The sequence below is a fragment of the Sorghum bicolor genome, chromosome 5 (genome assembly GCF_000003195.3).
Source record: "Sorghum bicolor cultivar BTx623 chromosome 5, Sorghum_bicolor_NCBIv3, whole genome shotgun sequence".
Classification (NCBI taxonomy): domain Eukaryota; kingdom Viridiplantae; phylum Streptophyta; class Magnoliopsida; order Poales; family Poaceae; genus Sorghum; species Sorghum bicolor.
Window position 1 is genome coordinate 69,148,266 of NC_012874.2, and position 72,089 is coordinate 69,220,354.

At 43.9% G+C, this 72,089-nt stretch overlaps 4 protein-coding genes and 1 pseudogene across 4 annotated transcripts; 3 read left to right on the plus strand and 2 right to left on the minus strand.

The window, feature by feature from the left end:
- LOC8082070 (probable Histone-lysine N-methyltransferase ATXR5) lies at positions 1,265 to 3,407 on the minus strand. Its single transcript, XM_002451181.1, has 5 exons — positions 3,161 to 3,407; positions 2,175 to 2,398; positions 1,992 to 2,092; positions 1,532 to 1,744; positions 1,265 to 1,424 (listed from the first exon to the last, which is right to left on the minus strand). The coding sequence occupies exons 1-5, from the start codon at positions 3,405 to 3,407 to the stop codon at positions 1,265 to 1,267; spliced, it is 945 nt and encodes a 314-aa protein (XP_002451226.1).
- Positions 7,425 to 15,414, minus strand: LOC8082071 (probable Histone-lysine N-methyltransferase ATXR5). The gene is made up of 7 exons (XM_021462171.1): positions 15,165 to 15,414; positions 14,940 to 15,035; positions 8,960 to 9,168; positions 8,762 to 8,862; positions 8,306 to 8,518; positions 8,159 to 8,194; positions 7,425 to 7,449 (listed from the first exon to the last, which is right to left on the minus strand). The coding sequence occupies exons 1-7, from the start codon at positions 15,412 to 15,414 to the stop codon at positions 7,425 to 7,427; spliced, it is 930 nt and encodes a 309-aa protein (XP_021317846.1).
- On the plus strand, positions 15,413 to 46,110 carry LOC110436015 (annotated as a pseudogene).
- LOC8070183 (dirigent protein 15) lies at positions 56,084 to 57,108 on the plus strand. Its single transcript, XM_002449894.2, has 2 exons — positions 56,084 to 56,458; positions 56,665 to 57,108. Exons 1-2 carry the CDS (start codon positions 56,163 to 56,165, stop codon positions 56,852 to 56,854), a joined length of 486 nt encoding a protein of 161 aa, XP_002449939.1. The 5' UTR covers positions 56,084 to 56,162; the 3' UTR covers positions 56,855 to 57,108.
- Positions 61,944 to 63,958, plus strand: LOC8070184 (indole-2-monooxygenase). Its single transcript, XM_002449895.2, has 3 exons — positions 61,944 to 62,507; positions 62,629 to 63,051; positions 63,174 to 63,958. The coding sequence occupies exons 1-3, from the start codon at positions 61,944 to 61,946 to the stop codon at positions 63,816 to 63,818; spliced, it is 1,632 nt and encodes a 543-aa protein (XP_002449940.1). The 3' UTR covers positions 63,819 to 63,958.

Genomic DNA, 72,089 nt, shown 5'->3' on the forward strand with positions numbered 1-72,089 from the left:
TCTAGACCACCGACTCATGCGGGCTATAGAACGAGGCATACATGTGGAGTGTCTTCTACAACCCGTGATGGCTAGCACCATTGGCAGTGGCAAGTAGCTGATGCCACAGCTTGAGGAGTCTAGGACAAAGGTGCAGCCATGGTGCAGCACGAAGCCATCAATTAAATATTTGTCTGGTAATTGTTTCCCATCTATTTTGAGTCATGATTTAAGTGAGTAACATAGACTCTCAACAGAAATCAGTTAATCCACACAATCCATGAATGATCTACAAATTGAAACCATGATTTTTCTCCACAGCAGATTGCCACCGCTACCTAAAAAGCATAATCAACCGCACTTTCCACTCAGGACGTGAGTTCTTCACATTTTGACATAACCATATTCTTTGTTAACTAGAATTTCCTATTCCTCAATGATGCAGTGCTGCATTGATCAGCTAGTCATCTGGTCAATAATTGCAAAAACAAACAAAACACCGATAAGGATGTGACTGACTAACAAGAATATATGCCACTAGCACTTAACATGTGTGGATTACATTTTAGACAAATAAGTTACAACAACAGAACCACTCATAAGTAAATGAATGTAACACAGCTTACTGGAGCCAGCATTAATACATCCAGCAATAAGCAATAAAACCAGCATGGATTTGTTATAGAAAGGCCAAAGCCAAGAATCTTTTACAGCTAAACTAATACACCAAGGTAATCAAGAGGGTACACAAATACTGGCAACAGAAATAAGTCAACATGTATGGCCATAAGTATACAATCATAAAATAAGCTTTGGGCATGCAAGTTTCTAGGAAAAGTAACAACATTGCACCGGGCCGGCCAGATGTGTGTGTGTGTGTGTGTGTGTGTGTGTGTGTGTGTGTGTGTGTGTGTGTCCAGCTGCGCCTGCACATCCATCCAATTGTCAATAGTCAAAATGCACCTTGAACCAGCAACAACACAATAGTTAACTCTACTACAACATTCTTTCTCATTTTCTAACATTCTTATAAATTGGAGACACATATACAATTATTTCCTCTCACAAAAAGGGTAGAGATATCTAGAATAAAAACAATAATAATCGGAAGATTCATCTTGATAGCAGGGACAATGATGATTCCTCTTGTCTCCTATATATAACTGAATTAGGGTACTACTATACAAGACATTATCAATTTCTATCATTAGGATCTCTTGGTGGCAAAGCTGTATTTCACCAAGCCTCCTTTACTACTGGTAAGGTCAGAACTATTGGGGTTAGGTTAGACGAAATGGTTTGTGGGATACGCATTCTCATACCCATTGTAATTGCAATATAGCTTATCACCACACACTATATTACGACAGGCCACCAACAAGACATGGCTCTCTCCATCGATGTCATACCGCACACACTTGACATTTTGCTTCTTCTTACCATCCCTGTAACAGTTTCACAGTTTTGAAGTTAGAATACAGACATCCTTTCTTTGAGGTGACAACACAGTAAAACAGTTGCAAACTGAACTCATGGGTACAAAACAACTTACGGTGTGGAGTTATTGATGCCACTGAAAAAGCGGGAAATGTTCGCCCGCTTGTCAGGGCAAATGACCAGATCTTGGGAAGGATTAGCTGACATGAGGAGCGTCATAAGACAGTTGCAACCATCATTTTCTCTATTATCTACATAATCAACGTCCCCAGAATATTCAGCTAGGAAGGTCATATCCTTTATGTTGCCATCAGCCTGCACAGTGAAACTGGAAATACATATGCATGTGTCATTTCTAATGAAAGTGTGTACACAACAGAGTCCAGTGTTTTGCTCTCACAATTTGTGTGTATAGTGTCTGACATTGGAACCGTGTGGGGAGTGTTGCACACACAAATTCCAGTGCCATGCACACGAATGGCAAAATTGGAGACCCACACCACAAACTATGAATTAAATAGACAAGTTTCCAATAAGCAATTAACTGAGTGTAGTGAGTTCAAGATAGTACGTACCCTTCCTGGGAATCAAAGACCACGAGAAGTGGAGGAAATTCGCCTCTTTTTTGCATGGTTCTGCATAGCTGTATACTTTCCTTATCCTCTTTTTGCAGAACCTTGAAACTCAAGGAGAGCAAAATTAGAACAACAAAACACCAAATGGTTATAATAGAATTTCATCTGAAAAGATTTTCTAACCTGTATACCGCCTACCTCCAATCTTGCCAGATTGGAAGATCTAGGAGCCATATTAGGCATATAAGTAAGTTCATTACTGAACTCTGTTTTGGATGTAGTCAAGGCAGTGGCTAGAGACTCCAGTTGTTTGAGTCTTCTGGCTCCATCTTTAGATGGAACAAATGGCAATATCATCCTCTTCTTCTTGTGCATCACAAGAGAACGCTTCCTTCTCCTTCTAGCACCTAAAAAATGAAGTAAATTACTTGATTTAGTACCATAACAAGCACATCCATTTTTGTACTTAATCTATCTATTTGTTCTCGATACCATTTTTGTACAACCATAAATGATGTAGAAAAGAAAACTACATGATTTGTTTCGTCCACAAGTTACCATTACTACTTAAAATTCATGCAAAACTAACACACACTGAATGTTAGATCCTGACCAATTTCCAGTCGAGATGTGGATCTGGCTAAACTAGCAATGATGGCAGGGAAATGAGCCTGATCACAATCCCTATGAGGCTCTAATCATAACAACTCAATTCTTCCTTAATCCCCTAATGCTTAGACGACCTTTGGTTATATGGCCTAATGGCCATCACCTGGCAGAGGCACAAACTCCGCAACTTCACTGACAAGATGCTAACTTACTAACAAACCCCCAGCAACTCATAACCTGATCTGCCTTAGCAGCTAGTGGACCTTAACCCCTTCTTGTTCCTGGTGTGTTGCTTGCCAATGAAAGTGTCTGCAACACTTGCATCCTCCTTGCTCGTTTTGAGCTGGAATTTGGGATAAGTTGACTTGAACTGGCTCCCATGTGGAATCGGTAGGTGGAACGACAATAGAATGTAGCTTGACTTCTATTTCTAACATTTGTAGCACAGCAGCTTTGCTCTTCTGACTTTATTTTGCAAGACAACTAGAATGTAGCTTATGATTGACATGTTAAACATTATACTATCTGATGTTACAGTTTTAATATATTATTATTTGTACCAATACTACTGAGTGCAACATTTACCATGAGGGCCATTTTGCAGGCCCCTGTCCTCGATGATGACATCGCCGCCGCCGCTGCCCTACGTCGCCCGCAGGGTACGGCTGTGGTGGGATCGAAGCGGATGAATCTGCCAAGGCAGCGTGCCGACTTGGGCACCTGATGGAGGGCGGCAGCGGCAGCCGCCGAGTCGTTGCCAGGCCTCTGCCCACCATAGGGTGCTAGTGGCTGCCCCACAATGCACATCGCCGACGAACGGTGCGAAGAAGACGTGAGCACTTGGTGGAGGGCACAAATCGGCGAGTATAGGCGGGCGGGTAGGTTTGACATGGGGGGGGGGGGTCTTTAAGAGTGGCCTCTGCTGCATCGTGGTACTGGCCCGACGCCCGTTGGCGGCCGTACGAACGAGTGGCGGAGTGAGGCCGCGGAGAGGAAAGCGTTCGGAGTTGTAGCGTAGATCGTGAGGGGATGGGAAATGGTATTGGAAGGGAGTTGCCACGCACGGTGAAGTTACCGCGCGCAGGGAGCGAGGACGCGTGGCAGTTAGCGGTGTCGCGACGATGCGGGTTCGTCCGGACGGGTAATGAATTTTTTTGGATGAACTTTTTTTTGCCAGAGGCGTTGGTTTCTCTAGGGGAACATGCGTGTCAGGATGTTATAGGAAACGCTCTGGGCCCACAGTTAACACTTAAATTGCATGCTTTAGATGTACATCCACGGGAGAAGATCTAAGGTGGGTAAGATGTTTTTGGGTGATAGGTATTTTTCAATTCCTTCACTTCTCTATGTATAGATTAGTCTATGCTTCATATTTCTGCAACTACCCCTTTTGCCCCACGTTTATGGATGTGTGTCCGTGTTCTGGTTGGGAATGTGATGTGTGTTGCAGGCCAATCGTTACCCACTACTAGAGAACAGACTTTTGATCCTTACTTTTAGTCCCGCTCTAAATTGAGCCCAGGAGTAATAGAGATTTAGTTCCAGTTGGAACCACCGATTAGGACTAGAATCTCCTGTCCAACGAATAGTGCAACAGACTTTTGTAGCAGGGACCTTTAGTCTCGGTTGGTAACACCAACTGGGACTTTAAACCACCCTTTAGTCCCAGTTGGTGTTACCAACCCGGAGGTCCTCTAACTTTTAGTCCCGGTTGGTAACATCAACTGGGACTAAATGGTGACCTTTTAATCCCAGTTGAATTCCGTATTAAAAGCCTCTGACCTGGGACTAAAGGTCCCCCACGAGTGAATTCAAAGGGAGAGCATCCAAGACATTGTCACATGTGGTGTGCAGTTGAGTTGGTAACGAAGATACACGCGAGACAAGAGGTATTGGGTTTGAACCTCAGACACGCAATACAGGGAGGTCTGCAGGGTTTAAATTATTTTGAGTTCCCAAGATGGGTTTTAATCCCGGTTGCATGACAGGGGATTAAAAGCCTGGACTTTTAGTCTCGGTTTTCCCAATTCCTGGATTTCCAATCCCGATTGAAAAAACTGGGACTAAAGGTGTTTCTACACCGGGATTGAAACCCATCTGTCTACTGGTGGCCGTTGCTTGGCCCTATGGTCTATATGATGTTGCTGCCTTTTCCCCTAGCTAGCATATGTGATAAATTGGATTTTATTGGCATCAATAACTATGGGCAGATAACTTAAATACTAGCTGTTTAGATAAAGGGTCTAAACATGTAAACTGTAGGAGTTGATTACTTCATTTTCAGGCAGGAGGTGATATCAAGCCCTGGTCTAGAGCTTGTAGACTGATTAGTCCGTCAATCTGGTCATGATATGTTTATCCTGATGGGCTAAATCATATCCTGATTCAGTTTAATGAATCGTACAGGTGTTAAAGATACCTTTTATGATTATTGAAATCAAGTTCCTGACGGAGCACCTGTTAGCCATTTATGCTGCAATCATTAATTCATTATGGTCTGTGGTTAAATTAATTTGGAATGAAACATTTCTTACTATCTGATCATGTATATGTAAATTCCAGCACTTATAGGCATATTGTCTTGAAGGGTGTGAGTGTGCTTGGCTATCTATTTTAGACACGTCAGATAACTGGAAATAGGCAGGTGGCTATACGGTCCCAAGTTTGCTAACAACCTAGCATGGAAACCCATCTTTTATTGTCAAAGGCCATCTCTGATTTCAGAAAAATATACAATGCCATGTGTGTATTCATTGGCCACAAAGTATAAAACAAATTTATAATGTTTGTCCGGTTTTTTTATACGTCTCTTGTTTGGCATCAAATTGTCTTGACTTGTGATAACTTATTTTTCACTCCTTTTATTTTACATATGGTATCTCTATAGCCTTAACAAAAAATGCACTTGAACTGCAGGTTGGTACTGCTGAGAAAATTACTGTACAAGCTGGGTGTTTGCAGGGAGCTGCAAAACGCAGCATTTCAGATGAAAAAAAGTATATAATTTTTCAGGGCGGTAGATAAACATGGTCAGATGTATGCAGGTATATGTGATTCTTTCCAAAACATTCTGAATTTCTGTTATAGTATTAAATCGACATTATTCATGGGGGCTTGTTTCACTTAAAACAATTTGATAAGTAGGATAACTAAGAACTATTAACTGATTTAAAATATGCCAATGGCTACTGCCTTCTCTTTAGGCTTCTTAGAGTCGAGGGTGATGCTCCATATTAGTTTTTGTTCAGTTGGGTTACATAATCACCAAATTGCATATAGAAAAAATATATAAAATAGAGAGTTTAGTTCATATAAACCGTGGTTGCTATCTCTGCCTAAACTTCATGAGCCCTCTTATTCTTTAGTGGTCTAGATCATATTCAGAGATCATTCTTATTGTGGGAATGACAGTTTGGTCACTGTGAAATGGAAGGCTTATACTTTGGATAATGAACTCACCATGATAATCATTATAGGTGGAGAACAAGTCACCAATATTTAAGCCTTGAGCTTGGACACTATCTTGATGAGTTCATTATCCAAAATATATAAACAGTTCTGTTATTCATATGTAGTTCTTTCTTTGTAACTCTTTGTTAAACTTCACCACTTGGGGTTTGCACCTTGCAGGTGTTAAGCCACTGTGAGACACCCTTCCACCCTTTTCTACAGTTTGGTGTTTAATTTGGTGAAGGTATGTCAATAATGTAACATCAGCTGTGCTGTTCCATGTAATATTCTGAGGTGTACGTATTTGGCGATATCAGTAGAACAAAATTAATGAAAATTATAGGCTCCCTTTATGTGTTTGTAATTGACACAATTTATTTTCTCCTGCTTCCTCTACCCCTAGCTATATATAACTTTGTCAAGTTTCTTTCTTACATCAATTGATCGTGATGTTTCCATTATATATGATGCAAATGATTTCTCTATATCTTACACATGCTAGCTATTATATAAATGCAGTCATTATTGTTATTTATCAATTGTTTTTTATGGCAGTTGCTTGTTTTAAGTGGCATTCTACAATGTTCTTGGGTGTGGTATCATAATGTCACACTATACATGGCACACTGTAACAGAAATTTGGTCACAACCAAATGCACTCTCTCCTTCCAGGTCATGAGTGCTCCATGCATGTTCCTTGGAATTATGAGTTGCGATCTACTAGGGAGGTGATTTGGGTTGGGTTGGATTAAGCTGCGAACAAAACACTGCAAAAAAGTAATTACTTACATTTTTTAACACTTTTTATTGATTCAAGAATAAAACTTATGTATTCTAATGGCTGACATACCAAAGAGAATTGTAAAAGCAAGAATGATTGGATATTTTCTGCAGTATCTTAAAGTGGAGTCAAAATGTATTTAAATCTGATTAATTCCATATCTGTTGCTGTAACAATTGGCGCAATCACATTGCAACCGATGTATATCCGATCCCATTATATTGCAACACAAGGGCATGCATGTTTACTAGTAAGTCATAGTCCATACAACCATAAATGACCTAGAAAGTGCAATGCATGATTTGTTTGAACTGCATGCTACTTAAAAAGCATGTGTAACTAACCCAGATTAAATGTTTGTCCCATAATGCTTTCATGCCTATTTCCAGTCATGGTGCAAGCAAGTATGTCACATTTTAACGTAAACGGTATTCTCTGTTGCCTAGAGTTCCCAGTTCACAGGGGCATATTTGGAGGCAATGCTGAAACTTTCAGCAAGCTATGCACTCAATACAAGTGCACAATCAAACATACAAGACCCAAAAGAAGTGACTGGCATACTAGCAGGAATATTCACTAATCACCATATATTGCTAGCTGTTAGCAGGTGCATCGAACCTGTAGAGATTATTACAATATGACACTGCCCATAAAAGAAGAATAAATAGAACACAACTCACTGGAGCCTTATATACTAATACAATACATTCAAGGGTGGAAACTATCGTTATGGGTTTTCTTATTTGCCGGTGTGAACCCTTCTTTTGAATAACAACAATTGGTAATAAGACCAACAAAATCCAAATGCTAATTCGAGGAAAGCCCATCCCTACTTCAAAATGCTGTGGTTCCTCGAAATCCTCTACTAGTCATTGGTTTCAAAGCAAAGGCATCCAGTATAGGGGGTCGTGGGCAGGTTAATTAGTGTTTCATTTTCTAACATTCTTATAAATAGGAGACACATATACAACTATTTCCTCTCACAAAAGGGGTAGAGATCTCTAGAATAAAAACAATAATAATCGGAAGATTCATCTTGATAGCAGGGACAATGATGATTCCTCTTGTCTCCTATATATAACTGAATTAGGGTACTACTATACAAGACATTATCAATTTCTATCATTAGGATCTCTTGGTGGCAAAGCTGTATTTCACCAAGCCTCCTTTACTACTGGTAAGGTCAGAACTATTGGGGTTAGGTTAGACGAAATGGTTTGTGGGATACGCATTCTCATACCCATTGTAATTGCAATATAGCTTATCACCACACACTATATTACGACAGGCCACCAACAAGACATGGCTCTCTCCATCGATGTCATACCGCACACACTTGACATTTTGCTTCTTCTTACCATCCCTGTAACAGTTTCACAGTTTTGAAGTTAGAATACAGACATCCTTTCTTTGAGGTGACAACACAGTAAAACAGTTGCAAACTGAACTCATGGGTACAACACAAACAACTTACGGTGTGGAGTTATTGATGCCACTGAAAAAGCGGGAAATGTTCGCCCGCTTGTCAGGGCAAATGACTAGATCTTGGGAAGGATTAGCTGACATGAGGAGCGTCATAAGACAGTTGCAACCATCATTTTCTCTATTATCTACATAATCAACGTCCCCAGAATATTCAGCTAGGAAGGTCATATCCTTTATGTTGCCATCAGCCTGCACAGTGAAACTGGAAATACATATGCATGTGTCATTTCTAATGAAAGTGTGTACACAACAGAGTCCAGTGTTTTGCTCTCACAATTTGTGTGTATAGTGTCTGACATTGGAACCGTGTGGGGAGTTTTGCGCACACAAATTCCAGTGCCATGCACACGAATGGCAAAATTGGAGACCCACACCACAAACTATGAATTAAATAGACAAGTTTCCAATAAGCAATTAACTGAGTGTAGTGAGTTCAAGATAGTACCCTTCCTGGGAATCAAAGACCACGAGAAGTGGAGGAAATTCGCCTCTTTTTTGCATGGTTCTGCATAGCTGTATACTTTCCTTATCCTCTTTTTGCAGAACCTTGAAAGTCAAGGAGAGCAAAATTAGAACAACAAAACACCAAATGGTTATAATAGAATTTCATCTGAAAGGATTTTCTAACCTGTATACCGCCTACCTCCAATCTTGCCAGATTGGAAGATCTAGGAGCCATATTAGGCATATAAGTAAGTTCATTACTGAACTCTGTTTTGGATGTAGTCAAGGCAGTGGCTAGAGACTCCAGTTGTTTGAGTCTTCTGGCTCCATCTTTAGATGGAACAAATGGCAATATCATCCTCTTCTTCTTGTGCATCACAAGAGAACGCTTCCTTCTCCTTCTAGCACCTAAAAAATGAAGTAAATTACTTGATTTAGTACCATAACAAGCACATCCATTTTTGTACTTAATCTATCTATTTGTTCTCGATACCATTTTTGTACAACCATAAATGATGTAGAAAAGAAAACTACATGATTTGTTTCGTCCACAAGTTACCATTACTACTTAAAATTCATGCAAAACTAACACACACTGAATGTTAGATCCTGACCAATTTCCAGTCGAGATGTGGATCTGGCTAAACTAGCAATGATGGCAGGGAAATGAGCCTGATCACAATCCCTATGAGGCTCTAATCATAACAACTCAATTCTTCCTTAATTCCCTAATGCTTAGACGACCTTTGGTTATATGGCCTAATGGCCATCACCTGGCCGAGGCACAAACTCCGCAACTTCACTGACAAGATGCTAACTTACTAACAATTAAACCCCCAGCAACTCATAACCTGATCTGCCTTAGCAGCTAGTGGACCTTGACCCCTTCTTGTTCCTGGTGTGTTGCTTGCCAATGAAAGTGTCTGCAACACTTGCATCCTCCTTGCTCGTTTTGAGCTGGAATGTGGGATAAGTTGACTTGAACTGGCTCCGATGTGGAATCGGCAAGTGGAACGACAATAGAATGTAGCTTGACTTCTATTTCTAACATTTGTAGCACTGCAGCTTTGCTCTTCTGACTTTATTTTGCAAGACAACTAGAATGTAGCTTATGATTGACATGTTGAACATTATACTATCTGATGTTACAGTTTTAATATATTATTATTTGTACCAATACTACTGAGTGCAACATTTACCATGAGGGCCATTTTGCAGGCCCCTGTCATCGATGATGACATCGCCGCCGCTGCCCTACCTCGCCCGCATGGTACGGCTGTGGTGGGATCGAAGCGGATGAATCTGCCAAGGCGTCGTGCCAACTTGGGCCCTAATGGAGGGCGGCAGCGGCAGCCGCCGAGTCGGTGCCAGGCCTCTGCCCACCATAGGGTGCTAGTGGCTGCCCCACAATGCACATCGCCGACAAACGGTGCGAAGAAGACCTGAGCACTTGGTGGAGGGCACAAATCGGCGAGTATAGGCGGGCAGGTAGGTTTGACATGGGCGGGGGCCTTGAAGAGTGGCCTCTGCTGCATCGTGGTACAGGCCGGACGCCCGTTGGCGGCCGTACGAACGAGTGGCGGAGTGAGGCCGCGGAGAGGAAAGCGTTTGGAGCTGTGGCGTAGATCGTGAGGGGATGGGAAATGGTATTGGAAGGGAGTTGCCACGCACGGTGAAGTTACCGTGGGCAGGGAGCGAGGACGCGTGGCAGTTAGCGGTGTCGCGACGATACGGGTACGTCTGAACGGGTAATGAATTTTTTGGGTGAACTTTTTTTTTGCCAGAGGCGCTGGTTTCTCTAGGGGAACATGCGTGTCAGGATGTTATAGGAAACGCTCCGGGCCCACAGTTAACACTTAAATTGCATGCTTTAGATGTACATCCACGGGAGAAGATCTAAGGTGGGTAAGATGTTTTTGGGTGATAGGTATTTTTCAATTCCTTCACTTCTCTATGTATAGATTAGTCTATGCTTCATATTTCTGCAACTACCCCTTTTGCCCCACGTTTATGGATGTGTTTCCGTGTTCTGGTTGGTAATGTGATGTGTGTTGCAGGCCAATCGTTACCCACTACTAGAGAACAGACTTTTGATCATTACTTTTAGTCCCGCTCTAAATTGAGCCCAGGAGTAATAGAGATTTATTTCTAGTTGGAACCACCGATTAGGACTAGAATCTCCTGTCCAACGAATAGTGCAACAGACTTTTGCAGCAGGGACCTTTAGTCTCGGTTGGTAACACCAACTGGGACTAAAAACCACACTTTAGTCCCAGTTGGTGTTAACAACCCGGAGGTCCTCTAACTTTTAGTCCCGGTTGGTAACATCAACTGGGACTAAATGGTAACCTTTTAATCCCAGTTGAATTCTGTATTAAAAGTCTCCGACCTGGGACTAAAGGTCCCCCACGAGTGAATTCAAAGGGAGAGCATCTAAGACATTGTCACATGTGATGTGCAGTTGAGTTGGTAAGGAAGATACGCGCGAGACAAGAGGTCTTGGGTTTGAACCTCAGACACGCAATAGAGGGAGGTCTGCAGGGTTTAAATTATTTTTGAGTTCCCAAGATGGGTTTTAATCCCGATTGCATGACAGGGCATTAAAAGCCTGGACCTTTAGTCCCGGTTTTCCCAATTCCTGGATTTCCAATCCCGATTGGGAAAACCGGGACTAAAGGTGTTTCTACACCGGGATTGAAACCCATCTGTCTACCGGTGGCCGTTGCTTGGCCCTATGGTCTATATGATGTTGCTGCCATTTCCCCTAGCTAGCATATGTGATAAATTGGATTTTATTGGCATCAATAACTATGGGCAGATAACTTAAATACTAGCTGTTTAGATAAAGGGTACTTCATTTTCAGGCAGGAGGTGATATCAAGCCCTTGTCTAGAGCTTGTAGACTGATGAGTCTGTCAATCTGGTCATGATATGTTTATCCTGATGAGCTAAATCATATCCTGATTCAGTTTAATGAATCGTAAGTGTTAAAGATACCTTTTATGATTATTGAAATAAAGTTCCTGACGGCGCACCTGTTAGCCATTTATGCTGCATGCTTCTAATAACCAACGAATGGCAAGTGCTCTCATTAATTCATTATGGTCTGTTGTTAAATTAATTTGGAATGAAACATTTCTTACGGCGCATCAAATTGTCTTGACTTGTGATAACTTATTTTTCACTCCTTTTATTTTACATATGGTATCTCTATAGCCTTAACAAAAAATGCACTTGAACTGCAGGTTGGTACTGCTGAGAAAATTACTGTACAAGCTGGGTGTTTGGAGGGACCTGCAAAACGCGCAGCATTTCAGATGAAAAAAAGTATATATTTTTCAGGGCGGTAGATAAACATGGTCAGATGTATGCAGGTATATGTGATTCTTTCCAAAACATTCTGAATTTCTGTTATAGCATTAAATCGACATTATTCATGGGGGCTTGTTTCACTTAAAACAACTTGATAAGTAGGATAACTAAGAACTATTAACTGATTTAAAATATGCCAATGGCTACTGCCTTCTCTTTAGGCTTCTTAGAGTCGAGGGTGATGCTCCATATTAGTTTTTGTTCAGTTGGGTTACATAATCACCAAATGGCATATAGAAAAAATATATAAAATAGAGAGTTTAGTTCATATAAACCGTGGTTGCTATCTCTGCCTAAACATCATGAGCCTCTTATTCTTTAGTGGTCTAGATCATATTCATAGATCATTCTTATTGAGGGAATGACAGTTTGGTCACTGTGAAATGGAAGGCTTATACTTTGGATAATGAACTCACCATGATAATCATTATAGGTGGAGAACAAGTCACCAATATTTAAGCCTTGAGCTTGGACACTATCTTGATGAGTTCATTATCCAAAATATATAAACAGTTCTGTTATTCATATGTAGTTCTTTCTTTTTAACTCTTTGTTAAACTTCACCACTTGGGGTTTGCACCTTGCAGGTGTTAAGCCACTGTGAGACACCCTTCCACCCTTCTTCTACAGTTTGGTGTTACCTTCTTCTACAGTTTGGTGTTTAATTTGGTGAAGGTATGTCAATAATGGAACATCAGCTGTGCTGTTCCATGTAATATTCTGAGGTGTATTTGGCGATATCAGTAGAACAAAATTACTGAAAATTATAGGCTCCCTTTATGTGTTTGTAATTGGCACAATTTATTTTCTCCTGCTTCCTCTACCCCTATATATAACTTTGTCAAGTTTCTTTCTTACATCAATTGATCGTGATGTTTCCATTATATATGATGCAAATGATTTCTCTATATCTTACACATGCTAGCTAAGTGAGTACCCTGTACTATGAACCCAGGTGGATAGATTTCAGAAAAGCATAAATGCAGTCATTATTGTTATTTATCAATTGTTTTTTTATGGCAGTTGCTTGTTTTAAGTGGCATTCTACAATGTTCTTGGGTGTGGTATCATAATGTCACACTATACATGGCACACTGTAACAGAAATTTGGTCACAACCAAATGCACACTCTCCTTCCAGGTCATGAGTGCTCCATGTTCCTTGGAATTATGAGTTGCGATCTACTAGGGAGGTGATTTGGGTTGGGTTGGATTAAGCTGCCAACAAAACACTGTGAAAAAGTAATTACTTACATTTTTTAACACTTTTTGTTGATTCAAGAATAAAACTTATGTATTCTAATGGCTGACATACCAAAGAGAATTGTAAAAGCAGGAATGATTGGATATTTTCTGCAGTATCTTAAAGTGGAGTCAAAATGTATTTAAATGTGATTAATTCCATATCTGTTGCTGTAACAATTGGCGCAATCACATTGCAACCGATGTATATCCGATCCCATTATATTGCAACACAAGGGCATGCATGTTTACTAGTAAGTCATAGTCCATACAACCATAAATGACCTAGAAAGTGCAATGCATGATTTGTTTGAACTGCATGCTACTTAAAAAGCATGTGTCACTAACCCAGATTAAATGTTTGTCCCATAATGCTTTCACGCCTCTTTCCAGTCATGGTGCAAGAAAGTATGTCGCATTTTAACGTAAACGGCATTCTCTGCTTCCTAGAGTTCCCAGTTCACAGGGGCATATTTGGAGGCAATGCTGCAACTTTCAGCAAGCTATGCACTCAATACAAGTGCACAATCAAACATAGAAGACCCAAAAGAAGTGACTGGCATACTAACAGGAATATTCACTAATCGTCATATATTGCTAGCTGTTAGCAGGTGCATCGAACCTGTAGAGATTATTACAATATTACACTGCCCATAAAAGAAGAATAAATAGAACACAACTCACGGGAGCCTTTATATACTAATACAATACATTCAAGGGTGGAAACTATCGTTATGGGTTTTCTTATTTGCCAGTGCGAACCCTTCTTTTGAATATTCCCTCAAAAAAAAACCCTTCTTTTGAATAACAATAATTGGTAATAAGACCAACAAAATCCGAATGCTAATTCGTGGAAAGCCCATCCCTACTTCAAAATGCTGTGGTTCCTCGAAATCCTCTACTAGTCATTGGTTTCAAAGCAAGGTATCCAGTATATATATGGTATAGGTCTTGGAAAGGAAAGTAAATCAAGTCTATCTTATTGGATTTCTCTTCACTTGCTTGGGCTTAATTAAGCGGTACCAGTACTCACTGCAGCCAGATAATGAAGCGGGTAACATATATACCAGAACTAGAAATAGTCCCAATCCATACAACATAGATGATCTAGAAAGTGAAACACAGAGCTGCAACTTACTTAAGAAGCACATAACTCAGCCAGATTAAATATTTGTCCCATAATGCTTTCCCGCCTACGTACTTCCACTCACAATGTAATTAAGCAAGTATATATGCCACATTTTAATGTAAAATGCATGTATTCTATGTATGTTGCCTAGCGTTTCCAATTCACGGGTATATTTGAAGGCAATGCAGCAAATGATCATCAAACATGCAGCGATAATTGCATAATCAAACATGAAACACTCAGAAAAAGACATGAGTGACGTACATGTAGGAGGACATTTAGACAAAGAAAGAAGAAATAATAGTGAAGCTGCTGCTAATCGAATTATAAAGTAATCTATGAGAAAATCGAATTCAACAGTAGCGAAGCCGCTGTTTCATGGATCATTCAACGCAAGCAATAAGGCGAAAAGCAGCAGGCCGAAGGATCGGAATTACCTTTGGAGACCTTACTTTCGCTGGCCTGCGCATCCTGCTCATCCTCCTTAATCCCAAAGAAATTGAAGATCTTGGTCTTGTTCTCCAGAAAACCACCTATGGATCGTCTCCCAGCAAAACGAAACAAAAAAAAACAGGGAAAACAGTGAGATACGATATACGATAGCAGTGCACAACACGGCAGCAAGGAAAGAAGAAGATAAAGAAATGCATGGTACGACGCACTGTTGGGGGCGTTGGCGATCGGATCGCAGATGGGGCAGAACCAGGGCCCGACGGGGACCTGGGCGGCGATGAGGCGGAGGCAGAAGGTGTGGTGGCCGCGGTCGCAGCGGTCGCAGAGGAGCAGGTCGTCCTCGTGGTCGGCGGAGCCGCAGGTCTCGCAGCGGACCGTGTCGTAGTAGGTGTACACCCGCTCGTTTGCGACGGGCGGCGGCGCGTCGACGGCGGCCGCGCGGCGCATCACGTCGTCCATGGAGCAGTACCGCTGCTGCGTCGGGAGCTCCAGTTTTGACGGCACCGTGTCCTCGCATCCGAGGAGCTGCGGCGAGCTCGCCGATGACGACGACGGCGCGGCACGGCTCATGGCGGCAGATCGGAGATCTCGGTTGGGGCTGGGAGACTGGAGAGAGCCTGAGGAGAGGGAGACGGGAAGTGGACAGAGGGTCGTCGACGGTGGACTCTCGCTGGCTTTGGTAACTGATGTGTAGCGGAAGGGATCGAAGAGAGGGCTGCGGTGAGAGCCACCGGAGGCCTGCGCGTGACGCGTGAGGGCGCTGCGAGCTGCCACGGCCGCCATTCGGTCACTCTCGTCTGCAGGTGTACGTGACGGCCACCGGCGTGGAGCGAGCGAGGAGACCGTTGCCCTTGGCGAACTGTCTTGTCGTTTTTCTCTGGCGCTAGCTCGATCGCTCACCACACCACACGCCAGCGCCACCGGATTCTTTTTCTCGCTTTCCTTTTCTTTTTTTATTTTGTTTTTGTTTCTCGTGTTTTTCTTTCTAATTAATTCCTTTTTCATCTTTTCAGAAGTATCTTTTGTCGAGATATATTAAACTAAAGAATAAAAAAGTTAGCATTTTCTAAGGCATGGTTCAGGAACTTGGTTATTTTTGGCTTATTTACTTTCTATAGGAATTGAGGTAGAGCAATTAATCGTGGTTTAATTGAAATTTATAAATTCTATATGATGTAGAAAATTATTTCCATTGATTTTTTTAGAAAAATAATTGACATCAATTAACAAAATCTTTCTGCCTTTACTTCATTCAAGATTCTAGAGAGATAGGGAGTCTAGCAGCTAGGATTTCCTAGCATTCACTGTGGATAGAATAGAAAAAGAAGCATTTTAATTCAATCTAAAATATCGATAAAAATTGGCAGGCACTATTATATTGTTGTAGAATTCTAAAATATCTATTTTGTCTTTTGCTAAAAAACTGTGGATGACCAACCGCAACCCATCTTTTGCCACAGAGTTAATGAGTAGCAACAAGTAACTTGTCTCCAAAATCAAATGTCCCACCTCTCCCATAGGAGCCCATGGTTTTTGTCTTTTTGAAGTTTGAATCCACACAAACACACCTCAATACACATATATTGAGGTCGATACTTGGGCATAAATTCCACACCAACACACCCCAACACACATATAGATTGAGGTGAATACATGAGCATTCAAACAAGCCCTAAACCACATATATGTTAGGACTATCATATGTTAGTGTAAAGGCATTGTTGTAGATATGCTCCATTCTTTGGGCCTATTTGGTAAAGATTACTCACTGGGAAAAGTCAATCCGGATCTAGATTCACCAAGGACCAACTCCACCATAAATTTGAGATCCTTCTAGGATCTACCAGGGAATTGTTTGGCTAAACAAACAGCTCCAGATCCACACAAGGGCATTTTGGTCAAAAATGGCCAGACCTTCCCTTACGTAGGCCCCATGTGTCAATGTTTGAAAAAAATGAAAAACAAAATCTTTCATCTAGGGCGTGGGGGCACTGTCGGCATAGGTCGTGGCATGGCATTAGCGGCCAAATCGGGAAGGTCAGCCACCTCACGACCTCGTCCAGTGGCCATGGCAACCTTGTGGCCCGCTATGGTAGGCTAGGTAGCCGACACCGCCACCTTGGGAGCCTTCTATCACAGGCATGGGAGCACGACCAGCGCAGGGTGTGGCACTTGCGGCTAGCATAGGAAGCCTAATCACATTTGCCATGGTGACTTGGTGATCGGCCAAGGTTGTCTAGGTGCTAGACGGGGCGAGCTAGTTGCTAACCGGGGCAAGCTGACCGTCGCTGCTTGGGGAGCTCGACGAAGATGCTAGAAGCAAAGAAGAAAGGGGTAGATGTAGTGGAAGATAGCTGGATCCACCCATTATGATAGTCCCTTGGTCGCCAGTGTAGCAGGATTTGGTGGAGTCAGAGATTGCTACTAGGGCGCCATGGTTACGTGAGAAGAAGAGTTAGGGACAAGGAGAGCGCTCATAGAAAGAAACACAGACAGAAATGAACTGTCATGCGGGAAAGCTAGGGTGTGTAACCAGGGGCAAGGTGGGTAATTTTCTCCAACTCTAGCAAACTCAGTTTGGTGGAGCACCCCTTGATGAGCTCCGCCAAAATGGTGAATCTGGCCTCCAGATCAACCATTTTGGAGAATCCAAAATTTGTGGATCTAGAGTGTTTGGATACGTTTTGGTGGAGTGGAGGTATTTTTGGTGAATCTGGAGCCAATGAATCTTGATCAAATAGGCCGTATCTCTTTTCCACACTATTTCACACCTTCATTTTATGCCTCTCCTGCACGATGATAAGATTTCACTATAGATATTTATACATCAGCTCTTCATCTCAATCAAAGCAAATAATAGATATGTAATAAAAAACAAAGACATAAGGAGAATCCATGTTGGGGCATCCAATTGTATGAAATTTTGTGGTTATAGACAAGCTTATGATCAACATTATACATTTGGTCGACATTAATCCTCAAGCCCAAGACCAACAAGCAAAAATACGGTATCTTTCTTTGAATCATGTTGTTCTTGCCCCTCTTGTACTATCCAACTACCAATGACCACCCCAACCCCAACAGCCAACAACCATATCATGTGTCCATTTTCTAGTTGTTGAACTCCCTATTCCCTAGCCATTAAGCTCTTGCACAATGAACTCTTCTTCATATTTCACCTGCATATGGAATAGTGGAGAGAGAGAGAGGGAGAGAGAGAGTTAGAAGAACTATTCTCAAAAGTATCATTTAGGAAGCAAAAGTTTCACTAGAATGATGCAAGACCATTCATGTCTAAACATGGAAAATCCAAACCTTTAGCATGTCCCAAACCACCGACCAACGGAAATTCTAGCACATTTGTAACCATCCCATTATCCCAATTTCACCCAAGCATCCAATCATCCTAAATAAGACACTTTCAATTCATGCTAAACATCAATCCGTTTAGACGTTTAGTATGCCAAGAATCTTCTAGCACAATGTTGTGATTGACCAAATTTTTAGGCATGAAGATTGTAAAAAACAAGTTTTTCTAATCGCATGGGTGAGTAACACTTTAGTCAAAGACTTATTTGCTATCTACAAAAACAAGAAATGAAGAAAGTTAGCAATGATGATATGGTTCATTGTTTCATGATCATGGAAAGAAAAAGGTGTCAATATGATCTCTAAGAGGTAATGCAATGCATCTACTTTCAATGGATAACTGTACATTTTCTTTGCTAAATAATTGACCTATTTGTTTTTGTTTCTCTAGGCTGGATTACATATTTTACTATATGGGACGTCTTTTGTTCATCATTTTGGTATTCTTTTAATCACTACACTATATTGATCAATGACATCTTTATTTTGTTGTAAATGGTGAGTGTTATTCCCGTTGCCCCCTACCAGTTTGCTTATGTGGGTCACTGTATTCGTGATGAAGTTGTGCACCCCCACCCATTTGCTCTAGCTTTGCCCTTGCATTTAGTATGCCAAGCAACTTCTAGCACTATGTTGTGATTCACCATATTTTTAGGGTTGCCAACATCAAGGAAGGTCTTTGCACTCATGATGCAAACAAGCATGTCATTAACATAAATCACATTCTTCATTATCTAGAATCTCCAATCCACACGGCATATTTGCAAACAATGCTACAACGACCAAAAAGCCATGTAATCAATACACTTTCATGATTAGACATACAACACAAAAAGACCTGGATGGCATACTATTAGGAACTTTTGCTACATGTAGCTCTTGACAATTGCATCAAAGCTCGTGGTAGAGAAGGAATGAAACTACATTAAAGTGCAAGATAACCAACAATTAAAAATAACCTAAGACTTGATAGAATTCAATAACAGCGAAGCTTTTGTTGATATCGTGCAACCCAAGTAGTTAGGGCTTCTTTTTCACTCTATAGGGCAGCTTGCATGCCGCACCTCAGTCACTATCCAGTTCTAACGACTAAAGAGTGAGGTCGACATTGCCATCACCAATGCAAAACTCTCATCTCTCTCTCTCTCTCTCTCTCTCTCTCTCTCTCTGTCTGTCTCATCCGTCTAACCGCTGGCTTCTTCTTGTTTTTTTCTCATGTTTCTTTCTTAACTTTATTTTCCATCTATCTTTTTTCAAGATATAAAAACAGAAAAAACATCATAGATCATGGAGCTAGGTGTAGATGTCATCGGGCTTTTGTGGCCAAAATGCACAAAATCACCAATATGGATCACCGATGTGTAGGTGTCGAGCTTTTGTGGTGAAGACCAACATTTTGACTATCAATACCAAAATTGTCACTAATCATGGATCACCTTTTTGGCTGTATGCAATGTTACTTCACAATCCATCAAGACACATAAGGGGCAAAGACATATCCAACAAACTATGAAGTAGCCAAAAAAACTCATGCAGAACTTGACAACCTAGATATATTTTAGTAGCTATACAAAAGTTCATATTATCGTATGTGCATGCACGCAACAAGCATTTGCTGCCCTGCACACGACACTCGTCAATCAACCAGGAAGCAGGGAGATAAAAGCTAACCATCTATCCATGGTGGCTCTTCACTTGTTGCATGTAGTGTAATAGTTCATGCTAGTGGCCACTACGCCTCTAGTTGCACAATGGACACTTTGGTTTGTCAACGTGCCTCTCACACTAGTGCTTCCATCTGTCATCTGCCGATGCCACCACCACCATCCCAATTCGGGCGATGATCAGAGGAACCAGTCAAAGCCGCTCCTATTGTTGCCTCTAGGGAGGCTGCTAGTCATCGGTCACCCACAACCAATTTGCAATGTCAAACAACAATCACTACAGAAGAATTACGTTAACAATCAACAATCGGTTAGTACACATTTCTAACGAATCATTAGTCGCTATATCCATTTTTACCGACTCTAAATTGGTCGGTACATATAGTTAGAATTGCCATCAGAGGATCGGTTGGTACAAACACATATTAGCTAGGGGTGAACCATCATTCGATTTAACCCATCCACGTGCAGTTTATTTTTAGGGTCCAATCATCATTGTTGCGAAAAGGCTTCCTTATCCCTAAGCTGCTGCCACCGGCACAAGCATTTGCATGATTGCATCACCAATATCCATCAAGCGCGGCCCTCCCTTGCTCCACTCAGATCTCCTCAGCCTGTGGCCCCTCCTGCCACTCCTACCCTCTCCAGCTGCTCCCTCCTACGTGCAAATGGCCGCCACTTTGGGTCACGCGAGGAGCACACAAGGCCAAAAGGCTGTTCAAGGGGCACTCGAGGCCGTTGCTGCTTGGGGCCACACAAGGGCTGCACGAGACTGCCGCTGCTCAGGGCCATGAGAGGGGGCCACCATTCGGGGCCATGTGAGAAGCCTGCCGCTTGGTGAGTAGCTTATTCATTTTAGTTGATGTAGAGATGCATGTATTGTAGCTTATTTGAATGGAAAATTGGTTATGTAATTCAGTTTATTAAAAAAATTTCACCTTGACTTTATTCTGGTGGGAGGACTTAAGATAGTGTGATGTTGGATAATGTCAACAACAAGCAGATCATGTGCTTATAGATGATATTTTGTTTTTGGGTAATTAGAGATGAGCCATTTTATAGTGAACTTAATTAGATTGTGCAAGCCGACCTAAGTTGTGGCTGTAATTTGACCTAGTTAGCTAGGTTGCCTATGTACTTTTCCTTTTGGAAAGATGTACAAGTGCAAACGTTGGTTTCAACAAAAACATGAGATATGTTTATCTAATGTGTTTGATGAGTAATATGTGGTCTATAAGTAATGTGAACTGTTATGGGTGTTGAACAAGCTAGAAATTATATAGTTAAGGAAAATTAATTATATATAATCATGTTAGTTTGTAGCCATTGATTGTTGGTTCATAAAAATATATATAACTTGTAACAGATCATTGGTCGGTATAAATATTAGCGTCCAATTATCAGTTGGTATAAACCCTGTATGGACCCTACTTACTATGACCATTGCATCAGTCAGTACTACGTTACAACGACTGATCATCAGTCGCTACAACGACTTGTAGCAACTATTTTGTAGTCGCTGCAGATTGGCTTTGTTATTATGGCCTGCACCTCATTATTGACCTCCCACATGTTTCCTTCTGTGACCTTGGCAACAAACATGACCCCATGGCGGTGGCCTCATATGCTCCTCCAAATTGGCACCATCCCCAACCTCGTCGTCTCCTCCCCGCACGCAAGACCACTGTATGGGTTGTCTACCGTCGGCTTTCAACCCTACTGAGAGCACCAGCGGACATCCAAGACGATCGCCACAACACACACCTCTTCACCACAAAAGGTGGACTTGTTTCGTCATGCCTGCCAAGAAGAGGGTGTGCTCACTTCATTCACCTGAGTCACTCTGTTCAACAAGTGATCATACCATGGCCATCTTGACTGTGAGTGACTAGTCAGTACCAAAATTAACATTTTCTTGAGAACAAAAATAGATATATCCTAGATTGTGTCATTGTCAATTAACATACTTTATCATGAATTACCCACACACAGGACATGTTCAATGCGGGCATAGGCACATCATCCTTGGTGCTGGAACTTGCCATGTCTGAGCTCATCCGCAACCCTGACCTCATGACAAAGCTACAAACTGAGGTCAGGAACACGACACCAATGGAAAGGAGATGGTCAAGGAAGAGAACCTAGCTAGCATGGCCTATCTGAGAGCCGTAGTGAAGGAGACCCTAAGATTGCCTCACAAATCCATGGTGCACTGATGTGACATCGATGGGTATACAATCTCCTCTGGAACATGAGTCATCGTCAACAACACTTGGGCTGTCAGTAGACATGTAGAGTCGTGGGAGAAAGCATAGGAGTTCATGCCAGCTAGGTTCATGGACGGTGCTAGTGCCGCAGCTGTCGACTTCAAGGGGAATGACTTCCAGTTCATACCATTTGGAGCTGGTCAAAGGATGTGCTCTGGCATCAACTTTGTGTTGGTTACTGTTGAGATCATGTTGGCAAACCTCATGTACTGTTTTGATTGGGTGCTGCTGGCTGGTATGGAGAAGGATGATATTGATATGACAGAAGTTTTTGGATTGACAGTTCACCGAAATGAGAAGCTCATACTCGTTCTGAAACTATACCTTGTACTGCTAGCTACGCATAATCTAAGGATGCACTGTAAAAGATGTGCTTAGGATTTACGAATATGTATAGCCTGCATGTGAATTTGTGTACCTGCTCTATGTATTTTGTGGATTTAACTAGTTGTATGCAGAGTCAGGAGAAAAAGTCACAACATATTCCTCTTGAAATTCTCTTTCTAGTACTACCAAAAGTGTTCGTGCGTTGCAACGGAAAAAATAATTCTAACAATTCTAACGACCATCGGAGCCTTGGCCAAGACTCAATAAGTATAGCTCTTGAAGATTTTTTTTGACAGGAGTATATTTATTTTTGGATCAGTTAGATTTAAATTGTTAGCTGTAGTTAAAATTAACTATTACTCTGTTCAGATTTCTGCCATTACATGCGAATGCTAAAATATTTGTAGACTCATACTTTTCACACACCATGTCATCTGTACTTGGAACCATTTGCTCCACACATTTACAATCCACCACATCAAGGCATCTAGTGAAGTAGTATTGTTCCTCCTCTCTCTTCATCCCTATCCACCGCATGTACCTCTTCATATCTTTATTTATTTATTTTTTCTCCTCCCTCTCCTTCATTCTTTTTCTCTCTCCTTATCTTCTCTCCAGCCTCACGCACGATCGATTACGAGAAGTAGCTGTCCTCCCGCAACATGAGCTCCGGTGCCCCCATGCAGGCATAGCTTCCCGCACCCCTGTGCGTCCCCGGCTGCCGAGACGCCGAGCTAGCGGCCATGTTCTTTGCTCGGCTCGCCCGCGTAGGGTGCAGGTCCATCCGTGCAACTTCGACCTTCACTACTAGAGAATGAGACATTGGTCGATGCCCAAAATGGCCAAAAACCTCGGCCTTTTTGCGGCCCGGGGTTAAAGACCCCTTTAACACCGGTTCGTACCGCGAACCGGTGCTAAAGGGTCCTGTCCAACGGCTACTGACAGGTGCTGTCGGGGCAGAGACCCTTTAGCACCGGTTCGTGTTACCAACCGGTGCTAAAGGGTCCCCTTTAGCACCGGTTTGTGTTACAAACCGGTGCTAAAGTGTTACCCTTTAGCACCGGTTTTCTTTATGAACAGGTTCTAAGGGTCCGGTTTATAGGCCGGATCACTCCTCCTCTCTGCCCATTTGAAACCGAGAGCACCATTCACCATTGTTGTTCTTGGAGCTTCTTCTTCCTCATTTGTTCTTCGTCTCCGACGCCCATTGTTGATTTTCTTCGACTCCGTCATCGTTTCTTCGTGTTTGGAGGTGACTAACTTTTGTCTTTCTTGTCTTTTTCATGTTGTTTTTGGCTTGTGATGTTCCCATTATTTTTAGCTCAAATCCACGTTGTTATTTAGAATCATTTCACATGAATTAGTATCCATATATATATATCATATTTCATGGTTGACCTAGTATTAATGTAGTTTGCAAGAATCAATTATAGTATATTTTTATGATCTTAGAAAGTAGGATAGTTCAAATTAATTGGTTTGTTAATATCACTTGATTTATTTTTATTACTACATATAATGTCCATTGTATCATACATGTTTAAATGTGGAATTTATAATTGTTTAAAAATTGAGTATGGATAGTAGATGGCAACCGTGACCGGGTCTTCGGTCTCTCAACGGGTTCAAAAGCGATACCGACCGGAACTCCCTCTCATTACTTGTGGCAAGTGTGGGCAGAAGATTTTGATGGAATACAAAGTGTCGAAAGAGGGAGTAAACAAGGGTCGTATATTCTACAAGTGTCCAGATCGTAATGTGAGTTATTTCCAGACATTTGCTTATATATGTGCATATTTTTTTAAATGATATTAATTAAACTTTTGATTCTCTCTTTTAATTTCAGTGGGACGGTACCGGTGGATGTACAGGTTGGTACTGGGAGGAAGAATACATTGAACACATTAAGAAATCTTTTGCACAGGTGGTTGAGGCTGAAGGTGGTGAGGCAGTGAGCCGACGAAAGGAGTTCAATGATGTTGATCAAGCGAATGATCTATCTATTATAGTTGGGATCGGACGCGAACTAATTATATTGCTTAAGTGCATTTTAGTTTTGTTTTTTTAGTGCTAGTTGCGATTGTATTTGTTGTAGCCAAGCTTTCCTAAATTAATCGACTATGTATCTTAGACATGTTGTGCAATAAGATGAGAAACTATATCTGTGCATGGTTTTCATAATATATATGTTATATTTAATGCAGATGGTAACACGTAATTGGATGTATAATGCCGATCGGCGCTCCGAAGAGTTCATTAATGGCGTGCACTATTTCTTAAGTGTGGCCGAGTCAAATAAGAGGGACGGTTTCATGTGCTGTCCATGTGCCGTGTGCAAGAATTTGACGGAATATTCTAACTCAAGAACTCTTCATTCACACTTATTAAAGTCTGGTTTCGTACCAAACTATATTTGTTGGACCAAACATGGAGAAAGCGGGATTATAATGGATGAAGGTGAAGAAGAAGAAGAAGAAGAATTGGACCATGCCAATATTATTGCTCAGTACGGTGGCTTCAATGATGTTGCAATGGGGGAGATAATGAAGAAGAGGTGGCGGCAGAAGATGATCGGGGCGATGATGCTTTTGGTGATGCCATCCGTGATGCACAAAGAGAATGTGAAAGTGATAAAGAGAAAGCCAAGTTCGAGCGCATGCTAGAGGACCACAGGAAATCGCTATATCCCACCGCTGAAGAGGGGCAAAAAAAGCTGGGTACCACACTAGAATTGCTGCAATGGAAGGCAAAGAATGGTACATCTGACAAGGCATTTGGGCAGTTATTGAAGATCATAAAAAAGATGCTTCCGAAAGGCAACGAATTGCCCACCACTACGTATGAAGCAAAACAGGTTGTCTGCCCTTTGGGATTAGAAATCCAGAAGATACACGCATGTCCTAATGACTGCATCCTCTACCGTGGGGAGGAATACGAGAATTTGGATGCATGTCCAGTATGTAAGGCATCACGGTATAAGATTAGACGAGATGATCCTGGCGATGTTGAGGGTGAAGAACGTCATAGGAAGAAAATTCCAGCCAAGGTTATGTGGTATGCTCCTATAATTCCACAATTAAAACGTCTGTTCAAAAATAAGAACAATGCAAAGTTGTTGCGGTGGCATAAAGAAGACCGTAAGATAGACAATATGCTGAGACACCCTGCCGATGGATCCCAGTGGAGAGCGATAGACAGAGAATTCCCAGATTTTGCAAATGATGCTAGAAACTTGCGGTTCGCCTTAAGTACAGATGGTATGAATCCTTTCGGTGAGCAGAGCAGTAGTCACAGCACTTGGCCAGTTACTCTATGTATCTACAACCTTCCTCCATGGCTATGCATGAAGCGGAAGTTTATTATGATGCCGGTGCTTATCCAAGGACCGAAGCAACCTGGCAATGACATAGATGTCTACCTTAGGCCATTAGTTGAGGAACTTCAACTTTTATGGAGCAAACCAGGAGTTCGCGTGTGGGATGAGTACAAACAAGAGCACTTTGACCTGCGAGCATTGCTGTTTGTAACAATCAATGATTGGCCAGCTCTGAGTAATCTTTCAGGCCAGTCAAACAAGGGATATAATGCATGCACACATTGTTATGAAGACCTTGACTGTGTATTTTTGAAAAAATGTCGAAAGGTCGTGTACCTTGGCCACCGTTGGTTTCTTCCTGTGAACCACCCAGTACGAAAGAAAGGCAAGCATTTTAAAGGCAAGGCAGACCACCGGACCAAACCTCTCAATCGAACCGGGGATGATGTACTCGAAATGGTCAAGGATATAAAAGTGGTATTTGGAAAGGGACGAGGCAGCGAACCTATTCCCAAGGATGCTAAGGGACACGTACCCATGTGGAAGAAGAAATCCATATTTTGGGAGCTACCTTACTGGAATGTCCTAGAGGTCCGCAACGCGATCGACGTGATGCACCTGACAAAGAATCTTTGTGTGAACTTGCTCGGATTCATGGGTGTCTACGGGAAGTCTAAGGATTCACTTGAAGCACGACAAGACTTGCAGCGCATGAAAGAACGAGACAACCTGCATCCAGAAAAGACAGATGATGGACGTCATTACTTAAGCCCTGCTAGCTACACTCTGAGCAAAGAAGAGAAGGAAAGCATGTTTGAATGTCTTAGCAGCATCAAGGTCCCATCTGGATTCTCCTCCAATATCAAGGGAATAATTAATATGCCAGAGAAGAAATTCCTGAACTTGAAGTCCCATGACTGTCACGTTCTAATGACGCAATTGCTGCCGGTCGTTTTAAGAGGAATTCTACCTCCACACGTACGTCTAGCCACCGTAAAGCTATGTGCATTCCTCAATGCAATTTCTCAGAAGGCAATCAATCCAGAGCAACTAGCTACTCTGCAGAATGAAGTCGTTCAATGTCTCGTCAGCTTTGAGTTGGTGTTCCCTCCATCCTTCTTCGATATCATGACACACCTCCTAGTTCATCTGGTCAAAGAGATTCGTATTCTCGGTCCTGTGTTCCTACACAACATGTTCCCCTTCGAGAGATTCATGGGTGTCCTAAAGAAATATGTCCATAGTCGTTCCCGACCAGAAGGAAGCATTGCCAAGGGCTACGGAACAGAGGAGGTCATAGAGTTCTGTGTTGACTTTATTCCAGACCTTGACCCAATTGGCATTCCTGAATCTCGACACGAGGGCAGACTCAACGGAAAGGGAACACTTGGGAAGAAAACATATATTGGTACGGGAAACGATTACTTCAATAAAGCACACTACACAGTTCTCCAGAACTCCTCATTGGTGGAACCATATGTTGAGGTACACAAAGATTACCTACGGTCCCAGTGGCCCGGGAAGAATGAAGCTTGGATAATGCGTCAGCACATGGAAACTTTTGGCGATTGGTTGCGCAAAAAATGTCAAGGTGATGAAAACATTGATGAGCAGCTTTATTTGTTGGCCAGGCAACCATCATGGCATGTCCTCACATACAAAGGGTACGAGATAAATGGTAACACATTTTACACAGTTGGCCAAGATAAAAGGAGCACCAACCAAAATAGTGGTGTACGCGTGGATGCCACGGATCCAAATGGGAACAGACAAACATATTATGGACGCATAGAAGACATATGGGAACTAGTCTATGCAGCTAATTTTAAAGTTCCTTTGTTCCGGTGCCAATGGGTGAAGATGACCGGAGGTGGGGTAACAGTCGACAAGTGTCGACGAAAGCTGGTCGGCAGTCTACCTTGGGGTATACCCACGGTAGTAGTTTATCGGTAGACGGTGCGCAAACTACGAACTCGATGGTGACGCAAGACACGGACAAGCTTTTTATCCAGGTTCGGCCGCCGAGTTGGCGTAATACCTACGTCCTGCGTCTGGTTGTATTGATTTGTGTTGAGAGAATATGATATGTCCTAGGGGGGTCCCTTGCCCCTCCTTATATAGTCTGGAGGGCAGGGTTACAGATCTGGAAACTAATCCTAGTCGGTTACAATTGCCATGGATAATTCGATATCAATTCCTATTCTAACCGACTAGAATCCTGCTCGATCTCCACATCTTGCTTCCTTGCGTGGAACTCCAAGCTGTCAAATCAAGCCTTGAACTCGTCTCGTAATGGGCCAAGCCTCCTGGCCCAAGTCCAGCCGTAAGGGTATAGGGGTTTATACCCCCACAGCTAGTCCCCGAGCACCATGTATTGTGATGTAACACGCCGTCTTGAGCTTCTTCGGTCGGTGAGACTCGACGTCTTCAATAAGCGGGAAAGTTGCCCAAACAATTGCAACGGTTCTTTGACCAACTCAACAGACAGTTTTGACATCGAAGAAGTGAGTTGTTCGAAGAATGCATGGTGCTCTAAATCAAAAAAGATTTCTTTCCTGGTGAAGTGTGCCCACTTTACTTTTTTGAAAGGTATAAACATCAAAAAAGCAAGCATTTTCACCGCAAGATGAAGTGTGCCCACTTAGTCCCCGAGCCTGGTAGTAGGTGACGTAGGCGCGTGGTGCCAGGGTCAAAACAAAAGTCCTTAAAGAAATTCTGTAATTGAGATGCATCGCCAGATGCATCGTACCGATGTAGTCCCCGAGCTTGCTGGAAGGCGAAGTATGAGCCTTGTAGCAAGGTCTAAAAAGTTGAATTTATCAGCCTGACTGCAATCGAATAGATCAATCGACCAGTCCCCAAGCACCAAGTGCACTTCTTAGAATTCCGTGTTGCTGTACTGTACGACCAGTCCCCGAGCATCGAGTTCTCGGTGGTCGGTACAGTTCTTTAAAGCTTTGAGCTGATAGACTGGGCGACCAGTCCCCGAGCGTCGAGTGCTCGGTGATCGGTGCAATCCTTGAAATTCCGAGCTGATAGACTGGGCGACCAGTCCCCGAGCGTCGTGTGCTCGGTGGTCGGTGCAGTCCTTGAAGTTCCGAGCTGACAGACTGGGCGACCAGTCCCCGAGCGTCGAGTGCCCGGTGGTCGGTGCAGTCCCCGGATTGTTGACTTTCTGGCGTATGTGTCTTCTTATTTTTGAAAAGATATTTCCAGTTAAAGTTGACGTGACGAGTCCTCCTGACGGGGTGTCAGACGGATGCATAAAAAGTTGCGCCTGGCAACTGTGCAGCCGCCCTTTGCATGGTTTGAGAAAAGGAAACCATCAATTGGTACGAAAACTCCGCCGCATTAATTGTCTATAATCATTGTAAACCGAAACGCCGCGTCCGCCGCATAACCCGCCCACTTCCCGAGAATACGGGAAGTGGGAGAGGTGGAGTTGCGGGCTATAAGAGTCTGATAGTTCCGCCTGTACTGCTTACCCTGCTATTGCCTTTAAACCTTCCGCTCTCATCTCCTCCAATCTCCTGCATCTTCCTAACTCAAGCCCACATTCGCACCTCTAATGGCGAAGAGCGACTCCAGGAAGAGGGCCGAACTGATGGCCAAGGAGTGGAAGAAGTCTCGCAGCACCACGAAGTCTCTTGGTGACCTCGTCGATATGGGGCTTCTGCACGGCCCGGAGCTCGGCGGCTGGAGGGCACCGGAGGGGGAGAGTGTCGACGAAAGCTAGTCGGCAGTCTACCTTGGGGTATACCCACGGTAGTAGTTTATCGGTAGACGGTGCGCAAACTACGAACTCGATGGTGACGCAAGACACGGACAAGCTTTTTATCCAGGTTCGGCCGCCGAGTTGGCGTAATACCTACGTCCTGCGTCTGGTTGTATTGATTTGTGTTGAGAGAATCGTATCTGATGTGCTCTGTCCTAGGGGGGTCCCTTGCCCCTCCTTATATAGTCTGGAGGGCAGGATTACAGATCTGGAAACTAATCCTAGTCGGTTACAATTGCCATGGATAATTCGATATCAATTCCTATTCTAACCGACTAGAATCCTGCTTGATCTCCCCATCTTGTTTCCTTGCGCAAAACTCCAGGTTGTCGGATCAAGCCTTGAACTCGTCTCGTAATGGGCCAAGCTTCCCGACCGAAGCCTAGCCGTAAGGGTATAGGGGTTTATACCCCCACAGCTAGTCCCCAAGCACCATGTGTTGTGATGTAACACGCCGTCTTGAGCTTCTTCGATCAGCGAGGCTTGACGTCTTCAATAGGCAGGAAAGTCGCCCGAACAGTTGCAACGGTATTTTGACCAACTCAAAAGACAGTTGATCAACATTGACATCGAAGAAGCGAATTGTTCGAAGAATGCATGGTGCTCTAAATTAAAAAAGATTTCTTTCCTGGTGAAGTGTGCCCACTTTACTTTTTTGAAAGGTATAAACACCAAAAAAGCAAGCATATTCACCGCAAGGTGAAGTGTGCCCACTTAGTCCCCGAGCCTGGTAGTAGGTGACGTAGGCACGTGGTGCCAGGGTCAAAATAAAAGTCCTCAAAGAAATTCTGTAGCTGAGATGCATCGCCAGATGCATCGTACCGATGTAGTCCCCGAGCTTGCTGGAAGGCGAAGTATGAGCCTTGTAGCAAGGTCTAAAAAATTGAATTTACCAGTCCCCGAGCATATCATGCTCGTCTGCAATTGAATAGACTGATCGACCAGTCTCCGAGCATATAACGCTTGGTGGTCGGTACAGTCCCCGAATTCTCAAATTGGTGGGCTGGTCGACCAGTCCCCGAGCGTATAGTGCTCGGTGGTCGGTGCAGTCCCCAAGTTCATAAATTGGTGAGTTGGTCGACCAGTCCCCGAGCGTATAGTGCTCGGTGGTCGGCACAGTCCCCGAGCACGGCGTAGGGACCGGTGGACAAGTCCCCGAGCGTGGTTGGGAACGTAAACGTGCTCGGTGGTCGGCACAGTCTTCGAGCACAGCATAGAGAGTAGTCGACAAGTCCCCGAGCGTGGTTGGGAACGTAAACGTGCTCGGTGGTCGGAGCAGTCCCCGGGCACAGCGTAGGGAATAGTCGACGAGTCCCCGAGCGTAGCTTGTCGACTGGGCCAAACCCCTGAAAAATAAATATAAAGAATAGGTAGTACATGATGTATAAATAAACTTTAGATAAAAATCAGTACTGAGATAAGTTTTAGATTTTTTGTTATAAAATTAGCACAAGTAGTTAATTCATCCTAGAGCTTGTACCAGCTCTGGTCTAGCCAACAATCAGCATGAGGTGCGGAACCTAGACACGCGTGGGATTGCCAGCCTCGCCAGAGAGCTACTGCCGACCACCCGGAACGCAGAGGGCGGATCTCGTGCACGTGTAGGGAGGAGTCGGAGACAGTACCGGCTCTGGAAAGCTCGTGTAGGAGAAAAAACTAGTGTGGCTAAACAAAAAGTTGTTTTTGAAGGATAATAAAAAATATTATGCCAAAAATAAATAAGATATTAGAAGTGTACTTATCTTTGGATGAAAGTCTAGTCGGTGACGACAAAATTGTCCGGCCCTCGAGCTTTTCGACTTGTCATGACGGTGGTCGCTGTTGTCGTAGCGTCGTTCTTCACGGCGATTATTATTGCGACTGGTGGTCAGAGCAAGTAGGCTAAACAATTTGGTCGATGGCCCGAGCAGGTCGGTGTTGTCGATCTGCCTCTCTTTGTAGCAGGGAAGCGGGTGACGCGTTGTCGGCATGGTCGGAGACGCTGTTGGAGTAGTCGGAGTCGTAGCCAGCGTGGTTGAAGCCGCCGCCGACGTCGATGAAGAAGTGGTTGGCGCAGATCGGATCTACACCTCCTCCGTGGTCATGGCGGTGAAGTTGTTGAAGCTGACGGTGAACGTGAAGTCGCCCGCCATGGCCGCGAAGTCGGGGATGATGACCATCTTGTTCGTCGGGAGAGCTGTACGCACACCCCCTATCTGGCGCGCCACTGTCGACGAAAGCTAGTCGGCAGTCTACCTTGGGGTATACCCACGGTAGTAGTTTATCGGTAGACGGTGCGCAAACTACGAACTCGATGGTGACGCAAGACACGGACAAGCTTTTTATCCAGGTTCGGCCGCCGAGTTGGCGTAATACCTACGTCCTGCGTCTGGTTGTATTGATTTGTGTTGAGAGAATCGTATCTGATGTGCTCTGTCCTAGGGGGGTCCCTTGCCCCTCCTTATATAGTCTGGAGGGCAGGGTTACAGATCTGGAAACTAATCCTAGTCGGTTACAATTGCCATGGATAATTCGATATCAATTCCTATTCTAACCGACTAGAATCCTGCTTGATCTCCCCATCTTGTTTCCTTGCGCGAAACTCCAGGTTGTCGGATCAAGCCTTGAACTCGTCTCGTAATGGGCCAAGCTTCCCGACCGAAGCCTAGCCGTAAGGGTATAGGGGTTTATACCCCCACAGAGAGCTACCCCGATCCTCGCGCCGGTGAGATCGTCGTATTTGAAGATTTCATTAAGAGGGGTTTTGGTGTTCCTGTGCATCCTTTTCTTCAAGGTCTTCTTTTGTATTATGAGATCGGGATTTGCAATCTGCACCCGAACTCAATTCTCCTCATTTCCACTTTTATCCACCTGTGCGAGGCCTATGTTGGCATAGAGCCGCACTTCGATCTTTTTCGGTATCTTTTCTGCTTAAGGAAAAAGGGAGCAGTTGGAGGCTCCAAGGTTGCAGGTGGAGTATACCTCAACCTTCGTGATGGAATGAAGAATCGCTACCTGCACTGTCCATGGAACACTTCCTTGACCGAATGGTACAGGAAGTGGTTCTACATCAGGGAGGAACCGGGCAGCTCCACGTTCTGCGACGTGGGATACATTCCTGAGAGGAGGACGAGCTGGACCGACCGCCCGGAGTTCGACGGTCCAGTGGCGGATCTCATGAAGCTGATCGACTGGTCGCGCCTGGACGGGCTTGGCGTGGTCGGCAACTTCATTTGCCGCCGGGTGATGCCCTGCCAGAAGAGGGTGCACTCGGCGTACGAGTATGCCGGAAACGCGGACCCGACCAGGATGCGGCCGGAGATCTTGGAGAAAGCGGAGGTACAACAGCTGTTGAACGAGCTGTTTAACTTCGCGGATGGAGGCTTCATCCGTGGTGGTGATCGGGTGCAAGCCTTCAAGTTAGGACGACCAGCACCAAAGGTATGTAGCAGATTCTGTTTTAGCATTCGTATATCGTCTACAGTTGGCTCATCTCTGTTGCTTTTGCAGATCGGCGATGTCGACCGGTGCGCAGTATATGTATCACTGGCACCGGGGATGGAAAATCCTGCGGGAGAGGTCCCGCCAGAGGAGGACACTGCTCGGTGTACTCATTACACCAGCAGTGAGGAAGACCAAGCCCGCCCCGTCCCGACCTCTGAGGAGAGGGTAGCGGGGAAAAGGCCATTGCCGGCAGATCCCTTGCCGACACCGGAGCTGCCGGCAGATCTACCGGCGGAGAGCAGCCAAGCACCGAAGCGTCGTCGGCTCGTGCAGATCGTCGTTGGTCCGACGGCCTCGGAGCCGCCCAGACAATGCGTCGATCGCTACTGATCGAGTGGCCAGCGGCGCCACTGCCCCGCAAGCTGTCGAGATGGGGGCGCAGGTGCCGACCGGCCGGGCGAGGAGGAGGTTCACCGCGACCCACCGTCGGTCAGACCTGTAAGTGTTCGACTTACGTATTTTGGACTCCTCTTTGATTTTCTTTTTTTTTTTGAAATTTGACTTTTGTTCCTGTAGTGCGGCATCGGATGTCGACCCTGGCCAAACTGCCAGCCAGGAAACGGGCGAGCCTGCCCGCGCTTCTGGGGGTGCGGCCCCCCAGACCACAGAGCAGCCAACGGCTGCAGTCGCGCCTGGGAGCACCGAGGGGCTCCCGAGCGCGGCACCGACTAAGACAAGCAGCCCGACCAGGGCTGGAGAGGCTCCCCCAACTGGCTCCTCAGAGGAGGGAAGATCTCCGACCGCTCCTCCTGCCGGGGGGAGTGAAGTCCCCGCGACGCCCCGAGCAGGAGCCTCTTCGGCTGCGGGCTCCCCAGGTCTGGTCCGAGGGCCAGTAGTACCTGGGGCCACCACCGGGGGTGACGCAGCACAGGAGGAGGCAAACCGGGCGGCCTCCGATGATGAGGTGGAAGAGATTGAGGGTCGTCCCCGTGATGGCCGCCAACACGTGTATGTGTGGCGCCAACGCGGGGATCACTTTATCGGTCATGAGGAGCTCGCCGAGACCGAAGAGGCCGCCCGGGTGGAGCGCGCGGCCAAACGCCTCGTCGACGAAGTCAAGGTAAGCGACTTTTTGTACTGCTGTACATTCTATGCCTTGTCTTGCATGGTCGTTATACGCTTGCTTTGTAGGGCGCAATGAAAACGGCGAAGTACCGGAAACGGTGCTTTGACCAGATAGAAGGCGTCATGGCCGAGAACAAGGCCCTTGCCGCGGAGGTAGACCGGTTGCGGTCGGAAGTCGGGGAGAAGGTGGCCGAGATGAGTGCCGAAAAGGAGCGTCGTCTCGACCTCACTCGTCGCTTGGCCGACCAGTACCGGCTGCAAGAAGGTTAGCCACACGCTCCGAGCAGCTTTGCGTACTTGTATAGTTTGCGTTACTGACCAGTTTAAGATTCACGCAGACTTGGAGGAGGAGGTGGCGCGCCTCCGACAAGAGAAGAAGCAGCTCGGCCAACAGCTCGCCGGTGCGCTGGAGTCCGGGCGGCGAGCAGGAGAGGAATTGGGCCGAAAAGACCGGGAATTATCTGGTAATGGGTGCCGCCTTGTTGGCTGCTGCCTGTCGCCCCTTTGTTTGTTTAGTATGCCGAAAATAACATTTTGTTTCGTTTGCAGTGCTCAAGGTGAACGCCAAGAAGCACCTGGATGATCTGATCAAGGACCGGGACTCCTGGAAGGTCAACTGTTGCAGAATCTGGAAAGGAGTGTCCTCGGTCCTAGACCTGATCAGTCCCGAGCTCCCGGAGAGCCAGCCCCGCGCGCCGCAGTTGACCCCGGTCGAGAAGGCGCAACGGGCGTGGGACTGGCTCCAGCAGTTTGTGAAGGACGCTGGGGAGTTTGCCGGCGCGCACGTCCTCAGCATGGTGCGCGCCCACTACCCCCTGGTCGACTTGAGCAGGCTGGAGAAGGGGTACCCGAAGGAAGTCGGTCCTCAGGAAGCGGACGAGCTTCGGGGTGGTCTGCTGGACTTGTCGTCGACGGTGATCGGCGACATCAATCTGTGCGGAACGGCCACTCCTCCAGACCAGCCGAGTTCAGATAGGTCGGCCAGGGAGTTGTCGGGCGCGTCCGTTGCGGGAGATGGGCGGTCGACGCCTGCGGTCTCGACCAGCCAGGCGCCGGTGGCCCCGACCCCTTCGTCTGGGCAGCAGGGCCAGGCGGGTGATCAGCCCGAGCAGCTAGGCCAATAAAGTAGTCTGTACGAATAGACTAGTATCTGCCCGTCAGGGTATTTATTGTAAACTTTGTATGTAAAGTTTGTAATAAAGTTTGCTTTTTGTCATGACTGTCGTTTTGAGCGCTGTAAGAAAATCTGAGTGACGTGTCACCGTATTCGTCTTGGTAGTCGCTAGGAGCATCCATTGCAGGAGTTTTGCCGAGTGCTGTGTGCGACAAGGTATAGGCAAAAAATAGAGAATTTCATTATCAAAAATTATAAGATACTTACAAAGGAAAGTCATTAAAACTTTATGGATAGAAACGTCGCAGTTTGTCGATGTGCCAAGAGTTAGGCACTCGTGTTCCGTCTGGGTATGCCAATCTGTAGGACGTAGGTCGTGTGACCTCGGTCACCACGAAGGGTCCTTCCCAGGGAGTGGATAGCTTGTGCATTCCCTCCTGGCTTGTTTTCCATCGAAGCACCAGATCGCCGACCACGAAGGAACGGTCCTTGACGTTCCTGTTGTAGTATCGCCTGACTACCGCGAGATATTTTGCTGTTCGGAGACATGAATCTAAACGCTTTTCCTCCATGCAATTGATTTCGAGTTCTCTGGCGTTGTCGGCGGTCGCCTGGTCGAAGTGTTCGATTCTAGGAGATCCGAATTGTATGTCAGACGGCAGGACCGCCTCTGCACCGTACACCATGAAGTAGGGAGACACCCCTGTGTTTCGACTGGTCTGAGTTCGGAGGCCCCAGACCACTGCCGGCAATTCTTTCATCCATCGACCGGGTGCTCTGTCGTTTTCGGTGTACAACCTTTTCTTTAGGGCGTCGACGATCATTCCGTTAGCGCGTTCAACTTGACCGTTGGCACGTGGGTGTGCCACTGACACGTATTTTATGACTATGCCTCTGTCATCGCAGAAGTCCCAAAATGTGGTGCCAGTAAACTGAGTGCCCAGGTCGGTGATTATGCTGTTCGGGATGCCGAATCTGTGTATGATTTGATTGAGAAACTCCACAGCCTTCTCGGAGGTTGCCTTGACCAGGGGCATGTATTCAATCCACTTGGAGAACTTGTCGATTAACACGAAGACAAACTTGAAATTGCCCGGGGCTGGTTTAAATGGTCCGATCATGTCAAGCCCCCAGCAAGCAAAGGGCCAAGACGACGGGATGGTTTGAATTTCATGGGCAGGTACGTGAGTCCTCTTAGCGAAAAACTGACATCCTTCGCAATGTCGAACCAGTTTTTCTGCGTCGCCGACCGCGGTTGGCCAATAAAAACCTGCTCGGAAAGCCTTTCCGACCAACGTTCTAGATGCGGCGTGATTGCCGCAGGATCCAGCATGTATGTCCTCTAAGAGCTTGATGCCATCATCTTGGGGTGTGCACTTGAGCAGTACTTCGGAGCTTGCGTTTTTCCGCATGAGTTTTCCGTCGACCAGGATGTAGTTCTTTGATCGTCGGATGAGGCGCTCGTTCTCTGTTTTGTCCTGAAAGCCTGTCCCGTCTGATATGTATTTGATGAACGGGGTACGCCAGTCGCGCCCACCGGTTGTCGGAGTGGCGTCGTCTATGAGCATTGCCTCGGTGGGTTGCTTGTCGACCGTGGAGGAGCCTACGCTCGGCTCATGGATGTCCTGGACGAAAATACCCCGCGGGATTTGGGCCCGAGATGAGCCTAACTTTGACAACGCATCTGCTGCTTGGTTCTTATCCCGGACCACATGGATGTACTCTATGCCATAGAAGTTGGTTTCCCATTTGCGAATTTCTTTGCAGTAGAGGTCCATCTTCTCGTGGGTTGCGTCCCACTCCTTGTTGAGCTGGTTGATGACCAAAGCGGAGTCGCCATAGACGTAGAGGCGCTTGACCCCCAGTTCAACGGCTAGTCGTATGCCATGCAGGCATGCTTCGTATTCAGCAACGTTGTTTGACGCCGGAAAAAGGATCCGAAGGACGTAACGGAGTTTGTCCTTGTTGGGTGATACGAACAATATCCCAGCGCCTGCACCGTTGATGTTCAAGGACCCGTCAAAGAACATTGACCAGTGGTCTGAGACATCTGGAACGGAAGGCTCGTTGAGATCCGTCCATTCAGCAATGAAATCGACCAGGGCTTGAGACTTGACAGTGGTGCGACTCTGGAACTCCAGGGAAAATGGACATAACTCCATTTCCCATTTCACGATTCTGCCATTGGCATCTTTGTTGCGCAGGATGTCCCCGAGAGGGAAACTGGTTGTCACCAGGACTCGATGGCCGTCGAAGTAGTGCTTCAGCTTTCTTGACGTTATTAGAATGGCATATATAAGCTTCTGTATTTGTGGATACCTGGCCTTGGACTCGTTTAAGACTTCACTGATGAAGTAAACGGGTCTCTGGACCTTGTAGGCGTGACCTGGTTCATCTCGCTCGACCACTATTGCCGTGGAAACAACCCTGTCGGTTGCAGCAATGTAAAGAAGTAGGTCTTCATTGGGTTGAGGCGCTGTGAGGACAGGTGGTGAAGTGAGGAAGGTCTTAAGCTGAGTGAACGCAGCGTCGGCTTCCTCTGTCCAAGAAAATTTTTCTGACGCTTTCAATAGTTTGAAGAAAGGGAGGCCTTTTTCTCCCACCCTTGAGATGAAACGACTGAGGGCGGCCATGCATCCGGTTAGCTTCTGAATATCCTTGACGTTCTTCGGTGGTCGCATGTCGAGTACGGCTTTGACTTTTGAAGGGTTTGGTCGTATGCCGTCGCGACTGACGACGTTGCCGAGCAGTAGACCGGAAGGAACGCCGAAAATGCATTTTTTGGGGTTGAGCTTCCACTTGTACCTATTGAGTGCCTTGAAGGTTTGGTCTAAGTTGTCGATTAGGGTGTTCGCGTCCCTTGTTTTTACGACCACGTCGTCCACATAGGCCTCGACGAGGTCATCGCGAATCTCGTCGTGGAGGCATTGCTGGATGGCCCTTTGATAAGTGGCCCCGGCGTTTTTGAGTCCGAAAGACATGGTCGTGTAGCAGTATGCGCCGAAGGGTGTGATAAAGGATGTTTTGATCTGATCTTCTTCCTTTAGCGAGATCTGGTGATAGCCAGAGTTGCAGTCTAGAAAGGAGAGGAGTTCGCATCCGGCCGTTGAGTCGACCACCTCGTCGATGCGAGGGAGACCAAAAGGATCTTTAGGACAGTGTTTGTTAAGATCAGTGTAGTCAACGCACATTCTCCATTCATTATTCTTTTTGCGTACAAGAACTGGATTGGCGAGCCAATCGGGATGATACACTTCTTTTATGAATCCGGCTGCTAGAAGCCGTGTTATTTCTGCCCTAATAGCCTCCTTTTTGTCACGAGCGAACCGTCGCAGTTTTTGCTTGATTGGTCTTGCGGTCTTCGAGACATTTAAGGAGTGCTCGATCAGGTTTCGTGGGACACCGGGCATGTCTGCGGGTTTCCATGCAAAAACGCTCACGTTGTCCCTTAGAAACCTGACGAGCGCGTCTTCCTATTTTGGATCCAGGTTGGCCCCGATGAGGGCTGTCTTCTCGGGGTTGCCTTCGACCAGCTGCACTTCTTTGTACTCCTTAGACTTTGAGTTCTTTCTGGCTGTCTCCTGCTCAGGTAATCGGAGCTGGTCGGGAGGCAGCTGTGCGGCCTGGTTTGCTGTTTCCGCCATGCGGATTGAGAGGTCGATCGCCTCGGTGATCTTGAAGCTTTCTTCTTCGCAGGTGTACGCAGTGTAGACGTTGCCTCTGACGGTTAGGACACCCTTCTCCGTGGGCATCTTAAGGACTAGGTATGAGTAGTGCGGGACTGCCATGAACTTTGTCAGCGATGGGCGGCCCAGTATGGCGTGATAGGTCCCGTCGAAATCCGCGACTACGAAGTTGATGAACTCCGTTCGGAAGTGGTCGGGTGTGCCGAATTGGACACGCAATGTTATCTGTCCGAGGGGCACTGAACTTTGACCTGGCAAAACCCCCCAGAATTGGGCGTCGTAAGGTTTTAGTTGTGCCGGGGATATCTTGAGGGCGGGCAGGCTGTTGCGGAAGAGGATGTCGATGGAGCTTCCCCCGTCCACGAGCACGCGCTCGAATCTGATGCTGTTGATACAAGGGTCAAGAATCAGGGGGAAACGACCCGGCTCTGGGATAGCGGCCCACTGGTCCTTCCTGCTGAACGAGATCTCCCTGTAGGACCACGTGGGGAATTTCGGATCTGCGATCCGCCCGTCCGTGCTGTCTATGTTGAGGCAGGCTCTCTTTAACAGCTTTCTTTCTCGCTTGGACTCAGTGGAGACCTTACCCCCGAAGATGGAGTGGACCACGTCAGTGGGGCTGACGTATTGGTGTCGGGGGTCCCTGTCTTGGTCCTCATCCTCATCTTCGTGGTCGTGCCCGTCGCGCTTGTTATTTTTCTTGGCTGAGTCGTCTTGAGCGGCCCGCCGTGTGTAGATACTTTTGAGGACGCGGCACTCTTCCATGGTATGATTGGACTTTGGGTGTAGTTGGCATGGTCCCTTCAACGTTTTGTTGTAGTCTTTTTGGTAGTCCCGTCGTCCATTGGGGCGTTTGACCGTATTTACTTCGTGGTCGTAGTCGCGGGGACGCTTTCCTCTGAAGTCGTCGCGGCTGTCGCGCCGCCGATCCCAACCCTCTCGGTCATCGCGGTTGTCGGAGCGGCGGTGATTTCTGCTGTCGTAACGACCACGACCGTCATCTCGCCGGGGAGGCTGGTCGGGACCCCTCGCATCGTCTCGGATTAGTTTTTCTGCGTCGTCGGCATCGGCGTAATTTTTGGCCGTGGCGAGGAGCTCTGCTACCGTCGTTGGACGTTTGCGCAACAGCTTGTTCCTTAGCGCTTCGTGGAATCGCAGGCCCTTGATGAAGGCTGAGATGGCCTCGTCATGAGAGATCTTTGGGATTTTGAGGCGCATATCCGAGAATCGTCGAATGTAATCGCGCAGAGGTTCGTTCCTCCTGTCCCTTATCCTTTCAAGGTCATACTTGTTGCCAGGCTGCTCGCATGTGGCGATGAAGTTGTCGATGAAAGCCTGGCGCAGCTCTTCCCAAGAGTCGAAGGAGTCCTCGGGCAAGCCGAGAAGCCACTGATGACCGGCCTGGTCGAGGACTACGGGGAAGTAGTTGGCCATGACGTGCTCATCCCCTGCCGCTGATCGGACGGCGATTTCATAGAGGGTGATCCAGTTCTCTGGATTTTCCTTGCCGTCGTATTTTTTAAGTTTTTCGAGCTTGAAATTGCGGGGCCACACGACCTGGCGGAGGTGTGAGGAGAACTGTCTTAGGCCCGGAGGACCGTTCGTTGCATCGTACTCGATGCGGCGCAGGTTTTCGTGGACTGCTCTCTCTGCGGCGCGCCTGTTGATGCGGTCCCGGGCATCTTTGGGAGGGATGTTGTGGCGGAGATCCCTATGTTGATCTTCTTCTTGGCCGCGTGCGCGGTTCTGCTGGCGGCGGCCATCGGCGTCCCGACCGCCATCGTCGCGCCGTGAGTCCCCTCGACGGTTGTCGGGGGAGCGGCTGCGGTGGCGCCTGCTGGGTGAAGCCCGGCTACGATTAGTCTGGTCGGAGGTGGCTCCCATATAAGAGACGTCCTGGACTCTCTTGAGCAGAGTGGCTGTCTGTCCCATTGCGGCGATCAGGTGTGCTCGGATGCTGGTCCGGACTCCGTGGCATTCGGGGGTATCAGGAAGCCGATCTAGATTAGCCATGGCGACAGCCACGTTGGCGCTTGGCGTTTTGTAGACTGGCTGGTCCCCGACCATGTCAAAGGCATCGTTGAGATTATTTGGTGGCATTTGTTGTTGCTCGTCCGCACGTCGTCGGGCGCGCTCGGCGTTACGCTGTTCGCGGAGTTGCCTCTGGTCATCTGTTTCTCCATCAACGTCCGGTTCGTCGGCGCTGACATTGAACACAATATCCCCTCGCCGGGGGGAAATATCGGGAATCGGTCGAAACCCGGAGGGTGTGAAGGAAAATCCAGGTCGTAGTCCTCGTCTTCGGTGTTTATAACCTCAGTGGGAACGGAGCCGGTGCTTGAGTTGGTGCTGGAGACCTGGCCGTCCCGTATTTCTCGGATTGTCACCATGTTGACGTGGTGACGATTGTTCCTTGTCGGCGACCAACCCGCCTTGCTGAAAACGGATTGGGTGTGCCGTGAGTAAACGGAGGCCGAGTTGTTCAGGCCGCAAGGATAGTCTTCCGCTGGAGCAGCTTGGTCGGGCCGATGCCGAACTCCATCTATGAGCTGGGAGACTTCAAGTAGCTTGGAGTCAACGCGATCGAGCGCTTGGAGAAGGTCCGAGCAGTCGATCTCCTTTCCCTTGTAGGGTGGGATCGGTAGTCGGGTGCTTGGAGCCGTCATGCGTGTGGTCGGAGACGGCGTGATCTCAGATTGGATCTGGATCTCTTTCGGAACCGTGGTCGCGAAGACGCCGCTGCATGTCGTCCACGTGATCTGGCCGATGGTGAACGTGAGGCCTTCGGGCACGGTCGCGGAAGCTGGGATCGTGACCATCTTGTTCGCCGGAAAAGTTGCACGCACACCCCCTACCTGGCGCGCCACTGTCGACGAAAGCTGGTCGGCAGTCTACCTTGGGGTATACCCACGGTAGTAGTTTATCGGTAGACGGTGCGCAAACTACGAACTCGATGGTGACGCAAGACACGGACAAGCTTTTTATCCAGGTTCGGCCGCCGAGTTGGCGTAATACCTACGTCCTGCGTCTGGTTGTATTGATTTGTGTTGAGAGAATATGATATGTCCTAGGGGGGTCCCTTGCCCCTCCTTATATAGTCTGGAGGGCAGGGTTACAGATCTGGAAACTAATCCTAGTCGGTTACAATTGCCATGGATAATTCGATATCAATTCCCATTCTAACCGACTAGAATCCTGCTCGATCTCCACATCTTGCTTCCTTGCGTGGAACTCCAAGCTGTCAAATCAAGCCTTGAACTCGTCTCGTAATGGGCCAAGCCTCCTGGCCCAAGTCCAGCCGTAAGGGTATAGGGGTTTATACCCCCACAACAAGGAGTATGGGATGACAACCGTGGACCTTAACAATAGTGGGTTCAAAGACGAACCATTCGTCCTTGCTGCAGACGTGAGTCAGGTGTTCTATGTCAAAGATATGTCTACGAAACCAAAGAGAGGAAAAAATGATGACCACTCAATCATCAATGAGCCAAAGCGCCACATTGTCCTTTCTGGGAAAAGAAACATTGTCGGAATTGAGGACAAGTCAGACATGTCAGGCGATTACGAAAGGGATGATCGAATTCCGCCCTTCATAGTCAACAAAGACCCAAGCATTCTGTTAAACAATGAGGATACTCCATGGTTACGGCAGGATCATAACCAAGGGTCATACGTCAAGAAGAAGTTCACTGTTGTGTCGGCTTGACTTTGTATGAAACTATATTTGAGAATTGTGAATTTTGATGTGTGTAACAAACTTTGTATTCATGACTTTTCCAATTGTTAGAGATCATCAAATGCAAAATTTGTCATGACTATATGTGTCAATTGTGGATTTTCAACTACACCTTCCCAAAACTTTGTCAAATGCAAAAATGGTCTATATATAAAATGTAGATTTTGATGAGTGGAACAATATTGGTATTCATGACTTTTCCATTCGAGACCATGTAGGGTTCCGAAACCGCTGCGTGGCTATGAGTTCTATGAAAATTCAAAATTCAGTGGTTCAAACTTTTCCAAATGAAAAGTTGACCATTAGACAAAATGTAGAACTTGATGAGTGTAGCAAACTTTGTATTCATGACTTTTCCATTTGGGACAATCTAGGGTTCGGTCAAAGGGTGTGTTTGTAAAAACCAATGCTTTGACTTTGGTCAAACTTGGTCAAATAGCCCATTTGATGACTTGAAATGAAAAAAGTTTGAATACAAAGTTGTTAGAGATCATCAAAATCTATATTTTATATATTGTCCATTTTTCCATTTGGATAATTTTGAGCCAATCCTAGTTACATTTCTATAAAATCCAAGACGGGTTTCGGTCAAACTTGGTCAAACTTGGTCAAATGACAAACTAAATTACTTCAAATGAAAATATTTTGAATACCAAGTTGTTAGATATCTTCAAGATCTAAACTTTTTATATACACAACTTTTCCATTTGAGAAAATCTAAGTTAACAATACCCACCAATTCTTGAATCTCACACAAACTATATGAAACTATATGTGTCAATTGTGGATTTTCAACTACACCTTCCCAAAACTTTGTCAAATGCAAAAATGGTCTATATATGAAATGTAGATTTTGATGAGTGGAACAATATTGGTATTCATGACTTTTCCATTCGAGACCATGTAGGGTTCCGAAACCGCTGCGTGGCTATGAGTTCTATGAAAATTCAAAATTCAATGGTTCAAACTTTTCCAAATGAAAAGTTGACCATTAGACAAAATGTAGAACTTGATGAGTGTAGCAAACTTTGTATTCATGACTTTTCCATTTGGGACAATCTAGGGTTCGGTCAAAGGGTGTGTTTGTAAAAACCAATGCTTTGACTTTGGTCAAACTTGGTCAAATAGCCCATTTGATGACTTGAAATGAAAAAAGTTTGAATACAAAGTTGTTAGAGATCATCAAAATCTATATTTTATATATTGTCCATTTTTCCATTTGGATAATTTTGAGCCAATCCTAGTTACATTTCTATAAAATCCAAGACGGGTTTCGGTCAAACTTGGTCAAACTTGGTCAAATGACAAACTAAATTACTTCAAATGAAAATATTTTGAATACCAAGTTGTTAGATATCTTCAAGATCTAAACTTTTTATATACACAACTTTTCCATTTGAGAAAATCTAAGTTAACAATACCCACCAATTCTTGAATCTCACACAAACTATATGAAACTATATGTGTCAATTGTGGATTTTCAACTACACCTTCCCAAAACTTTGTCAAATGCAAAAATGGTCTATATATGAAATGTAGATTTTGATGAGTGGAACAATATTGGTATTCATGACTTTTCCATTCGAGACCATGTAGGGTTCCGAAACCGCTGCGTGGCTATGAGTTCTATGAAAATTCAAAATTCAGTGGTTCAAACTTTTCCAAATGAAAAGTTGACCATTAGACAAAATGTAGAACTTGATGAGTGTAGCAAACTTTGTATTCATGACTTTTCCATTTGGGACAATCTAGGGTTCGGTCAAAGGGTGTGTTTGTAAAAACCAATGCTTTGACTTTGGTCAAACTTGGTCAAATAGCCCATTTGATGACTTGAAATGAAAAAAGTTTGAATACAAAGTTGTTAGAGATCATCAAAATCTATATTTTATATATTGTCCATTTTTCCATTTGGATAATTTTGAGCCAATCCTAGTTACATTTCTATAAAATCCAAGACGGGTTTCGGTCAAACTTGGTCAAACTTGGTCAAATGACAAACTAAATTACTTCAAATGAAAATATTTTGAATACCAAGTTGTTAGATATCTTCAAGATCTAAACTTTTTATATACACAACTTTTCCATTTGAGAAAATCTAAGTTAACAATACCCACCAATTCTTGAATCTCACACAAACTATATGAAACTATATGTGTCAATTGTGGATTTTCAACTACACCTTCCCAAAACTTTGTCAAATGCAAAAATGGTCTATATATGAAATGTAGATTTTGATGAGTGGAACAATATTGGTATTCATGACTTTTCCATTCGAGACCATGTAGGGTTCCGAAACCGCTGCGTGGCTATGAGTTCTATGAAAATTCAAAATTCAATGGTTCAAACTTTTCCAAATGAAAAGTTGACCATTAGACAAAATGTAGAACTTGATGAGTGTAGCAAACTTTGTATTCATGACTTTTCCATTTGGGACAATCTAGGGTTCGGTCAAAGGGTGTGTTCATCAAGATATATATTTTTATATGATTTTTTATTTGATGAAAATTATACCCAACTAGCATTCCTAGTAATAAATAACAAAAATAAAAAGTTTTACGTCAATATGATGTGAAAATAAATTTCCAGTTCATTGGATATAGTTTTTGTAAATTTATTGGAATAATATATTTTTGCATTAACAAAATACTAAACATTTCTTACAAAATCATTGTAAATTATAAAAATACAATAAGATATTTAAGTTTAAAAATTTTCATGTGTACATTAAAACAAATTACAATATATGTCACTATTTAAAAAACATTATGCAAAATATTTAATTTACTATACAATTTATAATATAAACTGTATATATAAAACAATTGAAAAACCCTAAACTAAAAAAATGGGCCTTTAGCACCGGCCCATAGTGGGAACCGGTGCTAAAGGGTCCTCAAAATTTCAGGAGCCCGCCCTAGCGCGCGCTGGACCCTTTGGCACCGGTCCGTGGCTGGAACCGGTGCTAAAGGGACCCTTTAGCACCGGCTGGTAACACGAGCCGGTGCTAAAGGGTGACCTTTTAACACCGGCGCGTAACACCAGCCGGTGTTAAAGGCCCTTTAGCACCGGTTCCAGCCACGGACCGGTGCTAAAGGGTCCGCCTCTATTTAAGTCATGGGCGTCCTGGATCTGAGCAGTTCGTCTTCGTCTTCGTCGAGTTCATCGTATCCAGCGCCGCCGCCCGTTCATCTGCCCACGCGCGACCTCGCCGATCTCCAGCGCCGCCGTCTCCAGCGCCGCCGCGGTCAGCTCCAGCCACCAGCGCCGCCGCCGCGACCACCATCTCCACCAGCGCCGCCATCTACGTCTCAATCTCCACGCCCGGCCCCGCGCGCGTCCACTGCAATGTATAATCCAAAACCATATATATACATATATATATATATATAATAAATACTCCACTGCAGTTTATCAATCACTTTGCAATTTTAGTGATTTCTATATATTTGTACACAAAAATAATAATTAATGAATGCTAGCTAGTATATATATTAAGTATATATATATACACACTAAAAAATAATGCATGATGTTAGTATTTTATTCTAGTAATAGTTTTTAGTACATTAGTATAAGTGTAGTGTTGACCTGTTATAAATTATATTATGCTAGTATATATTTGTAATATATTAATATTATTCTTGTATTATTTTGTAGTATTATTTTTTTAGTATATTATTTGTAGTATTATTTTTTAGTATATATTTGTAGTATATTATTCTTGTATTATTCTTGTATTATTATTTTATTCTTGTTTTATTCTTGTATTATTCTAGTGTATTACTAGGCTTAAGATTCTAGTATTATTTTTTAGAGCACTCCAACACTTTTATTATTTTTGTAGTATTCTTGTAATATATATTCTTGTAGTATTTTTAGTATATATTTGAAGTATATTATTCTTGTATTATTCTTGTATCATATTTTATTTCTAGTGTGTTGTATATATTATTGTTTGTACTATTATTCTTGTATTATTCTTGTATTATATTTTATTTTGTAGTGTTTTGTATATATTATTGTTTGTACTATTATTCTAGTATTATTCTTTTAGTATATTATTCTAGTGTATTACTAGGCTTAAGATTCTAGTATTATTTTTTAGAGCACTCCAACACTTTCATTATTTTTGTAGTATTCTTGTAATATATATTCTTGTAGTATTTTTAGTATATAGTATGTATGTATGTTCTATTTTTTTATATATGTATTATTTTTTGTATGTATGTATATTATTTTTTGTACATATACACACACATATATATGTAATATTTTTTGTATGTATGTATTATTCTAGTATTGTTTTTTATTCTAATGTATTACTTGGCTTAAAAGATCCTAGTATTATTTTTAGAGCACTCCAACACTTTCATTTGTAGTAGTATTAGTGTATTTCTTATCTTATATAGAATATATATATGTATGGTTGCAGACATAGAAATGGCTGACCGTCCTCATGATGATCCTGATTATATGGAAGCTGCCATTCAAAATATAATCGACGACGGTAGTCAGTACTTCGTTGATTACCACGACATCATGCAAGGCAATCCTACTGAGCAACAAGAGGGCAATGCCCCTGAGCAACAAGAGGGCAATGCCCCTGAGCAACAACTTGTCGTGCAACAAGAAGAAAATACTGGCGAGGTATGTAAATCTAAACATATATAAATAATGCATCTCTTACATTAGGTTTTAGACTTATTACTTGGTTATTAATTTAGTATTTTTGTTTTCTCTACGGGGAGAAGCGTACCTCCACGAGGGCCAAAGAAGCCGTTGGAGGGCCGCTATGTAATCTCTGAGTTTGAGATAGCTACAGGCAGACCACTTGGTGAGCATGCAAATAAATATGTTAATCACTGTGGATATCTTGTGAGAGATCAAATACCGATCAGTTGTCGTGAATGGAGAGAGAAGCGAGGTGCTCCTGAGATCAGTTTTGTCTCTGATCGTGACAAGGAGTTAGTTTGGAAAGCCGTCACAGACGTTTTCACCTTCGACACCAACGATGAAGAGTTGAAGGTGCGAATTTATGACTGGACTATGAAGAAGATGGCAGTACTCTTCCAGAATTGGAAGAAGTCTTTGTACAATAAATATGTCAAGAAAAACGAGACTCCAGATTTCAACCTCAAGCAATATGTAAAGCTGAGGGCCTTCTGGGATGACTTTGTGCAGTACAAAACATCAGAAGAGGGCGAGGAACGAGCCAATAGAAACAAAGAGAATGCCAGTAAAAAGGCATACCACCATAATATGGGATCAGGTGGTTATAAGAGTGCTGTTCCCAAGTGGGACCGAATGGAACAGGAGCTGCTTGCTAGGGGGGTCACACCCGAGACAATAGCAAAGAATTGGAGCGAGCGCTCCAAGCATTGGTTCTACGGTCATGGGGGAAGCGTGGACCCAGACACCGGGGCTCTAGTTTGGGGCCAAGAAATCTCTAGAGCAGCAGAGAGACTAGTCCGTGCACGAGAGGCGGTTCAGTCTGGTGAGTTCAGGCCTAACAGGGAGAAGGATGAACTCACCTATGCGCTTGAAAATCCTGAGCACGGTGGGCGTACGAGAGGCTATGGGGCAGTTCCGTGGCTGCAATAATTCCAAGCCGATCAAGATACCTACAGAAGCCGCCAGAGAAAGAAGGATGAGGAGGCAGAGCGGATCCGCTGCCTGGAAGCTTTTGTTCTGCAGTCACAAGAGCGCGAGAAAGCTCGTGAAGAATGGATGCAGGCAGAGATTCAAAGGCAAGTGCAAGCAGCACTTAGTCAAATGACGAAAGGGCAAGGTACATCACAGCCTGAGGTCAATGTTAGCCCCCCAGGCCAGTTGAAAAGCAGCTGCGCATCCACGGAAGTACCAACCATTCAGGATGACACGAAGCTACACTTTCCCGTGGATGATGTCACAGAGGCTTTTACTACCTGTGAGCTGCATGTACCAGATGGGAATGCCACCAAAAAGGTGGCTATCGCTGTTGTCAACCCTATCGACCGAACGGGCACTCCAAGAATCCATAATCGACCAGTACCTGGTGGATATGCTAGCGTCTCGGTTGATAGGGTTGAGAAAGGTTGTGGCAATGTGCCACTAGACATAGAAGGGGGAGATGGAGAGAAGACCTTAGGTGAAGCTGAGAAGACATTTATTTGCTGGCGCAAGCGCTTCATAATTATTCCTCAGCATAGGTTTGTGTGTGATTTTACTTCTTATATTATTTATTATGTATTGAAATTTAAAAAAAGTTTACTCACAAAACTTGTAATTGTTTTCTTTGCAGGGACTCCTCCAACCTAAGTCCAATTCTCTCCCCAGCGCATCATAGTGCTGCGGGCGGTGACAATGCTGGATCTCCTCCAACACCTGCGGCGGCCACACCGACCCCGCCACCGCCTCCACCACGGTCTCCACCTCCTCCACCGAGGTCTCCAACTCCTCCACCGCGTTCTCCAACGCCAAAAAGATCGGCCCCACCCCCTCCACCGCCTGCACCGCCCTCTCCAAAGAGTGCACGGTCGGTCCCCTCGCCTCCAAAGCGAGGTAGTAAGAAGCGGTCCGCCCAAGAAGGACCGAAGTCATCGGTCCCACCTCCAAAGAAGGCTGCCTCAGCAAAGAGAGCTAAGACGCCAGAAAAATTACCTTACGAAAAGAGTGAAGAGGAGGTAATTGCTACATCTAAAGCTGAGGTCCAACAATTTTTTGATAAAATAAAGGAGGATAGGAAAAAACGGCTTAACCCAGAAAAGCCGTACTTTTATGTGAAGCCATCGGAACTGAGGCAGAAGGTGGCGGACCATCAAAAGAAGCAACGCGAAGCTCAGAAAAAGCCAGCACTTTCGGACTATGAGCGGTCTCTGGTCAAGTCTTCACAGCCTACTAAGAAGAGAGTAGGAAAGGGGGTCCCACAGCTCGGAGAAGTATCAAAACCGGTGCCCCCTTTGATTGTGCCAAATCAATACGGCTCAAATGAAGACTTGATGCCAAAGAAATCCTTAGCGTTGTCTGAGCTAGACTCGCTTGAGCGTTACTTTGGACAGAGCGGTTTAAATATGGAAGAAATTGCCGCCATTCTTGGATGCCAAACATTTGAAAAAGCCGAGGTAGTTGATCAATGGAGGGCAACATATGAACCGGGCAGGAGTCTATTCGACCCTAAGCGTTTACACGAGCTCGGCACACAAATGTTTGCAATAAACAAATGGTGCATTGAGGCGTCTAAAAGGGGAGATAATTGGATTTCTGTTCGTATTAGACAACATCACTACTTCCGTGGAGATGACCTCATATACGTGCAGTTCGAAGAATTGCACCAATTATGCCACCTCGACGCTCTTGACAAATCTCTTGTCAGCTGCTTTTGTCTGTAAGTATTTTTTCTTTTTATTATACTTCTAACTTCTTTAATTACATGTATATAATCCTTACACACTTAGGATTTGTATGTATATATGCAGGCACCAAATGAGAGAGCTCAGAATGAAAAATGACAATAGTATTGGGTTCGTTGACCCTTATATTGTTTTCAAGGCTCCGCAGGCAGTGTGGACAGCAGATCATGAGACAGAAGTCTGCACCAATCTTATGAGGTTCTTTGTGAACCAAAAAGAAAAACAAAAAATACTCTTCCCCTTCAACTTCGAGTGAGTTATATAGTTATTAAGTGTATGCATATTTTATTTTACATTAGAGGACTGACTATATATATATGTGTGTGTAAACAGCTTTCACTGGATACTCATGGTCATTGAAATTCCCAAGAACCGGTTGATAATCTTTGACTCAATGAGAAAACCACAAGAAAATTATCAACAAATGGTAAACATTATTCAAAGGTACGTAATGTCGATCTCAGCTAAAAAATATCATAATATGACTCTGTAATTATTAGTTCACGATATACAATGGTTGTGTATAGGGTTTGGGAAAGATTCATTGACCGTGAACATCTCAGTGGATGTAAAGCGCCGCTTAACATAATACATCCACAAGTAAGTTCTACTAGCTAACAAACTTTCGCTAACTTTTAGCCTTCTTATTGTCGTGGTCGTGAATATTTATATATATATATATCGTACAGTGGTGTTTAAGACAAAAAGGGGGGAACAATCTATGTGCATATTACGTGTGCAAATTCATGATGGCACAAGTCAATCAAACACCCACAGAGACGCTCAGAGTACGTTACATGTCTCTTTTCATTATCTCCTGAATTATATTGAATAACTTAGATAACTAATACCTTTTTTATTTATTTCAAATTAAAGACGGAATGGCTGAGGGAAAAGGTCCTACAACAAGACCGAATCAAAGCTATCCAAGAGTCGATAGCAGGATTTCTCCGCGACCAAGTGATCAATCCAAACGGCGAGTTTCACTTCAACGGCAACGAAACTCTTATTCCAAACAACGATGATCATTTGTATCGTTTGTAGACATTGGGAGAAAAAACTCTATGTATATATGTGTTACGAATTTTGTACATATAAAACTATATATATATATTAGCACTTTTTACATATCTATTTAATTTTTGATGTGGTCTATTCATTTTATTATAGGCAAAGCTTAATTATTAAGCTAAGCCTATAATTTTCATTTATATATGCTTAATATGCGTGTAATATAAATATATTATTGTATCAGCAAAACATGTATTGAAAAACCTATTATTATATATTATATATAAACAATAAACAGAACCGAAGAAGTGAACTAAAAAAAAAGAAAAAGAAACCCTTTAACACCGGTTGGTAACACCAACCGGTGTTAAAGGGTCCTGCAACGTGGCAGCCCTGGCAGGACCCTTTAACACCGGTTGGTCTTACCAACCGGTGTAAAAGGGGGGGCCTTTAGCCCCGGTTGCCCGAACCGGGACTAAAGGGTGGGCCTTTAGTCCCGGAATGGCAGCACCGGCTCGGGAACCGGGGCAACAGGCCCTTCCCGACCGGTGCTAATGCCCGATCATGCAGCAGTGCTTATCCTTGGTCCTTCACCCTTCCTACTCAACAACAAGGTATTGCCGGCGTCTAGGCCAGTTCTTCTTTCCTATGAGTTAATTTTTTTTTCTAAAAAACTCTTCATCCCCTGCGAAAATCTCTTCTTTCCACGGCCTTCTTGGTGCTCGGGTCCGGTGGAGCGTGCAATAAGCAGCGCTGGGCTACTCCTTCCCCTTAGCACTATCTTTCCTCATGTTTTTGACGCACACTCCTTGCTTCTTCCTCAGATCTGGCGAAGTGGGGCTAGGGTCACCCACGTTCGATCAAGGCGCTCGGCTCCGCCAGCACCTATCCACCGCCGAGCTCGATCGATCTATAATTTGTATTGATTTTGTTTCAAAATAGTTGATTTGAAGAGTCGTGGTCTTATGGAGGTAGCAATCAATTTATTAATTTGATTTGAGGAGGAAAGGTAGTCTCATTTGGATTCCTATTCTATCTGGGACGTCGGTCCAGGGGAGAGGTCAAACGAAAATTAGTCCAGACAAAAATTTTGGCTGAAATTTTGCTTCTTTAGTATTAGGGATAGAAAAGTAATTTCTGTTAGCATGAAATAGACATAATTAAAGGTGAGGCATTGTAACCATAGATCAGATATATATATATATATATATATACTATTAGAAAATTTCTTTAACTATGTTCGAGTTCATAGAAAATCTCACCGACATCTATCTATAGCCTCAGATTATTATTTTAATTATTTTTTCATAAAATATAGTTTAGTAGTTAATATTTTGAAAAATTGTATTGAACTTAGAGAAGTTTGACTTGGAACAAACTCAATTATTCGGGTTCAAAGTGTGATTTTCCAAAGTCTATGTCAAGGCAAATGGCACCTTATATTTTATGACACAAAGAGTATTGGGGCAGGAGGACATCCACAGGTCTACTCATAAACATTTCGTCAGGAAGTTAAATTAGTGCTTGGTCAGTCTACTATGGTGGCTAGTGTTGTGATGAGGAAGGTGGAAGCCTAGTTGAGGATTCAAGGTTGCGGTGCAACGATGGACTAAGGTGGACAGGTGGAGGGCATTGGCATGGCGATTGTCGGGCCTTGCATCTGCTGGCATTGGACGACAAAGTTGGCATGGAGGTCGCTGTGGAAGGTGCCCACAAAGATGGCAAGGAGGCTGGCGTGGGAGGTGGGGTCAGCAGATTTGAGTTGCTGAGATGACCTGCGTGGTATGGCGGCAGAAAGTCTGGCTTTGTGGCAACTTTTTCTGGCGCGAGGAGGTGACTGGCAGTTGGAGGGCGTGTGTGGCACTTCTTTCTTTGTTGAGGCAACTAGATCTGTAATCTACCGTGTGAGTGTGTTGTGTTTGAGTTTGTGTGGTGTAATAAGAGTAGCTACATGCATCAGTCGATGCAGAGGCTAGGATATTAAAATATTCCCTTTTCTAAAACAAAAAAAACTTTTTAGCTCTGAGTAATTGTTAACTCCTCTATCCCAAATTATAAGATGTTTAGCTATTCTAGATTCATAGTTTTTGCGATACATCTAGATATAATATATAACTAGGTACATAGTAAAAACTATGAATCTAGAAAATCAAAAACGTCTTATAGTTACGAACCGATGGAGTATTAGGCAAGGCTATTCATACAGACCCTTTGTCATCTCATCGTCATGCATATTCCTACTTCTTGTAGAGCGGCTTGTGGAATCTCGAGGTGAATTAGTGGGGAACATTGAACTCGAAATTGCGCGTGAACCTCACATGGACTCGTGGAATCTCGAGCTAAACAGATAGCACGCAACCACTGCCGACTAAACTTCCTAAATCTAGTAAACTTTGAACAGGTGACAGAAAGAGCTGATAGGGAGCACCTAGCTAATTTCTTTCACGAGATTTGAACACCAGCCGACTAAAAATATTGGGGTATATATTTGGATACTCATATGATAGATAGATAGATAGATAGATAGATAGATAGATAGATAGATAGATAGATAGATAGTCCTCTTTCTCTTCAGATAGGATAAAAATGACTTTTCTCAGCTAGCCTCTATTAACTAGTATTCCCCAACTAATTAAATGCTTATTTAAAAAGTAGCCGACCTATTAGGTATTACGATTAGATGCACTAGTAAAGAAATATTATTAGAGGTGATTAAAATCGGTTTTCAGAGACATATTGAAAAAACAGTACAATACCATCGAGTGTAAAAATAAGTGATTTTTAGAGGTGATTGTCTTAAGACAACCGCCCTTGAAAATCGATGACACCGGGATCAAACTTATAATCTCTTTCTCGCGTGTTTCATCCCTTACCACCGTACTCCACAATCACTTATGTCTAGTTCTATGATGCTGTCTATTTGTACTAATATGTATGAATCTTCTAATCAATACTTTAACTCATAAATAATCTTAAATAAGAAAAAATTCAACTATAAAGTTTTAGATTTTGTCGAGCACTGCAACTTTTATATAGGACATTTCTCCATCCAAGGTCATTTGAAAAATTCAAAATTTTGAAATTTAAAATCTGACTTAATTTATATAAATTTTATATTTGATTATATTTATCTTATGATAACTAGATAGTAGATTTAATTACAAATTTGACCATAGTTTGTGTTTTAATATTTAAAAATTACTTAAATTATAGGTCAAAGATTTTGAAGTTTCAATCATGATAAACATGTGTGCCTTATAAAAAAATAGAGATGAATCTCGATGCAAATTCAGGGGGGAGACATTAAACTGAAATTGCACGTGAACGTCACATGAGCTCATGGAATCTCGTGCACCGATCCAGCCTCTGATAATTTATGAAAAGTTTAGTCTAACTTGCTAAAACTAGTTAACTAGCTAGAAGTATAATATCACGTGGGTAGATGTTATGCCTACCACGTGGTGCTGCCTATATATCACGTGTGGGTACATCATGTAGTATTACCTACAAAGTTGTGCATGCACCGTTGATGATACATCATATCATGTGGGTACGAGATGTTTACAGGCTTATAGTGTTATAAAACTGCATGCAACATCATGCCCTGGGTCACAGAAATAAGTATAAACTACATTTATCTTCTGGTGTTGCTTCTTGTAAAATAAAATTCTTCCTCTGTTCTAAATAAACATGTAAGTCACATTCTGACTTTTCTAGATATATAAGTTTTTGTTTACTGTATTTATATATATATTATATCTACATACATAGTAAAAACTATGTATCCAGAAATATCAAAACTATTTGTAATCTGGAACTGAGGGAGTAGAATGGAGAGGATGCGATGCCTCTTGGTCACCAAGGATGTATAGCAAGGCGCCTATGTCATTCTTGTGCACAAACCTTACAATAGAATGTGGATTACAAGGGTACAAGAGATGCCTAACAATAGCAACACCTCCAGACAATCACGTCCCTTGAATCAAGTTGACATTATTATTGCATCTAAACCAATCCTTTTGCCGAGAAGATATTGCCTTTATGAATGCATCAACAATTTGATCCTATCAACTACAGAACCACACTACTAGAGAAATAGTTTTACAATGGGAGATTTTTTGTAACAGAAGCGGCTCCTCTACAAATCGGTTGTAACTGATCTGCCCCTAGAAAAACATTTGTAGAGACAGCCACTTTTTTCAATTACATCTACAAATGACCATCTATAGAGATAGCTATATTTCCAGCCGTCTCTACAAAGCGATTTGTAGAGATGGCTAGAAATTGCTGGCTCTCTACAAATCAGTTTATAGAGACGACTGAATCTGGCACTTGTTGTCAATATGTTTACTCCAGCTAAAAACTTTGGTGTTGGGCCTCGTTGTGGAGAGCACTTAGAGCTTCATCAAACAGGGCATCCAACAAGGAACCACCAGACTCCAATAATGATCCAAAAAATCCCACAAGAACTCGGGACATGAAACTTGGATCTAAGACTAATACAGTAGAGTTACCAAGGATGAAACAAAGCAGAGCTCGATATCCATTTGCATCAAGGACCATTTGCAGCGGAGGAATGAACAAAGTGTGACTGAATTAGTGATCTAGAGATTACCTGAGGCAAGCCTTCAAATGGCGCGTTGCCTTGCCTCCATTATATAATATATGGCTCTGCAGAGTTGGTGCCTCTATTATAGTAGGTGGGAACATCATGCATTTCTGGTAAAACCAACATCATTACCGTGACCGAGGTAAGAGATTTAATTTGGACACCAATAGAGTATATATCTCGGTGAAAAATATGGTAAGTTCGTACCTCATGCATGTGACCACACACCATATAGAAATGAGACTCTTTCACTCTATCCCGTCACATGCATGCTGCGCGGCTGCGCCATTACATCCTGTGTCTATAAATAAGAGGCCAAGCCTCACTGCACCTCTCATACTACACACAGAGCAAACAATTCAGTAATAGCAGTAGTATTAGCTAGTAGCCTGCAGCCATGGCTTCAGAGAAAGGAGCCTACTTCGAGATCTCTACCGTGACGATGCCGCAGAAGGAGGTGCGCATGACGCTGTACGTGCACCAGGTGGTGAGCGGCGCGAAGAAGAACCAGCAGGTAGTGGTTCCCAAGCAACCCATCGGCTTCGGCGTCATCGCCGCCAACGACTGGACCGTGTTCGACGGGACGGGCACCGGCGCCAACCTCGTCGGCAATGCGCGGGGTATGCATCTGTGTGGTGCCATGAATGGTGAAACTTGGAACATCTATTTTGACCTCATCTTCAACAACGGAAGGTGAGTCAGTTCTACAAAGCTATCATTATCACATGGATGCTACCATCTCTCTCTGTCTTAAGTATTGGCAGATTCGATACATAAGTTTATGGCTGAAAGTACTTTTTGCTGATTTGTTATGAGAAAAAAACACATCTGAATAGCTAGCAGAGAAGCTCAAACAAACAGACTGATATATTTGTATATATTTGTGTAATCGAATGCAGGTTCAAGGGATCCTCGCTGAAGCTGCTGGGAAGCATTGGGCCAGCAGAAGGCGAGTGGGCCATTGTGGGAGGAACAGGGGAGTTCAGTCTTGCCCAGGGTGTCGTCGCCTACAAGAAGGTGCAAGACAGCGACGGCACCAATATAAGGGAGCTCAAGTTCCGCGTCTTCTATACGCCCCTAAAGGCGTAGATCCGTGCAGTATCAGCCGACTGATCGGATCGGATGGACGCTCTTGCATTACTGCAGAAATTAATAAACAGACGTACGGACAGATCCATGACACGGATCTTGTCATCGTCCTGTGTTAACAGCGTGTCGTTGCTTTTCTTGCCTTCATTCACATGTTTTGTCTGCTCAATGTCATGAAGCCTCAGAAGTAAAAGATTCTAATGGATGGGATATTTTCTTTGATTTCGTTCTAAGCATTTTTTTTAAGGCGGCCACACTTATTCTCAAGCTATTTTAATGCATGCCTCTTCTTTTCAGACCTCGCTAGCACGGCCCTTGTCTTTAATTTTTGGCACAACGATAGTGCAGAAACTATTTCTAATGCTTATCTTTAATTTTCGCACAGCGCAGCTTTGCATGTGACATTTCTTGGATTTTTTCATGACGGGCAGCATGGCATGACCTATACTTTCTGGGTTGTGCTTGTGAAGCCGTGACATGAAAATTGCATATATAATATAAGCTATCTACAATGTCGTCACATGTATTTACTATCCAAAACCCTCTCCCCTCTAGCTAGCCCTGTAATGGCTTCTGAAAATATTTGAAAGTATAGTTTTCCTATATAACTTAGTACAGAAACCATTTTTTACTGGCAGTAAAACATGTGTGACCACACCGATAGAAACACATTTAGTTAGAAAACCCCAAATGCATTATAGAAAAAATGATATTTCTAGACATTATTTGACCAGCCTCCCACATTTGGAGATATTAAGGGGGTGTTGTGGTTTTACGTTTTGTTTTATATGAAAACCCCATATGAAAATTGGAGATTCACACGGACGGTTTTCATAAGCAACCACACGTATAAACTATTCTTGTAGAACCACATTATTACAAACAATTATTTGTACGTTACACTCCTGTCTTTGGACAAAGGGTACAGCCCAGTGCTGGCGAAATTGGAATCCAGCCCCACTTGGTCCAACATAATTTTGACGACCCAATAAAATGTCATAGGCTGCCTCATGCCTGGATTTTCAAACAAGAAACCCGGCCTACAGCAGGCCTCGACGCATGCACAATCAGTGGCAGCGAGCCAGTAACCATGCCGCCGGATGGTAGACGCACCGCTCTAGTAGAAATACATATAGTTAGAAATCAATTCAAAAAACACAGAAAAATATATGAAAAGAAATTTTGTGCGGGCCCACACCTTGAAAACCCCAAGTAAATTATATGAATCTAGGTAGTTGATGACATGGGTATTTGTGGGATTAGAGAAAATTGATAGTGGCAATTACCTTTACCAACGATGAGTACTAGGGGCATAATCCAGTTTCAAGCATCACCGAGGATTAGCTAGGTACCTGGCATATATATCCATGCCAAAATTTGTCACACTGTCGGTCACATCGAGTGGAATTGGCCGCACGCAGTGTCATTATTTCGCAAGAGAAACAAGGAACCGTGATAGAACGGGGTGTGCGCGGCCTCAAATTAAATGCACCTGCATGTTACACGATAAAGATCCATCAAGCTAAGAAGCACTACTTACATCAATGTAGCGCTCTACCACAGTTAGATCTATACCAAAGTATGTAAACGTTTCATCAAATTTTTACAAAGAACAGCCGTGTCGTCTTCCTCGCTCTTAGCCCCATCACATATTCCAATTAGACTCGCCTATACCCTACCCCCACCTTGCTTGCCCACCACCACCCCCGCCATATCACTCTTGCGGCTCCACTCCACCTTGTGCTAATACCAATCAAAGAACAAGCACCGATTCGTCAGCCCCGTGCCGCCGGCCTAGGCCAACCCCGATGTCTAGTACTGTCCACTCAGTGGCGCCCTGCTACCTCGCTCACCGCCCACATCTAAAGGGGTGTTTGGTTGGGTGTTAAAGTTTAACGTACATTGTAGTATTTTCGTTTTATTTAGCAATTAGTGTTCAATCATAGACTAACTAAACTAAATAGTCTATATTAAATACTAATTTTTAAATAGTAAAATACTAGGAAAATCTCATATCACTAGGATAAATTTCAAAAAAAAAATATATAGTTGCGCTAGGACTGCCGAAAGGCTTGTCGTGCGCTGCCACTTGACCCAGGCGGCGCCTGATGATGCCGCCACTTTCGACTCTTCGGCGGCTGAGACGCCATGCACCCACTACCACCGCCCCCTCGCAGCCGACGCTGTCATCCGTGGTAACGACGAGCACGTTGTTGACACATTCATCATAGAGTGACGTGCGCATAACGAGGTGGCTCTCTCACTCCCCATGTCTCTTACGTACCCCATCCCTAGCTACACCTATGCTAGTGCTATCAGAGGAGTACCAAGAGCTCCTCTTCCCTTTCCATCGTCTTCCTCCTCTCCGACGAGGAGACCTCATCACCGACGAGAGATTAGGATTTGCATCGAGCAAAATCTCAAGCCAAATCTCTCTCTTACACTCTGTTGTAACCTCCCGATTTTAGATGCTCTTGAATATAAGGATCATCTACAGTTAGATGTAGGGCTCTGATAGCCTGGACCAGGATAAACCGATCGATACGTGCTCTTTGCGTTCTTGAGTCCACCTGATCGAACCAAGCACTACAGACACACACTCAAGGACATCCGTCGAATAAACATACATAGCACGGTTCCAATCCCGCGAGAGGGATCCCCTAAGTAATTTGTAAAAACTTGTAATTAGTTTGCATGATTGTTGTAGTATGCTTGTTCCTGCCCAACGCTGCTGCTCTGGTCGTAGTCGCTCTAGGTAGATAACTGTTGGGACAAAGGCACGTGCGTACAATGACTTAATTGATTGTCAAGTGGCGGACCTAGTTTTTTAATTTTTTTTTAGTGAAAATAAAACTGCGTCCCATGATAGCAAAGTTAAATCTGCCCACTCCTATGCCCATGCATGCCGTCGCAAGCGACTGCAAGCCGTAGTGGCGGAAACAGCAAAATAACAGCAACAGCTAGCTAGCAGCGGCAGGTGGCTCAGTCAGGCTTGGGGAGGCACAGGAGCTACGCCCGGAAAAGAGGCGCCGCCGGTGCTACGTATACGGCGGCATGCATGTGGTGGTGCTCGGCCGGGAAAGGACACGATCGCGATCGACCAAGCAAAAGTTGGTCTGGCTGTTGGCAGAACACAACAATGAGGCAAATTAAGAGAAACACGATGATGGGCAGTGGCTCTCACCTGTTGTATCCAAACGGCGACGTCGGCACGGAATGCTAGCTACGACCAGCCCGAACGCTAAAAGAGTGTATCTAATAAGAGACATTCTAAATTCTATGTTTCACATCTTCGCGTTTAGCTATCCACTCCATAAAAATTCTTTCTCCATAATTCAACACATTCCAAAAGAATAGCTATATTTCCAAGAGAAAAGAATAGAGTTTAGAACAACGCAAACATGGTACTAGCTGTCAAATTCACATGCAAATTTGGCTACCGAGGCTCATGGGATACATGTCAATTAGGATAGCAATTGTATTGGCTAGTCTGTTTGAAGGCCAGTATTCTAGAGCTTTTAGCTAAAAAAAAAAGCAATAGCAAGTGGTTAGATAGTTAAGAGATCCATTAGCTAGAAAAAGAAAGCAATTGTCGTTCATTCATTTTCTAGAGCTTTTACTAAAAGGAAATCAATAGCAAAACGGGCGCCGTATAGCTAGCATTGCCCAATTCTTAGCTACTTACACATGACATTATAACTATTGACAAACCATTAGCTTTGTGAATATAAATACGATTTTACTTAATTTTTTTGTAGCTAGCTGTTAGTTCTAAGCCATGCAGGCCTGCTAGGGGTTGAGATTGTCAGGAGCTAGTGTTTGGGGACGTAGGATATCCAAGCGAGCCAAAACGCCCGCCGCTAGCTTCTTTTTTTCTTCTAGGTGAGCTTGTTGTTAGATAGTTATTTTTAGAAAATACAGCTAATAGTTAGCTGAGAGAATCCAAACAAAACATTAATGCCAAACATTGTCTTTCTTTAATATCTCATATAAGAACAGATAATCCGCTTGTGCTGCCAAGCATACACTACACAAAGAGATGGAAGGGAAATGAGATGATGCATGGTATTATTTCAAGTGCTCTAAAGTCGAAGAAACATGATGCATGAATCATAGTCGAATCATAAAACTGTGACAGTTAAACGTTTGAGTGAGTGATACACTACTACAACTATGCTCTTGTGTGGTGTGTCTCTTGAATGGAGCTCCAACCCAAGTGCATTGATGACACCGCCTGCACAATGCAAGGTGTGGGGCTAGGAGGCGGTGAGGGTGGTGCGGCCGCACTAGGGCCAGCCTACCTCAGTGCCACCTTCGCGCTACCGGCTGCTGACAGGGCTTGGATCATCCCTTTACAAGTAAAATAAGCCTATATATTATAGACTAGAGAGGCTGTCGTGACGAGCTCGCTAGAGGGCCCACAAAATCCTAGGGCCGGCGGTGCCCACCGTGCCCATGCCCTCACCGTTTCAACGGTGACGGCCATCGCGAGGTATGTCCTCATCCTCCTCCTCCACTGGGACGCGCCACCACCGCACCCCCACGCCCTTCTTTTCCAACTTTGGTAGGAATAGAAGAGATGGGTCTGGAGGAGGAAGGCTGGCTAAGTGATGGGGATAGTTGGAGAATAGTTAGGGGCCCTAGTGGCGGTGAAGGTGGCTAGACCAATTTAGCACGGGGGAGCTCCAGTGGGAGGGGGGAAGGCAGCTATACCATTGGCGCGCTAGGGCTCTACCAGAGCTCTAGCGAAACCAAAGTACACCTTACAGCAACAAATGGGTGCAACACCGAGGGTATGGGTCATCATAGACGAAGCTGAGGACAGACGAACGGGATGGAAGATAGGGCAGAAGGTGGCCGTGTGACTCGGCTAATACACGAACGGCCATGCATTAGCCACGTCCACCAAAATTCTAATAAGTACACACAAGAAAACTTGTGCAGAACTTGACAACCTAGAAATTTTTTTAGTAGCTATCCATAGCTCATATTGTCCTACATGCGTGCGCGCCGGGTATTTTAAGAACAAGCACTTGCTGCACAACACTCTTCACTCGACCAGGAAGCAGGGAGAACTAACCATCTATCCATGGCGACGCTTCACTTGTTCCACGTAGTGTACCAGTTCATACGGACGGCCGCTACGCCTCTAGTACCACCACAACAGCCACTTTTGTTCGTGCTCGTGCCTCTCATCCTAGTGCTGCTGCCTCTCATCTGCCGGCGCCTCCAACACCGCCGCAACAACGCCGGCGATGACGAGAGGAAGCAGTCGATGACTCTGCTGCCGTCGCCTCCGGGGAGGCTGCCTGTCATCGGCCACCTGCACCTCGTCGGCGACCTCCCGCACGTCTCCCTCCGTGACCTCGCCGCCAAGCACGACCTCGGCGGCGGCCTCATGCTCCTCCAGCTCGGCGCCGTCCCGAACCTCGTCGTCTCCTCCCCGCGCGCGGCACAGGCAGTCCTACGCACGCACGACCATGTCTTCGCCACGCGGCCTGCGCCCAAGGTCTTGGACAAATTGCTCTACGGGCCGTCGACCATCGCCTTTGGACCCTACGGCGACCACTGGCGCAAGGTAAAGAAGCTTGTCACCACGCACCTCTTCACCATGAAGAAGGTGAACTCGTTTCGCCATGCCCGCCAAGAGGAGGTAACAGCTTTTTTTTTTCCGATTGCTTAATTATTAGTATGGGGTGAAAGAGAGAATATGTCTCTGAATTCAGGCCCTATATATGTTGTAATAATGTTTCTCACTTATATATATATACTAGGTGAGCCTGGTGATTGCTAAGCTGAAGAAGGCCATGGCAACAGGAATGGCAGTGGACATGAGCGAGATGATGAACTCGTTCGCCAACGACATCATGTGCTGCGTGTTGTCGGGCAAGTTCTTCAGGGAAGGAGGGAGGAACAAGATCTTCCGGGAGCTGAGTGAGATAAATATGTCCCTGTATGCAGGGTTTAGCCTTGAAAACTATTTCCCAGGGCTTGTGAATTCGCTAGGTATCTTCATCAGGTTTGTGAGCAGAAAGGCGGATAAGACGCACGAAAGATGGGATGATGTGCTTGAAAATATCATAAGGGACCATGAGAGGCGAGATGAGCAAGAAGAGACTGCAGACTTCGTCGATCTGGTGCTCACTGTTCAACAAGAGTACGGTATCACCAGAGATCATATCAAAGCCATCTTGATGGTGAGTGACTACTAGTAGGTACCAATATTAACATTTTCTTTAGAGAACAAATTAAAATAGATATATCCTAGATTGTGTGTCATTTTCGATTGACATACTTATCCTAAATTACTCACACTCAGGACATGTTCGATGCGGGCACGGGCACATCATCCTTGGTGCTAGAATTTGCCATGGCTGAGCTCATGCGCCAACCTCATATCATGACAAAGCTACAAACTGAAGTCAGGAACAAGACACCAAATGGACAGGAGATGGTCAAGGAAGAGGACCTAGTTAGCATGGCCTATCTGAAAGCTGTCGTGAAGGAGACACTAAGGTTACACCCTCCTGCTCCACTCCTCTTGCCTCGCAAATCCATGGTGGACTGTGACATTGATGGGTATAGAATCCCCTCTGGAACTCGAGTCATCGTCAACTCATGGGCAGTCTGTAGACATCTAGAGTCATGGGAGAAAGCGGAGGAGTTCATGCCAGAGAGGTTCATGGATGGTGGTAGCGCTAGCGCTGCTGCCATCGACATCAAGGGGAATGACTTCCAGTTCATTCCATTTGGAGCTGGTAGAAGGATGTGCCCTGGTATGAACTTTGGATTGGCCACTGTTGAGATCATGCTGGCAAACCTCATGTACTGTTTTGATTGGGGGCTGCCCGATGGTATGGAGAAGGAGGATATTGATATGACAGAGGTTTTTGGATTGACAGTTCATCGAAAGGAGAAGCTCATGCTCGTTCCGAAACTACCTGGCACCGCTAGCTACGCATAATCTAAAGCGATGCTCTGTAAAAGATTATATATGAATGTGCTGCCTGCATGTGAGTTTGTGTACCTATTGTATGTATTTTATGGGTTTAACTAGTTGTATGCATAGTCAAGAAAAAAAGTTGTATGCACATATGTATTGTACGCATGTCCCTTCAAATATATATGAAGCCACAGCATGGATTGTTCAAAGTTTATGAACAATATAGATTTTAGATAAAGGAAGCTTCGAAGAGTTCCATTCTAAAAGTGCATACAGCCATTCTAAAAGTGCCCTTTGTGTAATATGAAGACTTGGATATTTCTGGATATCACATAGGTTGTGTGTGACAATGGAATCTAAAGAACAGGTTGGCGGCATTAGCCTTCTTAGTCCCACCTGTTTGCCATTCTAATTTTGGTGTGTTACCTTTATGCTAAAGCTATGTAGGCATCATCTTAGATCTCGAGAGACCAGAGCCCATATGATCACTCCCCTCACTAGTACAGAAATATTTTCCATTTATACCTCATTTTTTTCACTGGCCACACTAATAAAGGAGGTGCTACTACGGAGCAGTTTGTGGGCATAACTACATGTTTTTCTCTTCATTCATTTTTCTAACACACTATAGTAACTAGGCAGTTTTGGATAAAATTTCTCAATTACAACTCTATATACATGTTTTATCACTCATGCAGATACATAGTTTTTTTCCATTGCATCGCACATTTGTGTATCATTAATATGTATGATTGGACTCCTTAACTAAAACTATGGTGGCACTTGTTGCGGCCCTATATATCTTATGATGTCATTTGATTTTCATAATGTAATCTTGTTGATTGGTATATAATTTTTTAATCCTCAAGTTAATTTGAAATTCTTGTGCGTCTGTCCTGACTATTTACTGATTTGGAGGATTTTGTTAGTAGCCAATTTACGGATAAAGTATTAATTACCCTAGAACCATGAGCAATATTAAATATAAATAAAATAAATAATGGAAAGTAAAAATTTTGAAACATAAAAATAACCATATAAATATAAGCAAGCGAGGACCTAGGTCGATATTAATCATAAGCATGGTTGATATACTTCACCAACAATTAACAAGGAAATACTTTGCATCAGAAGTTAAGCAAAAGAATAAAAATGAACTCGACCTGCAGGGACGACAGACAGACGGCGACACTGAAAAAGATTCGGGGATTAGGATTTACATGCATGCTTTGGGGGTACGTGTGCGTGCATTGTGCATTGTAAGTGTGTCTACATTATACAGTATAGATATGAAGTTGCGTTGGCATAATGGCATTGTTAAATGTGTTGGAGTTTGCATGGTTTATGTAGTATGCTTGTTCGTGCCCATGCTGCGCTCAGTTGTTTTTCTTTTCTCCTATGTGAAAAACAAACTGCATCCCATGAAATGATAGCTAGCCAGCCAGCTAGAGGTTAAATCTGCCCACTCCTATTGCCATGCCGCAAGCGGCTGCATGCATGCCGTAGTGGTGGCAACAGCAACATGTATCATTGCGTGCATGCATCGGCAGGTGGCTCGACAGGCTTTGGGAGCTAGGCCCAGGAGGAGCTACGGCCGCCGGAAGATGGGCGTCGCTGGAGCTAGCTACGGCGGCCGCGGCATGCATGCATGTGGTGCTCGGCCGGGAAAAGGATCGGATACGATCGAGACCAATCAAGATGGAGCTACTGGCTGTTAGCGGAACACAAAGGAGGAGGCGACGAGAAACACGACGACGGTGCTCTCTCTCTCATCTGTTGGCTGTTGTTATCCGGACGGCGACGACGTCGGAGCAGGACACTACGACGACGAGGGTCTTCCACATGCCCCCAACGACGAATCCGCCGAGGTCTTGCAGGATTCGAGGCCAGACACACCTTGTCGACGAAGAGCTGCTGGATCGAAAAGCAACTCGATACCCTGGAACTGCTTGGCACTAGCTTCCGCGTTCGCCGTCATGAGGACTTCAACCTTCGTCAGCTTCTTCATCGGCGCCAGAGCGAATCAGACGAGGTTTGGGAAGAAATTGCGGCCAAGAATTCAGCCTGCTTGGGATAGCAAATGTAATAAACTGTGATAACTGAATAAGATTTGGGGACGCTAGCTGGAGCTACGGCGGCAGCATGCATGTGGTGCTCGCCCGGGAAAGGACATCGATCGACCAAACCAAGATGGACTGGCTGTTAGCAGATCACAAGGAGGCAAAGAGAAACGTACGCCATGGTGCTCTCTTTCACACATGTTGGCTGTTGTATCCTAACGGCGACGTCGGCGTGGGATGCTCTGACCTGACCAAAACATTAGTACAAAAAAAAAAGCATAGCGCTGGCGATGGAGCATAATTTTTACAGACGGTTTTAATTAAAGAACGCATATAGGAAGAAATCAGCTTGTCCGACTAAAAAACCGCATGTAAGAATCATGTGTTTCTACAAGCGACTATCCTAAGAAGCCGCAAGTGAAAATCATATTTCTATGCAGTTTTTTGCCTGTAGAAATAATTTGAAATTAAATTTTTGAGCTTTTCAAATGACATCATTTGAAAAAACCGTCAAAATGAAAGTTGTAGAGCTTGAGAAGTTACGAAACTTTGTAGTTGATAAGTTTTTTTATTTGAAATCATCTTGTCGTCAAAAACTACGTTTGAATTTCTCAAATTTGAAATTCAAATTTTGTAAATGACCTTGGATGGAGAAACTACCAATATAAAAGTTGTAGATCTTGAAAAATTGTGAAACTTTGTACTTGACAACTTTTGGTATAAATTAACTGCACTCTATTAAATAAGTTTTAAGTAGGATTATCCGCAAGCGCACAGATTTTACCCGGAGGTTTTAAATATCGTATCCACATGGAACAGCTGTGATGATGACCAAGTATACAGACTTAACACTACAATTAGGCTAGATCATATCAAGAAAAAGGAAATAGCTAATGCACTCTGGTTCTGATTCCGATAAACTTTGTATAATATCGTCTTATTGGGCAAGTAACCCGAATAGGAGAAGAAACAGAGTAATCTCCTACGAGACAAGCCTATCAGTCCTATCAACGGGAAGTGGACTACAGTGGAATCATCGCAGCTATAAAGTTACCTACGCAAGCTACCACTATCCGGCTGATCAGGGGACATCCACAGGTAAACCTAGCCTAGGCACCACGCCTACCCTACAAAATACTACTTCAACCAAGAAATTACTAAAATCAAAGCACTATATATGAGTTGTGAACCAAAGAACGAATAAGAACAAGTTGCTTACTTAAATCGGTATGGTAAGTACAACTCAGAATGTAGCTCCGGGCGAGGGAACTGGATCCAGACGAATACAGCCACGAAGAAGCACCGACATGCCGGAACTCCTCCAGAATCTCTACTCCTCTACTCAATCTCTCTAATATCTAACCAAGACTAGATCTAGAAGAACTAGTCTCTCCTAATTGCTACATCTAGATGAACTAGATCTAGATGAACTAGAACTAGATCAACTAGAGGGACCCTAACCCTAATTATGTAGAGAATATGAAGCACCGGGCTGTAGAATGCCTCTTGGGGAGCCTTGGATGTCATTATATAGGCCGAGGTGGAGTAGGGGGCAAGGAATCGCCACGTCAGCGATCCGCGTCTTCATCTTGTGTGCACCATCGGATCAAACCGACTTAAAATCGACGGAGGGATACTTTGCTTGGCTTCCAAGGAGGCGTGGGAGGAAGACTGCAGAAGGCGCCGGGCATCGGGCGAAATAGGGCGCCGCCTGGCCCCACCTTGTTTCTTCTGTGGGTATCGTTCCTTCGGGTGTCTTCTAGACCCTTTGTAGGTCTTCTAATGATGCTTTCCGCCGCGCATGAGTTTCGTGGTAAATATGCACTAGAATCCCTCTTTTCAGCTCTGTGTGAAATAAATCCTGAAAAATACAGAATATATAAAACTTGTGGAAATTGTCAGATAAAACTCTAGACTAATGTGTTTTCATGTGTTCCCTTGTGTCTAAAGTTCTAATAAATATTGACGTTATCGACCGTCAACAACAACTTTTCCATTGGAATCCGTTTAGGGCCTCAAACAATCAATGTATGCTGGGGGAACTAAACTTTACTATAGACACAACTGAGTGTTAGGTGGAGTGGTATAGGAGGCTACGCGCGAGGGCGAGGTCTCAGGTTAGAATCGAAAAAATTTATTTCCACAGTCCACTAGCACAGGTGGTTCGCCAAACCGTCACAAGAACTATATTCTTTTCAACGCACATGACCTAACAATTTCTAAACACTAGCAGACCTGGATTGCTTAGAATTAACATGTTGCTGCTAAAAGAAATAAGTAAAATCCTATTTATATCCGGAGCTAATGGTTTGGCAATAGGGTCTACACCTAGCTAAGAATGAGTGCTTAGCTAGTTATGTTTACCTAATACAAATCATAGTTAAGAATGAGTGCTTAGCTAGTTATGTTTACCTAATACAAATCATAGTTAGCTGAGGGAAACCGGATAAAACATTAACACCGGAAATTTATTGCTGCTGACATGATTTGTTTTTCTCTAATATCTCATATAACAGATAATCTGTATCTGCCAAGCATATGCTGCACTAAGGGATGGAAGAGAAATGAGATGATGCATGATATTTAAAGTGGCTTGCTAGGTCGAAAAAATGTGACGCGTGAATCATAAAACTGTGATGATTTGCCATATGAGTGAGTCTTTAAAAAATCGTAAAAGAAACTAGTCTGACACAGGTGAGAAATACATCCTCATGCCTATAGTTTCCGCGCGGCACACTGAACACATGATGCATCCTCCGTCTCCTATATGGGCTCGCTGAGCCTCACACAGATCCATTATTTCCCCGGAGCTGGGCATGTGTTTCGTATGAGGGATCCATTTTCATTCTTAAACGGAAAAAATATATAGACGAGAAGAAAAGAAACGAAGGAAAACAACATCAACAATGGCGTGACGATCGACAGGCACAAGAATAATAGAGCGGAGAACAGAACTATGGGCCTAACTCCACTGTGGTGGCTAGCTATAGCTGGGTTCACATATATACGGAGAACACAGGTATATAGATGAGCTCTGTTGGCGGTGGTTTGGCCAGGCGTCACAACGGTTTAGGATTCCGCGACGGATTCGCATATGCTGCATTGTTCTGGCTTAGCTAGCCTGTTGGCATTATTCCTTCGACCCACTGACCTGGCGATTTAGGCCTTGTTTAGTTCCTAAAACTTTTTCTAAAATTTTTCAGATTTCCGTCACATCAAATCTTGTGGCACATGCATAGAGTATTAAATACAGATAAAAAAATAATTAATTATACAGTTTGCTTGTAATTTACGAGACGAATCTTTTGAGTCTAGTTAGTCCATGATTTAGATAATATATATTTGTCAAATACAAACGAAAGTGCTACAATATCCATTATGAATGTCTTATATATATGCATGCTCCAATGTTCTCACCTGGGCATATTAAATATATAATGACCCTGTATTCATATATATATATATATATACATGGAAACCACCTTAAACTAATTTTGGATGCATACAAGGTCGGACCCCAACCACTTTCATTTTTTATTTTAACATTTTTAATCAATAATAAATATAACTTTCCTTATGTTTTTATAAGCCTTCATTTACTTGACAAGTTTAACGTTGATATGAGCCTACCCAACTGTATTTCTGTTTATACAAGTGGAATTGTCTTCAGCTTTTAATGGCTGTTCTCCGAGTTTTAGAAAATTTTGTTTTATTTAAATGTGTTGTAATAAGTACATCACTTATATCTAAAACTAGGAGAATTCCTCGCGCGTAGTTGCGGGTATGAAGGAGAAATATAAATATATCTTCATTGTAGTCTCTCGAGTCATCTGTATATAGCTTGATTATTAGTAGTCAGTTTTCAAAGTGGAAAAGAGGAAGTCACATGAGAGAATAATTACTAGCAGTATATGTGCATGGCCATGTGTATGTATCGACTACTGAAACCATTATGGGTGGGGACTTACATATGGCAGCAGGAGAAGTATAGAATTAGACTAGTGGGTTTTATCTTTATAAGAGATATAGATTTTATAACATTAACTACACAAAAACATAAAACATCTTAATGGACCCTTTGTTGCTCATTGGTTATCACTTGCTGCTTATTGGTTATCACTTGTCTGCATTAATTGCTCTTTGCTGCTCATTGGCTATTCCTAGGGACTCCTCATATGCGCTCATCCGTGATGATTAAATACAAACTAAGTGCTTTTGCTCTGCTCCTTGGTCAGTGCGCCGAAGGATAAAACGATGGAGATAAATGAACAGAGGGAGTATATATATTCCATTGTACCTGCCCTGCATAAGGATGACAAGAGTGTTGAACGATGGGGAACAAAAAAATAAAAAAATTACCATTTGTTCTCTCTTGATATTGACTCTTCACGACATAGGTATAACAGTTAGCTTCTAAAACTGACCTGAAATCTTATTTGTATCCTCTGCCGATGGTTTGGCTAGTGCATGTCATGTCTACCACCTAGCTAGGTAAGAATTAGTTGTTAGATACTTCCCTTTAGCTAACAGCACTAATAGTTATCTGAGGCAATCCAAATAAAATACTAATGCCTGACAAATGAGAACCTATCACTACTAGAATAGTTTGTTTGTCTCCAATATCCCATATAATTGATAATCTGTATGTGCTACCAAGCCTATATACACACTACGATAGAGATGGAAGAGAACCGAGATGCATGATGCATTTTTTAGATAAGGGATAAAACAATATCCAGCCTCTACATCTAAGGATGTACACAGCCAATTATTATAAAGTTTGGGAATAGAAAGGAGTAAAAGCAAACCACGGTCTGAAACATTGATCAGGACAGTAAATATGTTTCCATCCTCTATTAGAAATCACTAAAGCAATAGTCTCTAATCTCTTGCTTATCGAAGCTAGGATGTCCTTGGTTTGCTCATCACGCTGCAGTAAAGCCCAAAAGCAGAGCCAATACGCCCCCTTGAAAATAACCTGCATAAAAGAGTTAGTTTTGAGATTGTTAAAAATAGCATCATTCCAGCAGCGCCAGATGGCCCAGCACATGGCAGCAACCCCAACCCAGATCACATATCTAAGCTTCTTATTCTGATTACGAAGCCATGTACCAAACATATGGTTAATATATCTAGGTGGAGTTAAACTAGTAGCAAAGAAAATAATCCTCCAAATTAATCATCCTGGTGAAGGGGCAATCAATGAATAAGTGTTGGATAGTCTCATTCTTATTACACCAGACACATTTCTGGCTCCCATTCTAATTCTTCCTAGTGAGGTTGTCTTTAGTTAGAACAACACCTCTTTGTAGGAATCAAAAAAAGATTTTAATCTTTAGAGGAATTTTTATTTTCCAGAGTTTCCTGTGGACAAAAGGTGGTTTTGTATCAATGAGATGTAGATACAGTGAGCGGACAGAAAATAACCCGGATTTGGTTAAGTTCCATCTAAAATAGTCCGAACCCGCCACCAATCGAACACTAGAAATCTTTGCTACTAAATTAAGCCATTCTAAAAGTTTATCTCCCACCAGTGCCCTACGAAAGGAGATGTTGAGGGGACTAGTGGTCATCACTTTGGACACAGTTACGTGGTGATCACGTACAATATTAAAAAGGGAAGAATATTTTACTTTTAGCGGCTTATCTCCCACCCATGTGTCTTCCCAGAACCTCGTCTTTGGTTCCATCTTTAACATCAAAGGAACATTTAGCCAGCACCTCATCTTTAATAGGCATGAGGCCTCTCCAGAAATGCGAATCATTTGGTTTGGCTTTGACTTGGGTAAGGGTTTTCGATCGTAGGTATTTATTTGTCAAGAGGGTCTGTCATAAGCCCTCTGTGTTGAGTAGATTTACCAACCACTTTGGACAATAAGCATCTATTCTGCAATTGTAAGTCTAGGATACCTATACCCACTTGGTCCTTAGGATGACATAAAATGTCCCATCTGCAAGTCTATAACTATGTTTGTCTGAGGATCTTTGCCAAAAGAACCTTGATCTAAAAAAGTCAAGGTTCTTGAGTACTCCTTTAGAAATCTCGAAGAAGGACATCATAAACATGGGCAGGCTGCTTAAGACGAAATTTAGCAAGACCAGTCTTCCTCCATAAGACAAGTATTTTGCTTTCCAGCAAGAGTCTTTTTTGGAAACGTTCTTCTATTCTTCTCCATTCAGAATTCGGAAGCTGTCTTATTGGGATTCCCAGGTATGTGAAGAGATATTTCCC

Bases quoted from the DNA above. Each gene is read 5' to 3' on its own strand.
- LOC8082071 (XM_021462171.1), bottom strand. From the start codon at position 15,414: ATGGACGACGTGATGCGCCGCGCGGCCGCCGTCGACGCGCCGCCGCCC. The intron at 15,036-15,164 runs GTGCGTCGTACC...GACGATCCATAG, and splicing joins GATCGCCAACGCCCCCAACA to GTGGTTTTCTGGAGAACAAG. The intron at 8,195-8,305 runs GTAAGTTGTTTG...AAACTGTTACAG, and splicing joins GGCATCAATAACTCCACACC to GGATGGTAAGAAGAAGCAAA.
- LOC8082070 (XM_002451181.1), bottom strand. From the start codon at position 3,407: ATGTGCATTGTGGGGCAGCCACTAGCACCCTATGGTGGGCAGAGGCCT. The intron at 2,093-2,174 runs GTTAGAAAATCT...TTGAGTTTCAAG, and splicing joins TGGAGGTAGGCGGTATACAG to GTTCTGCAAAAAGAGGATAA. The intron at 1,745-1,991 runs GTACGTACTATC...ATGTATTTCCAG, and splicing joins GTCTTTGATTCCCAGGAAGG to TTTCACTGTGCAGGCTGATG.
- LOC8070184 (XM_002449895.2), top strand. From the start codon at position 61,944: ATGGCGACGCTTCACTTGTTCCACGTAGTGTACCAGTTCATACGGACG. The intron at 62,508-62,628 runs GTAACAGCTTTT...TATATATACTAG, and splicing joins GCCATGCCCGCCAAGAGGAG to GTGAGCCTGGTGATTGCTAA. The intron at 63,052-63,173 runs GTGAGTGACTAC...ACTCACACTCAG, and splicing joins ATATCAAAGCCATCTTGATG to GACATGTTCGATGCGGGCAC.
- LOC8070183 (XM_002449894.2), top strand. From the start codon at position 56,163: ATGGCTTCAGAGAAAGGAGCCTACTTCGAGATCTCTACCGTGACGATG. The intron at 56,459-56,664 runs GTGAGTCAGTTC...AATCGAATGCAG, and splicing joins CTCATCTTCAACAACGGAAG to GTTCAAGGGATCCTCGCTGA.